This window comes from Pristiophorus japonicus, chromosome 1 (assembly GCF_044704955.1).
Source record: "Pristiophorus japonicus isolate sPriJap1 chromosome 1, sPriJap1.hap1, whole genome shotgun sequence".
Classification (NCBI taxonomy): domain Eukaryota; kingdom Metazoa; phylum Chordata; class Chondrichthyes; family Pristiophoridae; genus Pristiophorus; species Pristiophorus japonicus.
In genome coordinates, this window is record NC_091977.1 from 201,923,036 (window position 1) to 201,990,829 (window position 67,794).

Sequence of the window (67,794 nt, forward strand, 5' to 3'; positions counted from 1 at the left end):
GAAAGTTCCTCTCCGACCCAACCAGGTGGTTGAAACTAGTCCAGATCACCCTGGGCGTATTCGATTCCCTGCAGTACTTACCACTGTATCTGCACCAGCCAACAAGAGGTTATCCAGCCTAATCTCACTTACCAGCTCTAGGTCCGTAACCCTGCAGGCTACAGCACTTCAAGTGCCCATCTAAGCACCTTTTAAATGGGATAAGGGTTTCTGCATCCACCACCCTTCCTCCGCTCCAAGGAGAACAAACCCAGTTTATTCAATCTGTCCTCATAGCTAAGATTCTCCATTCCAGGCAGCATCCTAGTAAATCTCATCTGCACCTCGCCAGTGCAATCACATCCTTCCTATAATACGGCGACCAGAACTGCACGCAGTACTCTAGTTGTGGCCTAACCAGAGTATTATACAATTTAAACATAACCTCCCTGCTCTTATATTCTATGCCTCGGCCAATAAAGGTAAGCATTCTATATGCCTTCTTAACCACCTTATCCACCTGGCCTGCTACTTTCAGGGATCTGTGGACAAGCACTTCAAGGTCCCTTCGTTCATCTACACATTTAAGTGGCCTACCGCTTAATGTGTATAACCTTTCTTTATATGCCCTCCCAAAGTGCATTACCTCGCACTTCTCTGAATTAAATTCCATTTGCCACTGTTCTGCCCACCTGACCAGTAGATTGATAATCTCTTGCAGTCCATGACGTTCCTCTTCATTATCAACCACACAGTCAATTTTAGTGTCACCTGCAAACTTGTTAATCATACCCCCATATTCAAATCTAGATCATTGATGCCTATCACAAAAAGCAAGTGACCCAGTACTGAGCCATGCGGAACCCTACTGGAAACATCCTTCCTGTCACAAAAACATCCATCAACCATTACCCTCTGCTTCCTACCGCTAAGCCAATTTTAGATCCAACTTGCCACTTTGCCCTGGATCCCATGGGCTTTAACCTTCATGACCAGTCTACCATTGAGACCTTATCAAAAGCTTTGCTAAAGTCCATATACACTACATCGTACACACTACCCTCATCGACCCTCCTGGTTACCTCCTCAAAAAATTCAATAACGATCTTCCCTTAACAAATCCGTGCTGACTGTCACTAATTAATCCTTGCCTTTCCAAATGTAGATTTATCCTGCCTTTCAGGATTTTTCCAATAATTTTCTCACCACTGAGGTTAGGCTGACAGGCCTGTAATTACTCGGCCTATCTCTTTCTCCCTTCTTAAACAACGGTACTACATTAGCAGTCCTCCAGTCCTCTGGCACCATGCCCAAATCCAAAGAGGACTGGAAAATTTTGGTCAAGGCCTCTGCAATTTCCTCTTTTACTTCACTCAACAGCCTGGGATGCATTTCATCCGGGCCTGGGGACTTATCTACATTCAAAGCTGCTAAACCCCTTAATATCTCCTCTCTCACTATGTTTATTTCCATCCAGAATTTCACACTTCTCCTCGATAGCAGTATCTGCATTGCCTCTTTCCTTTGTGAAAACAGACGCAAAGTATTCATTAAGAATCATACCAACACCTTCTGCCTCCGCACAAAGATTACCCTTATGGTCTCTAATAGGCCCTACCCTTTCTTTAGTTATCTTCCTGCTCTTAATATACTTACAGAACATTTTAGGTTTTCCTTAATTTTACTAGCCAAGAATGTTTCATCCCTAATATCCTTTTTAATTTTACCTCTTAACTTTCTATATTCCTCCAAATATTCTACTGTATTTAGCCATCGGTATATGACATAAGCTTCCCTTTTTTTCTTTATCCTCCCCTATAAGTCACTAGACATCCAGAAGTCTCTAGAATTGTTATTCCCACCCTTTTTCTTTAAGGGCATATGTTTGGCCTTCTGGATCTCCTCCTTGAATGCCTCCCACCGGTCCGATACTGATTTACCTACAAGCAGCTGTTCCCAGTCCACTGTGGCCAAATCACTCCTCAACTTAGCAATATTAGCTTTCCCCAATTTGGGACTTTTATTCTTGGTCTATCCTTATCCATAACTAACTTGAATCTGAATGAATTATGGTCACTGGCACCCAAGTGCTCCCTGACTAATACCCCTTCCACCTGCCCAGCTTCATTCCCCAAAACTAAATCCAAAACTACCCCCTCTCGTGTTGGGCTTGTTACATGCTGACTAAAAAAGTTCTCTTGAATGCATTTTAAGAATTCCGCACCCTCTATACTCTTCACACTACATTTGCCCCAATCAATGTTAGGATAATTAAAATCCCCTACTATTACTGCCCTATGGTTTTTGGACTTCACAGCAATTTGCCTACATATTTGCTCCTCTATCTTCCTCCCACTGTTCGGGGGTCTATAATACATGCCCAGCAGTGTGATCGCCCCTTTTTTATTTTTCAATTCAACCCATATGGCCTTATTTGATGATCCCTCGAACATATCATCCCTCCTCACCGCTGTAATAGTTTCTTGAATCAATACCGTGATCCCCCCCCCACCCTTTTTACCCCTCTCTCTGTCTTGTCTGAAAATCCTGTAACCAGGAATATTGAGCTTCCAAACCTTTCAGCCATGTCTTTGTAATGGCTTAATGTCATACTCCCAAATGTCTACCTGTGCTCTTAGCTTATCCGTCTTATTTGCTATATTCCTTGCATTAAAGTATATAACATTCAGCACAGGAAGACCTTCTTGATTACTACTTACTAACCCTTGTTCCTCTGTCTTACAGATTCGCTTTCTAAATTCTTGCTTTGCAATTTCAGCTTTATTTGCTTCCCCATTGAATTTGTTCTCAGGTTCCTATCCCCCTGCCAAGCTAGTTTAAACTCTTCCCAACAGCACTAGCAAAACTCTCTGTGAGGATATTAGTCCCGGTGCTGTTAAGGCGAAACCTGTCCGGTTTGTACAGGTCCCATCTCCCACAGAAGTGGTCCCAATGCCTCAGGAATTTAAAGCCCTCCCTCCTACACCAAATCTCCAGCCATGCGTTCATTCTCTCTATCCTTTTATTCTTGTACTCATTAGCACGTGGCACCGGTAGTAATCCGGAGATTACTACCTTTGAGGTCCTACCCTTTAATTTTCTTTCTAGCTCCCTAAATTCTGCCTGTAGGACTTCATCCCTCTTTCTATCTATGTTGTTGGTCCTGATATGGACCATGGCCTCTAGCTGTTTACCCTCTCCCCCGAGAATGCCCTGCATTCGCTCTGTGACATCCTTGACCCTAGCACCAGGGAGGCACCATACCATTCTGGAGTCACGTCTATGGCCGCAGAAACGCCTCTCTGTTCCCCTAACTATAGAATCCTCTATCACTAAAGCTATTTTATTCTTCGTCCCTCCCCCCTGTGCAGCTGAGCCACCCGTGGTGCCTTGGAATTGGCTTTGGCAGTGGTGCAGCAGGGAGAGATTCAAATTCCTGGGGCATTGGAACCGGTTCTGGGGGAGGTGGGACCAGTACAAACTGGACGGTCTGCACCTGGGCAGGACCAGAACCAATGTCCGAGGGGGAGTGTTTGCTAGTGCTGTAGGGGAGGAGTTAAACTAATATGGCAGGGGGATGGGAACCAATGCAGGGAGACAGGGGAAAACAAAATGGAGATAGAAGCAATAGACAGAAAGGAGATTAGTAAAAGTGGAGCGCAGAGAAACCTAAGGCAAAAAACAAAAAGGGCCACTGTACAGCAAAATTCTAAAGGGTCAAAGTGTAATAAAAAGGTAAGCATGAAAGCTCGGTGCCTCAATGCAAGGAGTATTCGGAACCCAGGAAAGGGCTCTGAGCTAGTTAGAGAGGGTGAGAGCGCAGATGAACAGGATCCCAAGAAAGAATGCAAAAGGCAGGATGCAACAGAGCAGAGTAGCACTGGGGTAAGTGTAAACCACAAGGTGATAGGAAGGGACAATATGTATGAATATAAAGGGGCTGCAGGAGGGGTCAAAACTAAAAATCATGGTTTAAAAACTAGTATTAAAACATTCTACCTAAATGCACGCAGCATTCGAAATAAAATAAATGAGTTGACGGCACAAATCATTACAAATGGGTATGATTTGGTGGCCATTACAGAAACGTGGTTGCAGGGGGGCCAAGACTGGGAATTAAACATACAGGGGTATCTGACAATTTGGAAAGATAGACAAGAAGGGAAAGGAGGTGAGATAGCTCTGTTAATAAAGGATGATATCAGGGCAGTTGTGAGAGACGATATTGGCTCTAATGAACAAAATGTTGAATCATTGTGGGTGGAGATTAGAGATAATAAGGGGGAAAAGTCACTGGTGGGCGTAGTTTATAGGCCCCCAAATAATAACTTCACGGTGGGGCGGGCAATAATCAAGGGAATAATGGAGGCATGTGAAAAAGGAACAGCAGTAATCATGGGGGATTTTAACCTACATATCGATTGGTCAAATCAAATTGCACGGGGGTAGCCTTGAGGAGGAATGCATAGAATGCATACGGGATTGTTTCTTAGAACAGTATGTTGCAGAACCTACAAGGGAGCAATCTATCTTAGATCTGATCCTGTGTAATGAGACAGGAATAATAAACGATCTCCTAGTAAAAGATCCTCTCGGAATGAGTGATCACAGTATGGTTGAATTTGTAATACAGATTGAGGGTGAGGAAGTAGTGTCTCAAACGAGCGTACTATGCTTAAACAAAGGGGACTACAGTGGGATGAGGGCAGAGTTGGCTAAAGTAGACTGGGAACACAGACTAAACGGTGGCACAATTGAGAAACAGTGGAGGACTTTTAAGGAGCTCTTTCATAGTGCTCAACAAAAATATATTCCAGTGAAAAAGAAGGGTGGTAAGAGAAGGGATAACCAGCCATGGATAAACAAGGAAATAAAGGAGAGTATCAAATTAAAAACCAATGCATATAAGGTGGCCAAGGTTAGTGGGAAACTAGAAGATTGGGAAAATTTTAAACGACAGCAAAGAAGCACTAAGAAAGCAATAAAGAAAGGAAAGATAGATTACGAAAGTAAACTTGCGCAAAACATAAAAACAGATAGTAAAAGCTTTTACAGATATATAAAACGGAAAAGAGTGACTAAAGTAAATGTTGGTCCCTTAGAAGATAAGAAGGGGGATTTAATAATGGGAAATGTGGAAATGGCTGAGACCTTAAACAATTATTTTGCTTCGGTCTTCAAGTGGAAGACACAAAACCATGCCAAAAATTGCTGGTCACGGGAATGTGGGAAGGGAGGACCTTGAGATAATCACTATCACTCGGGGGGTAGTGCTGTGCAGGCTAATGGGACTCAAGGTAGACAAGTCCCCTGGACCTGATGAAATGCATCCCAGGGTATTAAAAGAGATGGAGGAAGTTATAGCAGATGCATTCGTTATAATCTACCAAAAATCTCTGGACTATAGGGAGGTACCAGCGGATTGGAAAGCAGCTAATGTAACGCCTCTGTTTAAAAAAGGGGGCAGACAAAAGGCAGGTAACTATAGGCCGGTTAGTTTAACATCTGTAGTGGGTAAAATGCTTGAAGCTATCATTAAGGAAGAAATAGCGGGACATCTAGATAGGAATAGTGCAATCAAGCAGACGCAACATGGATTCATGAAGGGGAAATCATGTTGAACTAATTTACTGGAATTCTTTGAGGATATAACGAGCATGGTGGATAGAGGTGTACCGATGGATGTGGTGTATTTAGATTTCCAAAAGGCATTCGATAAGGTGCCACACAAAAGGTTACTACAGAAGATAAAGGTACGCGGAGTCAGAGGAAATGTATTAGCATGGATCGAGAATTGGCTGGCTAACAGAAAGCAGAGAGTCGGGATAAATGGGTCCTTTTCGGGTTGAAAATTGGTGGTTAGTGGTGTGCCACAGGGATCGGTGCTGGGACCACAACTGTTTACAATATGCATAGATGACCTGGAAGAGGGGACAGAGTGTAGTGTAACAAAATTTGCAGATGACACAAAGATTAGTGGGAAAGCGGGTTGTGTAGAGGACAGAGAGCGGCTGCAAAGAGATTTAGATAGGTTAAGCGAATGGGCTAAGGTTTGGCAGATGGAATACAATGTCGGAAAATGTGAGGTCATCCACCTTGGAAAAAAAAACAGTAAAAGGGAATATTATTTGAATGAGGATAAATTACAACATGCTGCGGTGTCCTTGTGCATGAAACTCTTTTAGAGTCTACCTGCAAAACATAAAACATGTATCCGTGCCACCCGACCTGGATGACACACCAGACATTTACAAGGCCCTTTTTTTTTTTTTTGGTTTTTTTTTGGGCACTAAAATCAAATTTTTTCCTTTTTCCAGTGCCCCCTATAAAAGGAGAGGGGGACACTAAAAGCACCGGCAATTAAAACAAATTAAACTTTAAAACGTAAAATCAAATTAAAATTTGGTTTCCTTGTGCATGAAACTCTTTTTGGAGTTCACCTGCAAAACATAAAACATTAAACGGTGCCACCCGACCTGGGTGACACTCCAGACATTTACAAGGCCCTTTTTTTTCCCCCCCTTTTTTTTTTGTGTTTTTCTTTTTTTTGGTTTTTTTTTTTGGGCACTAAAATCACAATTTTCCCCAGTGCCCCCTATAAAAGGGAAGGGGGACACTAAAAACACCGGCAATTAAAACAAATTAAACTTAAAAAACGTAAAATCAAATTAAAATTTGGTTGCCGGGCGTGATGATGCACTCCAGTCCCTCCGGTGCCCACCTCTCGCGGAAGGCCGCGAGCGTACCGGTGGACACCGCGTGCTCCATCTCCAAGGACACCCTGGACCGGATGTAAGAGCGGCAGAGAGGCAGGCAGTCAGGTTGAACGACCCCCTCGACCGCCCGCTGCCTGGACCGGCTGATGGCACCCTTGGCCGTGCCCAGGAGCAGTCCTACGAGGAGGCCTTCAGACCTACCCGCTCCCCTCCGCACAGGGTGCCCAAAGATCAGGAGAGTGGGACTGAAGTGCAGCCAGAATTTCAGGAGCAGCCCCTTCAAATAATGGAACAGGGGCTGCAACCTCGTGCACTCAATAAAAACATGGAACACGGACTCCTCCAGACCGCAAAAATTGCAGGCGGCCTGGGAGTCCGTGAACCGGCTTAAAAATTTGTTGCACGGCACTGCTCCGTGCACCACCCTCCAGGCCAAGTCCCCGATGAATAGTGGGAGGACCCCTGCGTAGAGAGCCCTCCATCGGGGACCCCCGCCTCCTCCGGACGGCAAGATGGTACACCATGGCGTGTCCGGACGGCCGGCGAGGATACCAAAGTTGAGAGTGTGCAGGAGCAGCCCGTGCAGGAAACCCCTCCGCGCGGAACTGAAAGGCACGGAGGGAATTTCCCCGAGGCGGCTCAAGTTGTGAGGCGTCGGCCCCCGAGGGAGGTTCCGGGGTTTGGCGCCGATGAGGAATTCCGTCCGGACGGGGGTCAGTTCGGACGGGATCTCCCCACGTGCTTGAGCCTCCTCGATGCACCTAACAGAGTCAAGGCCCAGAGCTGTTTTTAGCGACTCGATGGCATCGGCCGCGTGGCGGACGTTGGCAGAATTTAGGCGCCGCGCCAGCGTGTCTGGCGCCATCCATCCCGCTCCTCCGCCATCGAGCAGGTCCCCGACCCTGGTCACCTCACCAGCCACAGCCCTCTCTTCCGACCGCCACATAAAACCTCGGTCGTGGAGGTACGGATTTCCGAGCAGGACGGCCGCCACTCCAGCCGGCGGAGAGCTGCGCTTGGTGGAGACTTTGTTCCAGACCCTGATGAGGTCCCTGTAAAAGACAGGCAGCTCCCGGAGGGCAGTCCTGACACCCCCCAAGTTCACAAACAGGAACTGCGTGTCATAGTTGAGGTCGCGCTGCTGGTGGAAGAAATACCTTGCCAGAGCACACCACCTAGGAGGGGGCTCGACGTAAAGGTATCTCTGCAGGGTCTGAAGACGGAAAGTCGCGAGCTGGGCGCTGACGCACACCAACGACTGACCGCCCTCCTCAAGCGGGAGACTCAAGACCGCAGCAGAGACCCAGTGCTTCCTGTTGTTCCAGAAGAAGTCCACCAGCTTCTTCTGTATCTTGGCGACAAACGCAGGGGGAGGGGTCAAAGTGACCAGCCGGTTCCACAACATTGCGGCAACCAGCTGGTTTATGACTAGCGCTCGACCCCTGTAGGACAGCACTCGGAGCAGTCCTGTCCAGCGCCCTAGGCGAGCGGCGACCTTGGCCTCCAGCTCCTGCCAGTTCCCCGGCCAGGCTCCCTCGTCGGGGCTAAGGTAGACTCCCAGATAGAGGAGATGGGTCGTGCTCCAGGCAAAAGGCCTGAGCTCCTCCGGCAGGGAGTCCACCCGCCACTGACCCACCAGAAGTCCGGAACATTTCTCCCAGTTGATCCTGGCGGAGGACGCAGCCGAGTAAATCTCCTGGCACTCACGCATCCTCCGCAGGTCAGCGGGATCCTCTACCACGAGGAGCACGTCGTCGGCGTAAGCCGAGAGGACGACCTCCATGCCCGGCCCTTGCAGAGCCAGTCCCGTCAACCTCGTCCGCAAGAGACGCAGGAAAGGCTCCACGCAAACGGCGTATAACTGGCCGGACATGGGGCATCCCTGGCGCACCCTCTCCTAAAGCGAAGGGGCGCCGTCAAGGACCCGTTAACCTTAATCAGACACTCCGCGGCGGCGTACAAAAGTCGGATCCGGGCGACGAAATGCGTCCCGAACCCAAAAGCGCGCAGAGTTCCGCGCAGATAGTCGTGATCCACCCTGTCGAACGCCTTCTCTTGGTCGAGGGATAGGAATGCGACCGACAGACCAGCCTCCTGGGAACAATGGATGAGGTCCCAGACCAGATGGATGTTATCGTGGATTGTCCGGCCCGGGACCGTGTAGGACTGGTCGGGGTGGATCATGTGGTCCAGCACGGCACCAAGGCGAGCAGACATCGCCCTGGCGAAAATTTTGTAGTCCGTGCTGAGGAGGGAGACCGGGCGCCAGTTCTTAAGGAGGCGGAGATCGCCCTTCTTAGGCAGCAGGACGATGACTGCCCTGCGCCAAGAGAGGGGCATCTCCCCGGTCGCCAGACTTTCCCCCAGGACCTGCGCGTAGTCGCCCCCCAGGACGTCCCAGAACGCCCTGTGGAACTCCACGGTCAGCCCGTCCAGCCCCGGGGATTTTCCCCTCGAGAGCCGGTCGAGGGCACCGGTCAGCTCCGCCAGGCTTAGCGGAGCTTCCAGATTTTCGGCGCCCTCCGGGCTGACCTTCGGCAGGTCCTCCCACAAAACTCTACGCGCTTCCTCGCTGGACGGATCCGGAGAGAACAGGGCCCCGTAATATTCACGGGCCCTGTTGTTGACGCCCTCCGGATCCGAGACGAGAGAGCCGTCGTCGGCCAGCAGCAACAAGAGCTGCTTACGGACACTCTGCCTTTTTTCCAGCGAGTAGAAGGGGGAGCCGCGGTCCAGATCCCGCAGGAACCGGATCCGCGACCTCACGAACGCGCCTCGGGACCCGACGAGCTGCAGGTCCTTCAGCGCGGCCTTCTTCGCTTCGTACACCGTCCGCAGGGCCGGGTCCTGGACGACTTGACCGAGACGGGATTCCAGGTCGAGCACCTCTTTTTCTAGGCGCCCGACCCTGGCCACCCGCCTCTTGGTCGACCCCCTCGCGTACTCTTGACAGAAGACGCGGACGTGAGCCTTGCCCACGTCCCACCATAGCCTCAAGGAGGGGAAGCCCCCCTGCTTCCTTCTCCAGTCAGCCCAGAATCGACGGAACGAGTCCTGGAACCGCACGTCCTCCAACAGCTGGTTGTTAAAGTGCCAGTACGCGGACCCCGTCCTCGCGCGGAGCGAAGCGAGCTCCGCCCACACCAGGTGGTGGTCCGAACACGGCACCGGCCGCATGGAGGCCGCCGGGACGCAGGAAACGTACGCCCGAGACACGTAAAGGCGGTCGAATCTGGACCATCCAACTCCAGGCCTCACCCAAGTAAAGGCGCTGGAGTCGGGGTGGAGATTTCGCCAGACGTCCACCAAGTCGAAGGACCCGACCAGGTCCCTCAACTTCTCCATCGCCGTAATGCACTGCAGGGCACCGGAGCGGTCCCTCGCCTCGAGGGTGCAGTTAAAATCCCCCCCCGAGGACAATGCAGTCGCCGACGTCGACGGAGCCAAGAAGAGCGGACACCTCTTCAAAGAAGCGCGTTTGCTGCGGGCCCGCGGCTGAGGGGCGTACATGTTCACGAGATGGAGCGGCACGTCCCCCAGGCGAACCGTTACGTGCAGCAAGCGGCCTGGCACGGGCTCCTCGACCCCCAAGATCTCCGGCTGAAAATGCGGGCCCAACAAGATGGCCACCCCACTAGAAATGGCGGTGAGGTGGCTCATGCGGACCTCTCCTTGCCATTCCAGGAGCCACGTGGCTTCGTCTCCCGGAACGGTGTGGGTTTCTTGCAGGAAGCACACCGCATATTTCCCCTCCCGCAGGAGCGAAAAATTGTCAAATCTACGGCGTGCCCCTCTGCCGCCGTTGATGTTGAGGCTGGCTATGGTTATCTTCATGACTAGAGCATAGTGCAACCTCTACCTTAACCTATTGTGGGGGAGGGAGCGGAGTCTTTTGTTGACCTCCACTCCATCAGCAGCCCAGCGAGGAACTTTTTGAGCTGGCGCAGCTCAAGGCCTTGAGCCTTTGAAAAAAGCAGCCCAGCGAGGAACTTTTTGAGCCGGCGCAGCTCAAGGCCTTGAGCCTTTGATAAGGGCCCGCCCGCGGCCATGGTTTTAGCGGCGGCGCGGACGGATGCGACGAGCAGCCCCGGCTCGGACCATCTTTCCAGGGCCAGACGGGCTTGGTCGCGGCGACCCCGGCACAGGACCAAAAAGTCCCGGAGTTCCTCTGCGGGAATGAGGAGGGTCTCAGTGGCGGCCGCGAGCAGATCCACCGCCTCACTGGCGATGGACTTGAGATCTTCACCCGCGTCCTCCACCGAGTCCCCGTCCCCCTCCGGGAGGTCGCCGCTAGCAGCCGGCCCGTCGACCGCACGAGGTACGGCAAACGGCCCGGCCGCTCCATCTGGCCCTGGCTCTGCCCCGATCCCACCCCCAGGATCGTCGGCAGAGGAGTCCCCACTGGGCTCTTTTAAAATTGGTGCTGGGTCGGGAAGCGACAGCGGAAGGGGTTCCCCCCCCGCCCCAGGAACCGGGGAACACGGAGAGACCTGGTTTAGAAAATTCTCCAGGTCCACCAAGTCCCTCCGCTCCAAAGTAGGGGGCGAGAGTTGTTGTTCTTCCCCCTCCCCGCCGCCACCCCCTGGCCCAGCGTGTGGATGTATGTTAAAATTTTCAGTTTCTGCCGAGTCGAGCAAATCCCGGGGGAAGTTGGGTATTGGCTGGGCGGGCTCAGGTTCGGCCTTTTCGGCCCCGCCCGCCTCAGTCCCCGGGATGCTCGACCCGGCGGCTACGCATTCTTCCACCGGCCCCACGCCCTCCACGACAGGCAGATCTTCCACGCCCTCCCCAGGAGGCAGCGGCTGGGCAGCCTCGACTGTCTCATCCTCCCCGGGGACAGACTCCTCGCGCCTACAGCGCAATTTGGGGGCGCTGGTGGGGGACGCGGGACACGCGGCGGGCACCGACTCCTCCGCGGAGGGATGTTGTTCCCCCTCCGCCTCATTGGGGCGGTGCCTCTTTTTGTTCCTGGGGGTGCGCGAAGGCAGGGAGACCTCCATGTCTGCCGAGGCCTCCCGCTCCGCCCCCCCCTTTTCCTTTTCTTGCCCGCGCCCGGGCCCCTCTGCGGTATTGGTCAAGGGCTCAGGCACGGGCTCAGGGCACCCCGTGCTCGCCGGTGACGGGGTTGGGCTGAGCGCGGTGGTCATATTTTCTGGCGCACTGAGAGGATCCGCCTCTGGATGTTTTGCCTTCTTCCGCGCCTTCTTTCCGGTCGGACGCAATCCCTCCCCCCCGCCAGAGGCCGTGAAAGCATCGGCCCCTGGCGATGCTCGCGCACCCATGGCTCCCGGCACGCGGACGCAACTAGGTGGAGGGGTGGCGGCGGCGCCAGCCTTGGCCGCCTTCGGTGGTTTGGCGGCCTTGGAGGCGGGGCAGTTCTTACGAACGTGCCCCACTTCCCTACAGGCATGGCACCGCACGCCGTCCGACGTCCAGAAGACGCGGTAGGCAGTCCCCTCGTGCACCACATTAAAGTGCCCTTCCGTCATGTCCTCCCGCGCCAGCCGGACAAAGAGCTGGCGGCGGAAGGAGAACACGTGGCGCAGGCTGTTCTCCCTGAGGCCGAGCGGTATGGGGTTGATCCCCGACCTTACCTCCCCCAGTTGGTGTAGGTGAGGGAGGAGGAGCTCAGCGGAAACAAAGGGCGGGACGTTTGACACGATGACCCTCTGCGCGGTGGCCTCGAGAGGGTCCACCGGCAGGAACGTCCCGCCCACCGTGAGCCCCTTTTCAAGGGCCAGGGACACCGCCCGCTCCGACCCCAGGAAGAACACGGCCTTCCCAGACATCTTAGAGGCTGCGACAATGGCCGAGGTGCCGACTACCCCAGCCATCGCCCGCACGCACTCCTCGATGGTCATTGTGGGGTGAGTGTAGCTCTTGACCCCGTGTTTTTTTGTGATTAATCTGAATGGTGGCAGGGCAGCGGGTGGCGCAGGAGGTGCCGTGGAAGCGGTTGCCACCTGCGCATATGTCCTTGCTGGCCCTGCCACCGGCGTGGATGGGGTCGCCATCACGGGGTCCCTTTAAGGGCTACACCCACCCCAAAGTCACAGGCCTTAATGGTCTTTATTGGCCTCTTGTATATTGACTGAGCAGAGGAGCCCTTAATGAGGCACACCTCTCCCCTAGTTGGCAATTGGGGAGGGGCCTTGCTCCCTCTGCTCAGTTGTCTCAATTGTTTTTTTTTAAATTAGGAGGAAGGGGCATCAGAGAGAGAGGGGAGAAACAGAGTAACAGAGAAAGAGAGAGGGGGGTGGGAAGGGGGGGGGGAACTGCGAGGGCAGGTCTCCCCTCACAGCTGTGGGTGGGTGCAATCCCCAGATGGCAAAACAAAAACACAGTCTTTGGGTTGGTCTTCAGGTGAGGGGAGAAGATGTCTTCACCTGGGGCAGCTCGAGCCACCAGGCACACACTCCTAATGATGTTTAATAGGGTGATTAAGGAAAATCTTCAGCCTGGTAGCTCCAGCTATCCCAGGCTAGGCAATTGGGGAGGGGGGGGGGGGTTCAGTTGTGTGTGGGGCCTAGTTGTAGCAAGGCCCCCACACACACTTCCACACACACACCCCCCGCGATGTTCCGGCCCTCAGTGGTCTTCTTTCCTCCCCCCACCGATTCAACAAAGTCTTTTTGGGACTGCACCAATACACCCACCTGTTGAATGGTAGAGTCTCCCTCCTTCCACACTGGATGTTTGTTGGTCTTTCCCCCTCTCTCCAACTCTTTGCAGAATGGTAAAATGTTGTTTAAAAGTTTTCTACTTCCTCCTCTCCCTCTGGGTGAAAGTTGGTGGTGAAGCCCCTTCCTTCCTTCTCTTCCTGGGCTGGTCTCAGGGCTCTCCAGGCAGGAGCTAAGGTTGGTAGCTGCTCCTCTCACTGCTCACGGCTCCAACTGTGCAGGACACGCCTCCACTGCTCCACAATTGGTCCTTGTGCATGAAACTCTTTTTGGAGTTCACCTGCAAAAACATAAAACATTAAACCGTGCCACCTGACCTGGGTGACACACCAGACATTTACAAGGGCTTTTTTTTTCCTTTTTTTGTTTTTTTTTTAGTTTTTTTGGGCACTAAAATCAAATTTTTTCCTTTTTCCAGTGCCCCCTATAAAAGGAGAGGGGGACACTAAAAGCACCGGCAATTAAAACAAATTAAACTTTAAAACGTAAAATCAAATTAAAATTTGGTTTCCTTGTGCATGAAACTCTTTTTGGAGTTCACCTGCAAAACATAAAACATTAAACGGTGCCACCTGACCTGGGTGACACTCCAGACATTTACAAGGCCCTTTTTTTTTCCCCCCTTTTTTTTTGTGTTTTTCTTTTTTTTCGTTTTTTTTTTTGGGCACTAAAATCACAATTTTCCCCAGTGCCCCCTATAAAAGGGAAGGGGGACACTAAAAGCACCGGCAATTAAAACAAATTAAACTTAAAAAACGTAAAATCAAATTAAAATTTGGTTGCCGGGCGTGATGATGCACTCCAGTCCCTCCGGTGCCCACCTCTCGCGGAAGGCCGCGAGCGTACCGGTGGACACCGCGTGCTCCATCTCCAAGGACACCCTGGACCGGATGTAAGAGCGGAAGAGAGGCAGGCAGTCAGGTTGAACGACCCCCTCGACCGCCCGCTGCCTGGACCGGCTGATGGCACCCTTGGCCGTGCCCAGGAGCAGTCCTATGAGGAGGCCTTCGGACCTACCCGCTCCCCTCCGCACAGGGTGCCCAAAGATCAGGAGAGTGGGACTGAAGTGCAGCCAGAATTTCAGGAGCAGCCCCTTCAAATAATGGAACAGGGGCTGCAACCTCGTGCACTCAATAAAAACATGGACCACGGACTCCTCCAGACCGCAGAAATTGCAGGCGGCCTGGGAGTCCGTGAACCGGCTTAAAAATGTGTTGCACGGCACTGCTCCGTGCACCACCCTCCAGGCCAAGTCCCCGATGAATAGTGGGAGGACCCCTGCGTAGAGTGCCCTCCATCGGGGACCCCCGCCTCCTCCAGACGGCAAGATGGTACGCCATGGCGTGTCCGGACGGCCGGCGAGGATGGCAAAGTTGAGGGTGTGCAGGAGCAGCCCGTACAGGAAACCCCTCCGCGCGGAACTGAAAGGCACGGAGGGGATTTCCCCGAGGCGGCTCAAGTTGTGAGGTGCCGGCCCCCGAGGGAGGTTCCGGGGTTTGGCGCCGATGAGGAATTCCGTCCGGACGGGGGTCAGTTCGGACGGGATCTCCCCACGTGCTTGAGCCTCCTCGATGCACCTAACGGAGTCAGGGCCCAGAGCTGTTTTTAGCGACTCGATGGCATCGGCCGCGTGGCGGACGTTGGCAGAGTTTAGGCGCCGCGCCAGCGTGTCTGGCGCCATCCAGCCCGCTCCTCCGCCATCGAGCAGGTCCCTGACCCTGGTTACCTCACCAGCCACAGCCCTCTCTTCCGACCGCCACATGAAACCTCGGCCGTGGAGGTACGGATTCCCGAGCAGCGGCTCCTGCAGGACAGCCGCCACTCCAGCCGGCGGAGAGCTGCGCTTGGTGGAGACTTTGTTCCAGACCCTGATGAGTTCCCTGTAAAAGACAGGCAGCTCCCGGAGGGCGGTCCTGGCACCCCCCAAGTTCACAAACAGGAGCTGCGTGTCATAATTGAGGTCGCGCTGCTGGCGGAAGAAATACCTCGCCAGAGCACACCACCTAGGAGGGGGCTCGACGTAAAGGTATCTCTGCAGGGTCTGAAGATGGAAAGTCGCGAGCTGGGCGCTGACGCACACCAACGACTGACCGCCCTCCTCAAGCGGGAGACTCAAGACCGCGGCAGAGACCCAGAGCTTCCTGTTGTTCCAGAAGAAGTCCACCAGCTTCTTCTGTATCTTGGCGACAAACGCAGGAGGAGGGGTCAAAGTGACCAGCCGGTACCACAACATTGCGGCCACCAGCTGGTTTATGACTAGCGCTTGACCCCTGTAGGACAGCACTCGGAGCAGTCCTGTCCAGCGCCCTAGGCAAGCGGCGACCTTGGCCTCCAGCTCCTGCCAGTTCACCGGCCAGACTCCCTCGTCGGGGCTAAGGTAGACTCCCAGATAGAGGAGATGGGTCGTGCTCCAGGCAAAAGGCCTGAGCTCCTCCGGCAGGGAGTCCACCCGCCACTGACCCACCAGGAGTCCGGAACATTTCTCCCAGTTGATCCTGGCGGAGGACGCGGCCGAGTAAATCTCCTGGCACTCACGCATCCTCCGCAGGTCAGCGGGATCCTCTACCGCGAGGAGCACGTCATCGGCGTAAGCCGAGAGGACGACCTCCACACCCGGCCCTTGCAGAGCCAGTCCCGTCAACCTCGTCCGCAAGAGGCGCAGGAAAGGCTCCACGCAAACGGCGTATAACTGGCCGGACATGGGGCATCCCTGGCGCACCCCTCTCCTAAAGCGAAGGGGCGCCGTCAAGGACCCGTTAACCTTAATCAGACACTCCGCGGCGGCGTACAAAAGTCGGATCCGGGCGACGAAATGCGTCCCGAACCCGAAAGCGCGCAGAGTTCCGAGCAGATAGTCGTGATCCACCCTGTCGAACGCCTTCTCTTGGTCGAGGGATAGGAAGGCGACCGACAGACCAGCCTCCTGGGAACAATGGATGAGGTCCCGGACCAGATGGATGTTATCGTGGATTGTCCGGCCCAGGACCGTGTAGGACTGGTCGGGGTGGATCATGTGGTCCAGCACGGCACCAAGGCGAGCAGACATCGCCCTGGCGAAGATTTTGTAGTCCGTGCTGAGGAGGGAGACCGGGCGCCAGTTCTTAAGGAGGCGGAGATCGCCCTTCTTAGGCAGCAGGACGATGACTGCCCTGCGCCAAGAGAGGGGCATCTCCCCGGTCGCCAGACTTTCCCCCAGGACTCGCGCGTAGTCGCTCCCCAGGACGTCCCAGAACGCCCTGTGGAACTCCACGGTCAGCCCGTCCAGCCCCGGGGATTTTCCCCTCGAGAGCCGGGCGAGTGCACCGGTCAGCTCCGCCAGGCTTTGCAGAGCTTCCAGATTTTCGGCGCCCTCCGGGCTGACCTTCGGCAGATCCTCCCACAAAACTCTACGCGCTTCCTCGCTGGACGGATCCGGAGAGAACAGAGCCCCGTAATATTCACGGGCCCTGTTGTTGACGCCCTCCGGATCCGAGACGAGAGAGCCGTCGTCGGCCAGCAGCGTCAAGAGCTGCTTACGGACACTCTGCCTTTTTTCCAGCGAGTAGAAGAAGGGGGATCCGCGATCCAGATCCCGCAGGAACCGGATCCGCGACCTCACGAACGCGCCTCGGGACCCGACAAGCTGCAGGTCCTTCAGCTCGGCCTTCTTCGCTTCGTACACCGTCCGCAGGGCCGGGTCCTGGACGACTTGACCGAGACGGGCTTCCAGGTCGAGCACCTCTTTTTCTAGGCGCCCGACTCTGGCCGCCCGCCTCTTGGTCGACCCCCTCGCGTACTCTTGACAGAAGACGTGGACGTGAGCCTTGCCCACGTCCCACCATAGCCTCAAGGAGGGGAAGACCCCCTGCTTCCTTCTCCAGTCAGACCAGAATCGACGGAACGAGTCCTGGAACCGCACGTCCTCCAGCAGCTGGTTGTTAAAGTGCCAGTACGCGGACCCCGTCCTCGCGCGGAGCGAAGCGAGCTCCGCCCACACCAGGTGGTGGTCCGAACACGGCACCGGCCGCATGGAGGCCGCCGGGACGCAGGAAACCTACGCCCGAGACACGTAAAGGCGGTCGACTCCAGACCATCCAACTCCAGGCCTCACCCAAGTAAAGGCGCTGGAGTCGGGGTGGAGATTTCGCCAGACGTCCACCAAGTCGAAGGACCCGACCAGGTCCCTCAACTTCTCCATCGCCGCCATGCACTGCGGGGCACCGCAGCGGTCCCTCGCCCCAAGGGTGCAGTTAAAATCCCCCCCGAGGACAATGCAGTCGCCGACGTCGACGGAGCCAAGAAGAGCGGACACCTCTTCAAAGAAGCGCGTTTGCTGCGGGCCGGGCTGAGGGGCGTACACGTTCACGAGATGGAGCGGCACGTCCCCCAGGCGAACCGTTACGTGCAGCAAGCAGCCTGGCACGGGCTCCTCGACCCCCAAGATCTCCGGCTGAAAATGCGGGCCCAGCAAGATGGCCACCCCACTAGAAATGGCGGTGAGGTGGCTCATGCGGACCTCTCCTTGCCATTCCAGGAGCCACGTGGCTTCGTCTCCCGGAACGGTGTGGGTTTCTTGCAGGAAGCACACCGCATATTTCCCCTCCCGCAGGAGCGAAAAATTGTCAAATCTACGGCGTGCCCCTCTGCCGCCGTTGATGTTGAGGCTGGCTATGGTTATCTTCATGGCAAAAGCATAGTGCAACCTCTACCTTAACCTATTGTGGGGGAGGGAGCGGAGTCTTTTGTTGAACTCCGCTCCCTCCGCAGCCCAGCGAGGAGTCCCTCGAGCTCGCGCAGCTCAAGGTGTTGCGCCTTTGTCAAGGGCCCGCCCGCGGTCAAGGTTTTGACGGCGGCGCGGACGGACCCCTTGATCAGCTCTGGCTTGGACCATTTTTCCAGGGCCAGTCGGGCTTGGTTGCAGCGACCCCGGCTCTGGGCCAAAAAGTCCTGGAGTTCCTTTGCAGGAATGAGGATGGTCTCGGCGGCGGCCGCGAGCAGATCCACCGCCTCGCTGGCGGTGGTCTCTAGGTCTTCACCCGCGTCCCCCACCGAGTCCCCGTCCTCCTCCGGGAGGTGGCCGCCAGCAGCCGGCCCATCGACCGCACAAGGTACGGCAAATGAACTGGCCGCTCCAACCGGCCCTGGCTCTGCCCCGATCCCACCCCCAAGATCGTCGGCAGAGGAGTCCCCACTGGGCTCTTTTAAAAATGGTGCTGGGTCGGGAAATGACAGCGGAAGGGGTTCCCCCTCCGCCCCAGGAACCGGGGAACAAGGAGAGACCCGGCCATAGGAAATCCCCAGGCTCTCCAAGTGCTCCAGCTCCACAGCAAGAGGCGAGGGTGGGTGTTCCTCCCCCTCCCCGCTGCCACCCCCCGGCCCAGCATCTACAGTGTCATAATTAACATTTGTTTCGGTTTCTGCCGGGTCGAGCGACTCCCGGGGGAAGTTGGGTATTGGCTGGGCGGGCTCAGGTTCGGCCTTCTCGTAGGACTGCTCCTGGGCACGGCCAAGGGTGCCATCAGCCGGTCCAGGCAGCGGGCGGTCGAGGGGGTCGTTCAACCTGACTGCCTGCCTCTCTTCCGCTCTTATATCCGGTCCAGGGTGTCCTTGGAGATGGAGCACGCGGTGTCCACCGGTACGCTCGCGGCCTTCCGCGAGAGGTGGGCACCGGAGAGACTGGAGTGCATCATCACGCCCGGCAACCAAATTTTAATTTGATTTTACGTTTTAAAGTTTAATTTGTTTTAATTGCCGGTGCTTTTAGTGTCCCCCTCCCTTTTATAGGGGGCACCGGAGAAATTGTGATTTTAGTGCCCCAAAAAAAAAACACAAAAAACACAAAAAAAAAGACCAAAAAAAGGAAAAAAAGGGCCTTGTAAATGTCTGGTGTGTCACCCAGGTCGGGTGGCACAGTTTAATGTTTATGTTTTGCAGGTAGACTCTAAAAGAGTTTCATGCACAAGGAAACCAAATTTTAATTTGATTTTACGTTTTAAAGTTTAATTTGTTTTAATTGCCGGTGCTTTTAGTGTCCCCCTCTCCTTTTATAGGGGGCACTGGAAAATGGAAAAAATTTGATTTTAGTGCCCAAAAAAAAAACCACCCCAAAAAAAAAAAAAGAAAAAAAAGGGCTTTGTAAATGTCTCGTGTGTGTTATCCAGGTCGGGTGGCACGGATACATGTTTTATGTTTTGCAGGTAGACTCTAAAAGAGTTTCATGCACAAGGACCAATTGTGGAGCAGTGGAGGCGTGTCCTGCTCAGTTGGAGCTGAGAGCAGTGAGAGGAGCAGCTACCAACCTTAGCTCCTGCCTGGAGAGCCCTGAGACCAGCCCAGGAAGAGAAGGAAGGAAGGGGCTTCACCACCAACTTTCACCCAGAGGGAGAGGAGGAAGCAGAAAACTTTTAAACAACATTTTACCATTCTGCAAAGAGTTGGAGAGAGGGGGAAAAGACCAACAAACATCCAGTGTGGAAGGAGGGAGACTCTACCATTCAACAGGTGGGTGTATTGGTGCAGTCCCAAAAAGACTTTGTTGAATCGGTGGGGGAAGGAAAGAAGACCACTGAGGGCCGGAACATCGCGGGGGGTGTGTGTGTGTGTGGAAGTGTGCGTGGGGGCCGTGCTTACAACTAGGCCCCCCCCCCACAATTGGAACCCCCCCCACCCCCCCACATTTGCCTAGCCTGGGATAGCTGGAGCTACCAGGCTGAAGATTTTTTCTCATTTACCCAATTAACATCGTTAGGAGTGTGTGCCTGGTGGCTCTAGCTACCCCAGGTGAAGACATCTTCTCGCCCCACCTGAAGACCAACCCAAAGACTGTGCTTGTGTGTTTTGCCATCTGGGGAGTGCACCCACCCACAGCTGCGATGGGAGACCTGCCCTCGCAGTTCCCCCCCCCTTCCCACCCCCCTCTCTCTTTCCCTGTTACTCTGATTCTCCCCTCTATCTCTGAGAGCCCTTTTCCTCCCAAATCAATTAAAAAAACAACAAACAAACAATTGAGACAACTGAGCAGAGGGAGCAAGGCCCCTCCCCAATTGCCAACTAGGGGAGAGGTGTGCCTCATTAAGAGCTCCTCTGCTCGGTCAAATCAAACGAGGCCAATCAAGACCATTAAGGCCTGTGACTTTGGGGTGGGTGTAGCCCTTAAAGGGACCCCGAGATGGCGACCCCATCCACGCCGGTGGCGGGGCCAGCGAGGACATATGCGCAGGTGGTGTCCACATCCACGGCACCTCCTGCGCCACCCGCTGCCCTGCCACCTTTTACACTTATTACTAAAAAACACGGGGTCAAGAGCTACCCTCACCCCACAATGACCATCGAGGAGTGCGTGCGGGCGATGGCTGGGGTAGTCGGCCCCTCGGCCATTGTCGCAGCCTCCAAGATGTCTGGGAAGGCCGTGTTCTTCCTGGGGTCGGAGCGGGCGGTGTCCCTGGCCCTTGAAAAGGGGCTCACGGTGGGCGGGACGTTCCTGCCGGTGGACCCTCTCGAGGCCACCGCGCAGAGGGTCATCGTGTCAAACGTCCCGCCCTTTGTTTCCGCTGAGCTCCTCCTCCCTCACCTACACCAACTGGGGGAGGTAAGGTCGGGGATCAACCCCATACCGCTCGGCCTCAGGGAGAACAGCCTGCGCCACGTGTTCTCCTTCCGCCGCCAGCTCTTTGTCCGGCTGGCGCGGGAGGACATGACGGAAGGGCACTTTAATGTGGTGCACGAGGGGACTGCCTACCGCGTCTTCTGGACGTCGGACGGCGTGCGGTGCCATGCCTGTAGGGAGGTGGGGCACGTTCGTAAGAACTGCCCCGCCTCCAAGGCCGCCAAACCACCGAAGGCGGCCAAGGCTGGCGCCGCCGCCACCCCTCCCCCTAGTTGCGTCCGCGTGCCGGGAGCCATGGGTGCGCGGGCATCGTCGGGGGCCTTTGTTTTCACGGCCTCCGGCGGGGGGGAGGGAGAGCGTCCGATCGAAAAGAAGGCGCGGAAGAAGACGAGACATCTAGAGGCGGGTCCCCTCAGTGCGCCGGAAAGTTTGACCACCGCGCTCAGCCCAACCCCGTCACCGGCGAGCGCGGGGTGCCCTGAGCCCGTGCCCGAGCCCTTGACCAATACCGCAGAGGGGCTCGGGCGAGGGCAAGATAAGGAAAAGGGGGGGGCGGAGCGGGAGACCTCGGCAGACATGGAGGTCCCCCTGCCTCCGCGCACCCCCAGGAACAAAAGGAGGCGCGGCTCCGATGAGGCGGAGGGGGAACAACGTCCCTCCGCGGAGGAGGCGGTGCCCGCCGCGTGTCCCGCGTCCCCCACCAGCGCCCCCAAATTGCGCTGTAGGCGCGAGGAATCTGTCCCCGGGGAGGGTGAGGCAGTCGAGACTGCCCAGCCGCTGCCTCCTGGGGAGGGCGTGGCAGCTCTGCCTGTCGTGGGGGGCGTGGAGCCAGCGGAAGAATGCGTAGCCGCCGGGTCGAGCGTCCCGGGGACTGAGGCGGGCGGGGCTGAAAAGGCTGAACCTGAGCCCGCCCAGCCAATACCCAACTTCCCCCGGGATTTGCTCGACTCTGAAAATGCCAATTTTATGGAATCCGTTCACGCTGGGCTGGGGGGTGGCGGCGGGGAGGGAGAAGAACAACAACCCTCGCCCCCTACTGTGGAGCTGGGGGAATTGGAGGACCTGGAACATTACTTTGACCGGGTCTCTCCGTGTTCCCCGGTTCCTGGGGCGGAGGGGGAACCCCTTCCGCTGTCGCTTCCCGACCCAGCACCAATTTTAAAAGAGCCCAGTGGGGACTCCTCTGCCGACGATCCTGGGGGTGGGATCGGGGCAGAGCCAGGGCCAGATGGAGCGGCCGGGCCGTTTGCCGTACCTCGTGCGGTCGACGGGCCGGCTGCTAGCGGCGACCTCCCGGAGGGGGACGGGGACTCGGTGGAGGACGCGGGTGAAGATCTCAAGTCCATCGCCAGTGAGGCGGTGGATCTGCTCGCGGCCGCCACTGAGACCCTCCTCATTCCCACAGAGGAACTCCGGGACATTTTGGTCCAGTGCCGGGGTCGCCGCGACCAAGCTCGTCTGGCCCTGGAAAGATGGTCCGAGCCGGGGCTGCTCGTCGCGTCCGTTCGCGCCGCCGCTAAAACCATGGCCGCGGGCGGGCCCTTATCAAAGGCTCAAGGCCTTGAGCTGCGCCGGCTCAAAAAGTTCCTCGCTGGGCTGCTGATGGAGTGGAGGTCAACAAATGACTCCACTCCCTCCCCCACAATAGGCTAAGGAACAGGTTGCACTATGCTTTTGCCATGAAGATAACCATAGCCAGCCTCAACATCAACGGCGGCAGAGGGGCACGCCGTAGATTTGACAATTTTTCGCTCCTGCGGGAGGGGAAATATGCGGTGTGCTTCCTGCAAGAAACCCACACCGTTCCGGGAGACGAAGCCACGTGGCTCCTGGAATGGCAAGGAGAGGTCCGCATGAGCCACCTCACCGCCATTTCTAGTGGGGTGGCCATCTTGCTGGGCCCGCATTTTCAGCCGGAGATCTTGGGGGTCGAGGAGCCAGTGCCAGGCCGCTTGCTGCACGTAACGGTTCGCCTGGGGGACGTGCCGCTCCATCTCGTGAACGTGTACGCCCCTCAGCCGCGGGCCCGCAGCAAACGCGCTTCTTTGAAGAGGTGTCCGCTCTTCTTGGCTCCGTCGACGTCGGCGACTGCATTGTCCTCGGGGGGGATTTTAACTGCACCCTCGAGGTGAGGGACCGCTCCGGTGCCCCGCAGTGCATGACGGCGATGGAGAAGTTGAGGGACCTGGTCGGGTCCTTCGACTTGGTGGACGTCTGGCGAAATCTCCACCCCGACTCCAGCGCCTTTACTTGGGTGAGGCTTGGAGTTGGATGGTCTAGAGTCGACCGCCTTTACGTGTCTCGGGCGTACGTTTCCTGCGTCCCGGCGGCCTCCATGCGGCCGGTGCCGTGTTCGGACCACCACCTGGTGTGGGCGGAGCTCGCTTAGCTCCGCGCGAGGACGGGGTCCGCGTACTGGCACTTTAACAACCGGCTGCTGGAGGACGTGCGGTTCCAGGACTCGTTCCATCGATTCTGGTCCGACTGGAGAAGGAAGCAGGGGGGCTTCCCCTCCTTGAGGCTATGGTGGGATGTGGGCAAGGCTCACGTCCGCGTCTTCTGTCAAGAGTACGCGAGGGGGTCGACCAAGAGGCGGGCGGCCAGAGTCGGGCGCCTAGAAAAAGAGGTGCTCGACCTGGAAGCCCGTCTCGGTCAAGTCGTCCAGGACCCGGCCCTGCGGACGGTGTACGAAGCGAAGAGGGCCGCGCTGAAGGACCTGCAGCTCGTCGGGTCCCGAGGCGCGTTCGTGAGGTCGCGGATCCGGTTCCTGCGGGATCTGGACCGTGGCTCCCCCTTCTTCTACTCGTAGGAAAAAAGGCAGAGTGTCCGTAAGCAGCCCAGTTGGTGTAGGTGAGGGAGGAGGAGCTCAGCGGAAACAAAGGGCGGGACGTTTGACACGATGACCCTCTGCGCGGTGGCCTTGAGAGGGTCCACCGGCAGGAACGTCCTGCCCACCATGAGCCCCTTTCCGAGGGCCAGGGACACCGCCCGCTCCGACCCCAGGAAGAAAACAGCCTTCCCAGACATCTTGGAGGCCGCGACAATGGCCGAGGGGCCGACTACCCCAGCCATCGCCCGCACGCACTCCTCAATGCTCATTGTGGGGTGAGTGTAGCTCTTGACCCCGTGTTTCCTGGTGATAAGTTGAAAAGGTGGCAGGGCAGCGGGTGGCGCAGGAGGTGTGGATGGGGTCGCCATCACGGGGTCCCTTTAAGGGCTACACCCACCCCAAAGTCACAGGCCTTAATGGTCTTGATTGGCCTCGTTTGATTTGACTGAGCAGAGGAGCTCTTAACGAGGCACCTCTCCCCTAGTTGGCAATTGGGGAGGGGCCTTGCTCCCTCTGCTCAGTTGTCTTAATTGTTTTTTTTTTTAAATTAATTTGGGAGAAAGGGGCCTCAGAGAGAGAGGGGAGAATCAGAGTAACAGAGAAAGAGAGAGGAGGGTGGGGACTGCGAGGGCAGGTCTCCCCTCGCAGCTGTGGGTGGGTGCAATCCCAGATGGCAAAACACAAAGTCTTTGGGGTGGTCTTCAGGTGAGGGGAGAAGATGTCTTCACCTGGGGCAGCTCGAGCCACCAGGCACACACTCCTAATGATGTTTAATAGGGTGATTAAGGAAAATCTTCAGCCTGGTAGCTCCAGCTATCTCAGGCTAGGCAATTGGGGGGGGGGGGTGGTTCAGTTGTGTGTGGGGCCTAGTTGTAGCAAGGCCCCCACACACACTTCCACACACACACACCCCCCGCGATGTTCCGGCCCTCAGTGGTCTTCTTTCCTTCCCCCACCGATACAACAAAGTCTGTTTGGGAAATGCACCCACACCCACCTGTAGAAAGTGTAGAGTCTCCCTCCTTCCACACTGTATGTTGTTGGTTTTTCCCCCTCTCTCCAACTCCTTGCAGAAATGGTAACGTTGTTAAAAAGTTTTCTGCTTCCTCCTCTCCCTCTGGGTAAAAGTTGGTGGTGAAGCCCCTTCCTTCCTTCTCTTCCTGGGCTGGTCTCAGGGCTCTCCAGGCAGGAGCTAAGGTTGGTAGCTGCTCCTCTCACTGCTCTCAGCTCCAACTGAGCAGGACACGCCTCCACTGCTCCACAATTGGTCCTTGTGCATGAAACTCTTTTAGAGTCTACCTGCAAAACATAAAACATGTATCCGTGCCACCCGACCTGGATAACACACACGAGACATTTACAAGGCCCTTTTTTTCTTTTCTTTTTTTTTGTTTGTTTTTTTGGGGTTTTTTTTTTTGGGCACTAAAATCAAATTTTTTCCTTTTTCCAGTGCCCCCTATAAAAGGAGAGGGGGACACTAAAAGCACCGGCAATTAAAACAAATTAAACTTTAAAACGTAAAATCAAATTAAAATTTGGTTTCCTTGTGCATGAAACTCTTTTAGAGTCTACCTACAAAACATAAAACATTAAACCGTGCCACCCGACCTGTGTCCTACTGCACCTGGTATTCCCAGGCAGTCTCCCATCCAAGTACTAACCAGGCCTGACTCTGCTTAGCTTCTGAGATCAGACGAGATCGGGCGTTTTCAGACTAGTGTGGCCGTAGGCCAATGCCTTAACCATTTGTGTGTTGTAAGGCCACTAGGGCCCCTTCCATCCTTATCAAGGGGAGTGCTAACCTTCTCTCCTTTCATACAACATGACAGAAGGATAGTTTGCAGGTGAAGCAAGTAATCAGGAAGGCGAATGGAATGTTGGCCTTTATTGCGAGAGGGATGGAGTACAAAAGCAGGGAAGTCCTGCTGCAACTGTGCAGGGTATTGATGAGGCCGCACCTGGAGTACTGCGTGCAGTTTTGGTCACTTTACTTAAGGAAGGATATACTAGCTTTGGAAGGGGTACAGAGACGATTCACTAGGCTGATTCCGGAGATGAGGGGGTTACCTTATGATGATAGATTGAGTAGACTGGGTCTTTACTCGTTGGAGTTCAGAAGGATGAGGGGTGATCTTATAGAAACATTTAAAATAATGAAAGGGATAGACAAGATAGAGGCAGAGAGGTTGTTTCCACTGGTCGGGGAGACTAGAACTAGGGGGCACAGCTTCAAAATACGGGGGAGCCAATTTAAAACCGAGTTGAGAAGGAATTTCTTCTCCCAGAGGGTTGTGAATCTGTGGAATTCTCTGCCCAAGGAAGCAGTTGAGGCTAGCTCATTGAATGTATTCAAATCACAGATAGATAGATTTTTAACCAATAAGGGAATTAAGGGTTACGGGGAGCGGGCGGGTAACTGGAGCTGAGTCCACGGCCAGATCAGCCATGATCTTGTTGAATGGCGAAGCAGGATTGAGGGGCTAGATGGCCTACTCCTGTTCCTAATTCTTATGTTCTTATGTTCTTGGCTGCACTCCCCAGAGGCAACATCGCCCTTAGCGGTGCTCAGAAGAGAATATCAGTTTGAAAGCGAGATGGACTCATGGGGGGACTCCTGCACTACCTGCCTAGCATTCTTACTCCTTCTGGTGGTCACCCACTTACCTTCTACCTGCATGGCTTTAAGCTCCACCTCCTGAAACATGCTATCCATGTAGCTCTCAGCCTCGCAGATGCACAGCATTGACTCCAGCCGCCGCTCAAGCTCCGAAACGCGGTGCTTGAGTAGTTGAAGCCGGAGACACCTCCTGCACACCTGGTTGTCTAGGCCGTGCGAAGCGTTCAGGACTTCCCACATGCCGCAGGATGTGCAGTCCACAGGAAAGAGCTGCCCTGCCATCCCTCTAATTAAACTTAGCTAATTTAAAATTTAATTAAAAAGAAAAAGAGAAAAAGAGAGATACTTACCAATCAAACAGCCAACCACTTACCTGACCGGACGAGGGCTGTGAACTCCTGACCAGGAGTGAACTCCTCGCCTACCTCTGGCCCTCCTGCTCCTCGGACTCCTGCCCTCCTGAACTCACCGACTTACCTTCTACCTGCATGGTTTTAAGCTCCACCTCCTGAAACATGCTATCGCTCTTGGACTCTCCCGGACTCTCCCGCACTCTCCCACTCTCAGACTCTCCCAAACTCTTCCACTCTCGGACTCTCCCATTCTCGATCTCTCCTGGACTCTCCCGCTCTCGGTCTCTCTCACTCTCGGACTCTCCCGGACTCTCCCACTCTCGGACTCTCCCGAACTCTCCCGCTCTCGGACTCTCCCGGATTCTCCCGCTCTCGGTCTCTCTCACTCTCGGACTCTCCCATTCTCGATCTCTCCTGGACTCTCCCGCTCTCGGTCTCTCTCACTCTCAGACTCTCCCAGACTCTCCCACTCTCGGACTCCCGCTCTCGGACTCTCACACTCTCGGACTCTCTCAGACTCTCCTGCTCTCGGACTGTACCGAACACTCCTGCTCTCGAATTCTCCCGAACTCAATGACTATACTTAAAAGGACAGGCGTGCTTCATCAATGTTCACGCAAATTTTTAGGTGGATGTGCGGCCCCTTTAATGGGCTGCGTGGCCTATTTGAATTTCCGTACATGCGTGGTTTTTCCATTTGAAAGCCGATGGACTGCCAAACCGCTGCGTGGCCATGCAGCTTAATGGGAACATTGGCCATAGTCATGTGTACTAGGATGTCACAATAAGGTGTGGAGCTGTACTTTATTTTTACTGGCTCAAGGAAAAGGAGGAAGAACAGACAGGAGAAATCTGTTAGGCTGTAATAATGGTAGTGGGCATGATACGCTAAAGGTTGGGGAAGAACATTCAGAGAATAAGTAGGCAACTCACAAATTAACTCAGGGTACAGAAGGAGAGATAGGTGAATGGGAGGATCCTGCAAAACAAAGAGAAGGTCGATCATCACAGCGGAGTTATGCTCAAAAGATAATGGGGTAATCTGATTTTTTGTCTTCTATAAACTATTGCTTAAATACTTACATGTAGTGATTCTTGCTTTTGTTCAAAAAAAGATCTGTTCTATAACCAATTTGGTATCAGGGTCGAAAAATTGGTTCAGTCAAACAACTTTCACTTCAAGATAATGATGCAAAATAAAAATATTTACCATGCTTCCCCATATAAGTGGTTCATCTTACTTAACTCAACCAATATGTCTTCTAATTGTTCCTCCAGAATGACTAACTTCATGAGCCTGAAGAACAGATTAACCATGATCGAATTGAATAATGGAAAGGGCTTGAAGGCTTGAATGGCCGACTCCTGTTCCTATACCTAAAGCTTTAAATAAAACTAGAATGACCTTCGGGCTTTCTTGTTTCCCCCCAAAAAGGCTTCCCTCTGTTCCCCCTTTTATCCTATATCTGTTTACCAACCGATGCAGTTCAAAAGACTTTCCAACGTATTGGCTCAATTTTCCTGTGATTTGCATCGTTTTTTTGGTGCCACCGCTTTTTTTCCCATAAATTAAAAAATGTAAGTTTCCCCAAGGAATGTGCGCCAGTGCAATTCAGTTAGTTACAATTTTTTTCGTTTAGCTTTTTTTTGTCTGTGTCAGGTTTTGTCAATTATGGAAGTTTGTCCAAAAAAAAAAATTCTCCTCGGTTGGCGTATGTGACTACTCCCGAAAAACCTTCTGGTGAGTTAAGAAAAAGCAGCGCACATTGAAAAATCAGTGCAGAAAGACACCATTGCTTTTCAGCCAGCAAAGTTTTGGAAGGAGTCAAGAAGACTTAAATATGAATAATAAAGCTTACATTTTTTTTTTACCTTATAATGCAGTAAATGGAAGTTTGATGGAATTCTGTAAGTTTTCATATTTTTTCAACTGACACGCTACCGCCGAACGTCTACAAACAGGGCTGGAGGGTCGGAGTGTCGGCCGGCAGAATCGATCCCACACCGGACACAGGGGTTCGGGGCTCGGCTGCAAAACAAGCCCGGCGGGGGGAGGTGGCGGTCTGTGGAAGGCGATCAGAAGGCATCAAAAGCCTGCACTACTCATCAAATCAAGCCCGGGTGAGTGGGGAGGCTGTGGAAGGCGATCGGAAGGCATCACAAGACTGCACTATGCATCAAATGTATCCTGGGGGGGTTGGGGAGGGAGGTGGGGGGGTTCCCGATCACTACGCCTGCTCAGACCTGCGTGTGGTCCATACAGACCTGTTGGGAGAGAGAACAAAGAACCTTGTCCTGCCTGCCTGCCTGCCGTTTTGAGCTTCTTGCAAAGGTAAAATTTAAGCATGGTGGCAATACTGACAATGCTATACCTTGTGCAAGCTTTTTGCATCATGGTGCTACAGAGGAGACAATTGATTAAACATCATCGCATAAGGAACCTCAGAGCCCGTAGAATGTTGGGCAGGAGGCCTTACTCACGTCGGGTATATCGAGACAGGCGTTCATATCTGCACTTGAGTGATGCAGACTGTGTCAGAAGGCTTCGTTTTCGCAAAGAAGTTGTAACTGAAATCTGTGAGTTGGTAAAAGCAGACCTGCAACCTATAAGCATCAGGAGGACTGCTTTGTCAGTTGAAGTGAAGGTTACAGCTGCACTTTCATTCTATGCATCCTATCGTTCCAAGCTACAACTGGGGATGTGTGCGCCATTTCTCAACATGCAACACATGTTTGCATTCAGCAGGTAACTGCTGCACTATATGCCTGGAGAAATGACTACATAAAGTTCCCCATGACTGCTGAGACAATGCGTGACAAGGCTGTGGGCTTCTCCAGGATTGCTGGCTTCCCAAAGGTACAGGGCTGCATTGATTATACCCACATCATCTTGCGAGCACCTTTGGAGGATTCTGAGATGTACAGGAACAGAAAAGGCTTCCACTCCATTAATATGTAGCTCATGTGTGACAACATGCATCGCATCATGTCAGTTGATGCAAGATACCCTGGGAGCACCCATGATGCGTTCAACCGACGCGAGAGCATTATATCTGCCATGTTTCAGCAGCAACCAGAAGGGCAGAGCTGGCTACTGGGAGACAAATTGTACGGCCTCACCACCTGGCTCATGACGCCCCTACACGTAGCCCAGAGGGAAGCTGACCAGAAATATAACATGTCGCACATTGCGATATGCAGCATAATCGAGAGGACCATTAGCATCTTGAAACAGCGTTTCCGATGCCTGAAACATTCCGGAGGCTACTTGCAATACTCCCCTGAGATTGTCGGTCAGTTCACTGTTGTGTGCTACATGCTGCATAATTTAGCCATCATGAGGTAACAGCAGATGGTAGTAGAAGACCCACCTGAGGTGAGAGTGGCTGATGATAATGATGAAGAAGATGCAGATGACGAGGAGGAGGAGGAGGAGGACAAGGACGAGGAAGCCATGCAACTACCTGAACCCGGAGCACGACGGCGGAGGATGGTGGGCCATTGCTCGATTGCTCAAGTCTTGCGCCAGCAGCTCAACCGTGATCGCTTTGCTGCCTGAAGGCTCAGTGGCAACTATTCCACATGGACCATGTTTACTGTTTGGACCTATTCCGTAATGTTGTGCTGTGTTAATGGAACAAATAATGGAAATGATTCTTGTTTACTTCAAAAGTTGTGTTAATAATGGAACAAATAATGGAAATGATTCAGTTATAATTTAAAATATAGTTTATTCAAAAGTTTAAGAAATATTTGCTTATACTTAACTTTAAAAAACATATTCTCGTATCAAACTTTAATCAAACTTCAGTTACGATCACTTACAAATTTTAAGATCACTTACAAACTCTAAGATTACTTACAAACGTTAAGATCACTTACTAACTTTTAAACTTGTAAATTTACATAACTTACAAAAATAAATTAATTTGAGAACAGTTACAACAGTAACAATAATAATAACAATAACAACAACAACAGCAGCAAAGAAAGGCTGCACTCATCTCTCCTCCACCTTATTCTAAGACCATCCGCTGCGTTTGGTCTTGTTGACACCACCCCTGCCCGCAGGCGGTGGCTCAGCATTTCTCGGGTTGGTACCAAGCTTATTCTTTTAAACAAGTAATGCGCACTTCTTGATGGGGCGGAGGGGAGGCGGAAATGTGGAAGGCCCGTCTGGGGATTGGAGTGGGAGTGGCCGTTGATTCTGTCAATGGGCGCAGGGTCTGGGCGTTTTTCCCTTATTGCAGCAGCTAACTAAAAAATTCCTTCCCTCATGTGCCCTGACAGCGAATCAGTTTCCTGCGACATTCCCGCCCTCATGTTCACTGACAGTGCATCAGTTGCCTACGACATTTCCGCCCTCATGTGCACCGACATGGTTTCAGCTGACTGAGATATTCCCTCCCTCATGTTCCCGGACAGCGTACCCATTTCTTATGAGAGTGTCCCGAAATTCCTGATACCTCATCACCCACCCCACTGATGGTGTCCAAGAATCATTAGGTAAGGTCAATGCTCTCTGCACTTATTACCATCATGTGAACCACATCTGTTAGATCCTGCACCTCAGGAACGTGCTGTCAAGCTCTCCTTCCCCTCCTCACTGTGAGTGTGGCTCACTGCATCCCACTGGGACCCGCAGCCTGGGATGGTGGGCCCTGGGTGTGCCTTGCTGCATCCCACTGGGACCCGTAGCCTGGGATGGTGGGGCCCTGGGTGTGCCTCGCTGCATCTCACTGAAATCCCCAGCCTCGGACGGTGGGAAATATAGAAACATCGAAACATAGAAAATAGGAGCAGTAGTAGGCCATTTGGCCCTTCGAGTTTGCACCGCCATTCAATATGATCATGGCTGATCCTCTATCTCAACACCATAATCCCACTTTTTCCCCATACCCCTTGATGCCTTTTGTTTCTCGAAATCTATCTATCTCCCTCTTAAATATATTCAGTGACTTGGCCTCCACAGTCTTCTGTGGTAGAGAATTCCACAGGTTCATCACCCTCTGAGTGAAAACATTTCTCCTCATCTCGGTCCTAAATTTCCTACCCCGTATCCTGAGACTGTGACCCCTTGTTCTAGACTTCCCACGCAGGGGAAACATCCTCCCTGTATCCAATCTCTCCAACCCTGTCAGAATTTTATACGTTTCAATCAGAGCCCCTCTCAGTCTTCTAAACTCTCGTGAATACAGGCCTAGTCAACCCAATCTCTCCTCATACGACAGTCCTGCCATCCCAGGAATAAGTCTGGTGAACCTTCGCTGTACTCCCTCTATGGCAAGTATATCCTTTCTTAGGTAAGGAGACTAAAACTGCACACAATACTCCAGGTGCCATCTTACCTGTATAACTGTAGTAAGAAAGCCTTGCTCCTGTACTCAAATCCTCTTGCAATGAAGGCCAACATACCATTTGCCTTCCTAACTGCTTGCTGCACCTGCATGTTTGCTTTCAATGACGGGTGTACAAGGACACCCAGGTCCCTCTGTACATCGACACTTCCCAAGCCATCACCATTTAAATAATACTTTGTCCTTATGTTTTTCCTACCAAAGTGCATAACTTCACATTTATCCCCGTTATACTGCATCAGCCATCTGTTTGCCCACTCACTCAACCTATCTAAATCACCTTGCAGCGTCTTTACATCCCTTCACAACTCACATTCCCACCTAGTTTTGTGTCGTCAGCAAACTTGGAAATATTACATTTGGTTCTCTCATCCAAATCATTTATATATATAGTGAATAGCTGGGGCCCAAGCACTGATCCCTGTGGTACCCCACTAGTCACTTCCCGCCACCCCGAAAAAGACCCATTTATTCCTACTCTCTGTATCCAGTCAGTTAACCAATTTTCAATCCATGCCAATACATTAACCCCAATCCTATGTGCTTTAATTTTGCACACTAACCTCTTATGTGGGACTTTATCAAAGGCCCTCTGAAAATCCAAATACACTACATCCACTGGTTCTCCCTTATCTATTCTATCAGTTACATTCTCAAAAACTCCAGTAGATTTGTCAAACATGATTTTCCTTTCATAAATCCATGTTGACTTTGTTTAATCCTGTTGATATTATCTAAGTGTGCCGTTATCACATTCTTTATAATAGACTCCAGCATTTTCCCTACTACTGATGTCAGGCTAACTGGTCTGTAGTTCCCCATTTTCTCTCTCCCTCCTTTTTTAAATAGTGGGGTTATATTTGCCACCCTCCAATCTGCAGGAACTGTTCCATAATCTATAGAATTTTGGATGATGACAACCAATGCATCTACTATTTCCGTGGCTACCTCTTTTAGTACTCTGGGATGCAGATCATCAGGCCCTGGGGATTTATTTGCCTTCAGTCCCATTAGTTTTTCCAGCACTATTTTCTTACTAATTATCATTTCCTTTAATTCCTCCATGGAATGTCCCACCAACACTCAAACCACTACTCAAGGAAGGGGCTGCACCTCAATGGGCGCCATCTGCACCTCCTCCAAAGTGAGTACAACAGTGGGGACTTCAACCCCTCCCTGTCCCCGTTCCCCTCACCCCCATGCTCTTGGTTTGGAAGGTGCGATTGGAAGATGTTCTCCTCTTCATAAGAACATAAGAAATAGGAACAGGAGTGGGCCATATGGCCCCTCGAGCCTGCTCCGCCATTCAATAAGATCATGGCTGATCTGATCATGGACTCAGCTCCACTTCCCTGTCTACTCCTCATAACCCCTTATCCCCTTATCGTTTAAGAAACTGTCTATTTCTGTCTTAAATTTATTCAATGTTCCAGCTTCCACAGCTCCCTGAGGCACCGAATTCCTCAGATTTACAACCCTGTGAGAGAAGAAATTTCTCCTCATCTCTGTTTTAAATGGGCGGCCCCTTATTCTAAGATCATGCCCCCTAGTTTTAGTCTCCCCCATCATTGGAAACATCCTCTCTGCATCCACCTTGTCAAGCCCATCATAATCTTACACGTTTCGATAAAATCACCTCTCATTCTTCTGAATTCCAATGAGTAGAGGTCCAACCTACTCAACCTTTCCTCATAAGTCAATCCCCTCATTCCCAGAATCAACCTAAGAAACCTTCTCTGAACTGCCTCCAAAGCAAGTATATCCTTTTGTAAATATGGAAAACAAAACTGCATGCAATATTCCAGGTGTGGCTTCACCAATACCCTGTACAACTGTAGCAAGACTTCCCTGCTTTTATACTCCATCCCCTTTGCAATAAAGGCCAAGATTCCATTGGCCTTCCTGATCACTTGCTGTACCTGCATACTAACCTTTTGTGTTTCTTGCACAAGTACCCCCAGGTCCCTCTGTACTGCAGCACTTTACAATTTTTCTCCATTTAAATAATAACTTGCTCTTTGATTTTTTTCTGCCAAAGTGCATGACCTCACACTTTCCAACATTATACTCCATCTGCCCCACACTCTCCCTGTAGCCCTGTACCTTCCCCTAGTTCAAGGTGTGGATTCTCCTTCCACTCCCACCTGAAATTTAACAGAATTGTGGTAGAGAATGAGGGAAAATTTGGGCAGTGATGCCTACTGGGGACTGGGCATCTGGAGGATTTTGCATGTATTTGTCCCACCTATTGCTGCTTTCCAGGGCCATCATGGATAAGCTGGCACTGGGCACAAGGCAGGAGTGGTAATGTCGTTGAGGAGCAACCGGAGGAGAGGGCCTTGTATTGGCCTCCTCTCATCCAGTCTAGCCCCAAACCTTTACCTACTGAAGGCCCTGGTCTCAGCCAAGGCCTGCAGTGGGACTGTGATACTGATCTTCGGGACACTTCTGTCCCATTTAGATCCCTTGCCATTTCTTCTGGTTCTGCATCAATTTCCCTGTTACTACACCATCAGTATTTTCCTATTCACCTTGGGAGGCTCTGTCTTGGCAGTGGTAATCCCATCAGGAGTTATCTATCCATATGGGATGAACCCAGATTCGGGGAAATGAATTGGAATGAATTTGGAGGGGCGGACTGATGTCCTGACTCACCAGGATTCCACCGCGAAAAAGATGAATCCAGCCCAACCATTATCCACTTTCTCTTAAAAAATATAGTGGTCACTTCTTGAACTATTCCTTGTGGTAAAGCATTCCATGCTCCAACAGCTTGCCGTGTCAGGAAATTTCTCCGAATCCTTCTTCTCACTCTCTTAAATATAATTTAAAAATATTAACTCCACACCATTAACTCCCAACCAGAGGAAAGCGGAAATAGTCTTTATTTATTCACTCATCAAAATCTTTCATAATTAATAAAACCTTTATTAAACCCTCTGCTTTTTCTGCCTCCACAGAAAAAGTCCCTGTATCTAAAGTCTCTCTTCATAACTTTCCTTTCCCATCTCATTTTGTGAACCCAAGCTGTGTATTTTACGACTTTCTAAAATGAAACATCCAAGATTGCACCCATACTCTAATTGTGGCATAATCATTGCCTGTACAATTTTACTTTAACCTCTTTTTAAATAAGAACATAGGAACATAAGAAATAGGAGCAGGAGTAGACCATTCGGCCCATCGAGCCTGCCCCGCCATTCAATAAGATCATGGCTGATTTGATCATGGACTCAGCTCCACTTCCCTGCCCGCTCCCCATAACACTTTATTCCCTTATCGCTCAAAAATCTGTCTATCTCCGCCTTAAATATATTCAATGACCCAGCCTCCACAGCTCTCTGGGGTAGAGAATTCCATAGATTTCCAACCCTCTGAGAGAAGAAATTTCTCCTCATCTCAGTTTTAAATGGGCGGTCCGTTATTCTAAGACTATGTCCCCTAGTTTTAGTTTCCCCTATGAGTGGAAATAGCCTCTCTGAATCCACCTTGTCAAGCCCCCTCATTATCTTATAAACTTCAATAAGATCACCTCCCATTCTTCTGAACTCCAATGTGTATAGGCCCAACTTACTCTACATATATTCATAAGTCAACCCCCTCATCTCCGGAATCAATCTAGTGAACCTTCTCTGAACAGCGTCCAATGCAAGTATGTCCTTTCTTAAAGATGGAGACCAAAACTGCATGCAGTACTCCAGGTGTGGCCTCACCAATACCCTGTACAGTTGTAGCAGGACTTCCCTGTTTTTATACTCTATCCCCCTTACAATAAAGGCCAACATTCCATTTGGCTTCCTGATTACTTACTGTACCTGCATTCTAAATTTTTGTGTTTCATGCACAAGGACCCCCAGGTCCCTCTGTACTGCAGCACTTCGCAATTTTTCTCCATTTAAATTATAATTTGCTTTTCTATTATTTCTGCCAAAGTGGATAACCTCACATTTTCCCACATTATAATCCATCTGCCAAATTTTTGCCCACTCACTTAGCCTGTCTATATCCCTTTGCAGATTGTTTGTGTCCTCAAAATTTGCTTTCCCACCCATCTTTGTATCATCAGCAAACTTGGTTACATGATACTCAGTCCCTTCATCCAAGTCATTAATATAGAATGCAAATAGTTGAGGACCCAGCACCGATTCCTGCGGCACCCCACGAGTCACTGTTTGCCAACCGGAAAATGACCCATTTATCCCGACTCTCTGCTTTCTGTTAGTTAGCCAATCCTTTATCCACGCTAATACATTACCCCCAACCCCGTGAGCTTTTGTCTTGTGCAGTAAGCTCTTATGTGGCACCTTATCGAATGCCTTCTGGAAATCCAAATGCACCACATCCATTGATTCCCCCTTATCCACCCTGGGTTACATCCTCAAAGAGCTCCAGCAAATTTGTCAAACCTGATTTCCCTTTCATAAAACCATACTGACTCTGCTTGATTGAATCATGTTTTTTCTAAATGTCCCACTACTGCTTCCCAAAAATGGACTCCAGCATTTTCCCAATGACAGATGTTAGGCTAACTGTCTATAGTGTCCTGCTTTTTGTCTGCCTCCTTTTTTAATATTCTATGTCCCTATTTATAAAGCCTTTTAACTTTGGACATCTGATTCAACCCACCAATGACCAACCTCACATAAATGTTCAATTGTTTTATTAATCAGAATGTACAATTTACTATGGGATGCAAACTTTTGCTCAGGGAGGGGCGTTGGGGCTGGGGAGAGCATGTGCCCAAAGACACTATCTAGGAATCTACATAGTGCATAGCACTGGGGAGAGAAGCTTTTAGGTGGAATGCGTATAATTTTAAATGTATTATCTACCCCCGGTTGTGAATACTAAATGTCATGTATTCAACCAGCATTGTAATCCATGTATAATCTGACCTAAGTTGTACACTGTGAGAACAATGACCACTAGGTGGTGAACTTGTGGGAGACACTCCTAACCTGGACCTTCAGATATAAAAGGGGAAGCTCCACCCACTTCCATCACTTGAGTGCTATGAAATAAAGGACAGGTCACAGACTGACCTTCTCTCAAGCATGGGCCTCGTGTGCATTTATACTGTATAGTAAGGACGTATTTAAACCACGCGAGCATGGCCACGAGCAGAACAGATGAGAGGTACTGTGTTAAGGAATGGTTGGGACAGAGATTCAAAATTGTTAAAGCAGCACACAGTTCTCCAGGCAGACAAGGGCAGTCGGGCATGCCCCAACATGTAGTTGAACCCAGAGGGGGAGTTCGACAGAGACAATGGCAAGCTGAATGGCAATTCACGCCATTACAAGGGACAATGCGGCCAGTAATGAGCCCATCAACACCTGTTAATGGCGCACTCAAGGACAATAACACGGGCAGTCACGGACGATCGACTGGCAAGGGACCTTTTGTTTCAAACAGCAGCTCATGTTGGGGGCATGGAGGCACACACACTTAGCCGGAGTTTGCAGAGATGAGCAAAATACCTGCAGAAATTGCAGAAATGAACGCTGGGGGAAATCGCTGGAAGCTGAAGTTCAGCGACTTCATGTGGACCCACGTATACAGTTCATACACCAGGACGCCACCGATAATGATGAAAGTGCTCCTCAATGGCATCCCAGTATCAATGGAGCTAGACACGGGGGCCAGCCAGTCCCTGATGGGTATCAAACAGTTCAAAATGTTGTGGGCGTCCAAGGCCAGGAGGCCAAAATTATCGCCGATTGATGCACAGGTACGGACATACACAAAGCAGATCATTCCGGTGCTACGCAGTGCCACGGTAATCGTGACCCACAAAGATTCAGAGAACAGGTTGCCATTCTGGGTTGTCTCGGGGCATGGTCCAGCACTACTGGGGAGGAGTTGGCTTGCTGTCATGAACTGGAAATGGGGCGATGTCAATGCAATTTACTCTGTGGAGCGAGTATCATGCTCAGAGATCCTGTACAAATTTGACTCATTATTTCAACTCAGCATTGGCACTTTCATGGGGGCCAAGGTAGTGATTCACATAAACCCGGATGCCAGACCAGTACACCACAAGGCCAGAGCGGTGCCGTACGTGATGCGGGAAAAGATAGAAGGCGAATTGGACCGCCTGCTGAGGGAAGGCATCACCAGTCGAATTCAGTGACTGGGCGAGCCCAATTGTGCCGGTGCTCAAGGCGGATGGGTCGGTCAGGATATGTGGCGATTACAAGGCCACCATCAATCAGGTGTCACTCCAAGACCAGTATCTCCTACCGAGAGCGGAGGACCTCTTTGCGACGCTATCCGGTGGCAAACTTTTTCAAAATTGGACCTGACCTCAGCTTACATGACCCAGGAGCTGGCGAGTGAGTCGAAGAAGCTGACCACCATCACGACACAGAAGGGGTTGTTTGAGTACAACAGATGTCCGTTCGGGATTCGCTCGGCCGCCGCGATCTTCCAACGAAATATGGAAAGCCTCCTCAAGTCGATTCCAGGGACGGTGGTTTTTCAGGACAACATCCTCATCACGGGTTACGATACTGAAGAACACCTCCACAACCTGGAGGAGGTGCTACGCAGACTGGACCGGGTAGGGCTGCGACTGAAAAAGGCGAAGTGCGTCTTCCTAGTTCCAGAGGTAGAATTCCTGGGGATGAGGGTAGCAGCAGACGGGATCAGCCCTACTGCGTCCAAGACGGAAGCGATCCAGAGAGCACCCAGACCCCGTAGCACGACGGAGCTGCGTTCATTCCTGGGGCTCCTGAACTATTTTGGTAACTTTCTTCCCAAATTGAGCACGCTGCTAGAGCCGCTACACCTGCTCCTATGCAAAGGTCGCAATTGGGTCTGGGGGGACAGCCAGGAAAGGGCTTTTAATAGAGCACACAATTTGTTATGTTCCAACAATCTGTTAACGCTATATGACCCATGTAAGAAACTTGTGTTAACGTGCGATGCATCGTCCTATGGTGACAGGTGTGTGTTGCAGCATGTCAATGCCAAGGGTCAGTTACAGCCAGTAGCTTATGCCTCCAGAAGTCTGTCCCAGGCAGAAAGGGGCTACGGGATGGTAGAAAAGGAGGCGCTCGCATGTGTATATGCCGTAAAGAAAATGCACCAGTACCTGTTTGGCAGGAAATTTGAGCTGGAGACAGATCACAAACCCCTAACGTCCCTTCTGGCCGACAACAAGGTGATAAATGCAAATGCATCGGCCCACATACAGAGGTGGGCACTCACGTTAGCCGCCTATGACGACACTATTCGTCACCGAAAACTGCGCTGATGCACTCAACAGGCTCCCACTAGCCACCACTGAGGGGGCTACCGAGCATGCTACTGAGATGGTCATGGCTGTTGAAGCTTTCGGAAGCGAAGGCTCACCCATGACAGCCCGTCAGATTAAAGTCTGGACAAATAGAGACCCTAGTCAAATATTGTCTCTAGTCAAGAAACGTGTCCTGAATGGAGACTGGGCAGCCACGTACAGGGCATGCCCTGAGGAATTTAAACCATTTCACAGGCGCAGGGATGAACTCTCGATTCAGGCCGATTGCCTACTATGGGGAAACCGCGTAGTCATGCCCCAGATGGGCAGAGAGGTGTTCATAAGAGAACTCCACAAGGAGCACCCGGGCATTGTCACGATGAAGGCAATTGCCAGGTCACACGTTTGGTGGCCAGGGATAGACACAGATCTGGATCTTTGTGTTCGCAGGTGCAACATGTGTGCCCAGATGGGCAATGCGTCCAGGGAATCCCCCCTTAGCCCCTGGCCATGGCCCGCCAAGCCTTGGTCACGCATCCATGTGGACTACGCAGGTCCTTTCATGGGAAAAATGTTTTTGGTTGTAGTAGACGCCTACTCCAAATGGATCGAGTATGACATTTTAAATTCAAGCACATCCTCTGCCACGATAGAAAGTCTACGGGCAATGTTCGCCGCACACGGTCTACCGGACATCTTGGTCAGCGACAATGGCCCGTGCTTCACAAGTACTGAATTCCAGGACTTCATGGCAGGCAATGGAATTAACCATGTCAGAACAGCACCGTTCAAGCCGGCCTCAAATAGCCAGGCAGAACGAGCAGTGCAGATAATCAAACAGCTCAGAATCCAAGGGGGTTCCCTACAATGCCGCTTATCACGCCTCCTGTTGGCCTACAGATCCCGACCACACTCACTCACAGGGGTTCCACCCGCAGAGATGCTAATGAAAAGGACGCTCAAAACCCGGTTATCCCTTATACACCCCACCATGAAAGAAATTGTCGAGAGCAGGCGCCAGTCACAATATGACTACCATGACAGGAATGCAAGGGCGCGATGTATTGATGCCAATGACCCTGTCTTTGTCCTCAACTATGCTGCAGGGCCCAAATGGCTTGCAGGCACTGTGATTGCCAAAGAGGGAAATAGGATTCTGGTAGTTAAACTTACCAATGGACAAATCTGCCGCAAACATGTGGATCAAACAAAAAGGAGGTTCAGCAACCCCATAGAAGAAGCAGAGGAAGAACACGATATAGAGTTCACTCCACCACAGGCGACCGAACACAGGAACCAAAGGGAGGAGAGCCCAATCACTGTGGGCAGTCCGGACAGGCCTGAGGCACCGCAAACAGCAGACACTCAGGCCAGCGCCCAACAACCGGAGCCCCAACTCAGGCGCTCTACAAGAGAGCGTAAACCACCAGAGAGACTCAACCTGTGATCCCAATAAGACTTTGGGGGGGAGGTGATGTCATGTATTCAACCAGCATTGTAACCCATGTATAATCTGACCTAAGTTGTTCACCGTGAGAATACTGACCACAAGATGGTGAACTTGTGGGAGACACTCCTAACCTAGACCTTCAGGGATAAAAGGGGAAGCTCCACCCACTTCCATCACTTGAGTGCTATGAAATAAAGGACAGGTCACAGACTGACCTTCTCTCAAGCATGAGCCTTGTGTGCATTTATACTGTATAGTAAGGACTTATCACTAAAACCTGCTTGGATTGTGATTAGACAAACAGTCGACAGGAAAAGAGGAATAATCAGAGACCCACATAACTAGGTCATACTGGAGGGAAGGTCATCGATCTGAAACGCTTACTCGTTTCTCTCTCCACGGATACTATCTGACCTGCACTTTTTGTTTTTATGCCAGGTTATAATGTCCTTTGAGCAGGAATTGTTGATTATATTGTAGCGTCTCATCAGATGTATAATGAAAATAATGTACAAACGTAGTTAATACAAATATGATAAAGGCAGTCGTCATATATTTTCGAGTAGATTGATAGTGCTCAAAAGTTTTTGTGCTGAAACTTTCTGCAGGAGGCTCCCTTCTATTCATATCTCCTGAGGAGAAACATTGAGCACCGACTCGGAAGTGTATACAAAGTGATTGTTTTTATTTGAATTCGAAGACATACAATATTTTCCAAAGATATATTTACATTGTTTATGTATTCCATACCTCCTCTTAAATACACGCAGCTTATTCCTTTAAATACATGCGGCATACAGTTGGAAAGTGGACCGGATCGATAATACAGAGGATTCGCCTCCTCGTTCTTTCCAGTATACATTACACAAGATCATTGAAACATTCATAAATCTGGTACATGGTTAAAACAGTTGTTAAGACATGTTTACCGTAGAAATAACAATGGAAGACTCCTTAATATCGCAGACATTACACTTAGCTATATTCAAAGCATTGTGTTCGTTTTGTTAAATGTCCAAATAAATACTGGTTGGGACTGTGAGCATCAGAATATACCTGCAGCCACATTCCTCAAGATTGAGATTATTCCACTGCTAGTCCATTTGTCCGTCACTGGTTTCATTCCACATCTGGTTTTACACTGGAGAAATGCAACTGCGAGCAACAGTCTGATTGGCGATATGTTACTGTTGGTTTCAACTCTAGTCTTCACTTGCTTTCCGTTTCTTTTTTTGCATCTCTAAGACGGCGGGCGAGCGCTTGTAGTCACAGCATGTGCCACAAAGCCAGTCCCAGTGAGAGAAGAAAGGGGCAAAATGACTCTGGGGTTTCTGATGGTGGGCATCGTGCTTAACCGTGCCCCCCCAGAGGCCGAAAGGGATGATATTGTGAAGGGCCCAGGGGAAGTCATAGCCGCTGTGATCGTCCACTGAGATCCAGATGTTGAAGACCATGAATGTGAACCCTGTGAGGCAGTGGCACTGTAAGATAATTGGGTCTATGGTAGTCCAAAAGCCAACACTGATCAGTTCCCAGGCAGAAAGGTACTGAGTTGACCATGAGAAGGGGGCATAATATTTGTGATGGATAGCATGAAAAGTAGTGTAGAGCCACCGGACTTTATGGTGTATCATATGCCAAAAATAATACTGGAAATCGAAGAGTATTGTACAGCCCAGGATGCCAATGAGATATTCGGAGAGCAGGGGTGCCTCCTCCTGTAGAGGGATAGGTGGTCTCCAGTACCACTGACCCACGGCAGCTGGAAAGACAAAGATAACGTGGTTGTAGCCAGTGTGCCACAGAGTCTTGAAGATGTCTTCCCAGGTTACATGTTGGTCGGGATGGATCTTGTACCTGTTGATGACCGGGCACCTGGGAGCCAGGAAGTCGAGCATCATATAGAAGGTGCACACGGCGAAGTAGGTAGAGACCGAGATGATAACGGGGAAGAGAGGCGATCGGAGGGCATCCTGGTGGTTGTAACGCAGGTAGTCCCACACGGGTTGCAGCAATGATTTATCCCAGATGTACTGAGTAATATTGGCATTTTGGATTACCTGCACGTAAGGGTCGAAGACTCTGCTCGAACCTATGGAATACATCATGAGAGGCTATACAAAGTCGCGTGCTGGGCGATCACAAGTGAAGTTGCACACACTTCTTTTTTCCCGCCCAACTCTAAGCAAACTTTGAGAGACTCTGAAATTGACGCGAAGAAATCTGGATTTTGGAAGCATTAAACTGCAGTTAGTTTTTCATCCACTTTTGCCGAAGTCTTTCTCTCTCTCTCTCTCTCACGTTATGATAATTGATGGAAGTGAAGTTCAGCTTGGAAGTGGTGGTTCGGTGCGCTGCACCTGTATTTATAGCGATGCCGGGGGTTGCGCCGAGTGTAATTTGCCTGTTGTGCGAATCCTGGCTGAAGACGCCCCAAAGCTGCGATTGGCCCTGGAACGCACTCGAAAACCCAATGGTCATGAGGAGGAGGGGGGGAATCCAGTATAGCTCGGGAAATTAACTATCGAAATACAAATCTAACACAACCATGGAAACTCAATGTTAATTCTAGTCACTCCCATGGGAATGCAAATTCATCTGAAACTAATGCGGAACACAGCACAGTGCAAACACACAACAGATTAGGTAACACTGGTGGCGAGAACTGTCAGGTTCACATTTCGGGTGCTGATTCTTCTTCAAGATTCATTGTGTTCTTGTTTCAGATTGTCGGCGTTTGCAGTATTTTGCCTTTCCCTTGTGCTAATTCCCCTGTTGTATAACACCAAGAAACAAATGTAGCTTTCAAAGGGGCTGCATCTCATTCCGTTTAGCAGAAATCCACGAACTTCAATAAAAATGAAACCAAAACAAATGCTTTTTACCCAATCTCTTCAAGAAAATAGTTGAATGAGACCTCTTTCCCTCTGCCTCCTCACACATTAACAAAAACGTCCATCATTTATCATCTTAACATCTACTGAAGTAACAGGACTGAGACCCAATGAAAGGGCTGTGGAAAGTTCTGTTAAAAAAACAACGGAAACTCTAGAACAGAATGTAAGCAGGAAGCCAAACACTGCAAACCTCAGAATTAAGGTCACTTTTGAGTTTTCAAACTATTTCTGGTTGCTGGTTCCTGCTCATTTGCTGCAGTTTCCCCTGTACACTGCAGCAGAGTGAAAAAAAAGGAAGGTTGGTTGAGAAGCTACAGATTTTCAAAATTACAGTGCAGCACATAGATAATTTAAAAGCCTCACAGCAAAGTTAAAACTGACTCCGTTTTCGTTAGTTTTACAATGAAGATCCAAAGACAAATATGTTGCGATCAAGAGCAGCAAGTCGTGTTCCACTCCTTTGCCAGATGGGCCACCTTGTGGGTAGCTGTGGTGTTTACCGCAGTATGAGCGCTTTACACTGTAGTTCCAGTATTGGATTGTTCAGTCACCTGAGAACTCACTTTTAGAGTGGAAGCAAGTCTGCCTTGATTTCGAGGGACAGTCTATGATGACGATGAGCGCTTTACAGGACAAGGGAACTGTTGTGTATGGAGAAAGAGTCAGACTGAACACTGTGAGCTCAAAGTAAAGTGTGACCTTAGTCTTTTATTGCAGGTCTCCAGAGTGCCTCTCCAACCCGTGAAGCCTCCTTAAATACCTGTGCTCCCAAAGGATTGTGGGATCCCTTGGGACTCCAGGGGATGAGCCCTCTGGTGGCTGCACAGACTAAATACAGATTTACATATATAAAAACACTCCCCTCAAAGTCAATAGTGTAACTATTTACAATGTGAGTCGATCTGGGGCCTTTCTTGCCCTGGGTGATTGTCTCGGTGTGAAAGCTGGTGTTGTTGAATCATTTGTTGGGCCCTCGCTGGGCTGCTGTGCAGTTGGCCTTGCTGGACTGCCTGGTGTGTTGGTCCTGCTGGACTGCTGTGGATGATGGGTTCTGCTTCGTGGTCAATCGTGGTGCCGGTTGCCACTGGTGTGTATGTTGAGGGATCAAAAAAGGTAGGGTCCAAGGTGGGTGGCTCAGGATAGTCCGTGAACCTGAGTTTGATTTGGTCCAAGTGTTTCCGGTGAATGAGTCCATTTGAAAGTTTGACCCGAAACACCCTGCTCCCCTCTTTGGCCACGACAGTGCCGGGAAGCCACTTGGGACCTTGTCCATAATTTAATACAAATACAGGATCATTGATTTCAATCTTGCATGACACATTTGTGCTATCATGGTATGTACTTTGTTGAAGCTGCCTGCTCTCTATCTGTTCATGTAGATCAGGGTGAACTAACGAGAGCCTTGTCTTAAGTGCTCTTTTCATGAGCAGTTCAGCAGGTGAGTGGGGTCTCGTGCGGTAGCTAAGCAGGACTCGGGGTAGGCGCGTCTGCAGTGAGCCTTCAGTTACCTCTTCAAGCCTTGCTTGATGGTTTGCACTGCTCTCTCTGCTTGGCCATTGGATGGTGGTTTAAACGGATCAGATGTGACATGTTTGATCCCGTTACGGGTCATGAATTCTTTGAACTCAGCACTGGTAAAACATGGCCCGTTGTCACTCACCAGGACATCGGGTAGGCCGTGTGTGGCAAACATGGCCCGCAGGCTTTCAGTAGTGTCAGCGGACATGCTAGTCGACATTATCTAACATTCATTCCACTTGGAGTACGCGTCTACAACCACGAGGAACATTTTACCCAAGAACGGGCCTGCATAGTCGAAGTGTACCCGAGACCACGGTTTGGAGGGCCAAGACCATAAACTTAGTGGCGCCTCCCTGGGTACATTGCTTAACTGCGAGCATGTATTACATCTGTGAACGCAGGACTCTACATCCGCATCGATACCGGGCCACCACACGTGGGATCTGGCTATCGCTTTCATCATTACAATGCCTGGGTTGGTACTGTGGAGGTCATTGATGAAGGTGTCTCTGCCCTTCTTGGGGACCACTACTCAATTGCCCCACAGAAGGCAGTCTGCCTGGATAGACATGCCATCTTTGTGCCGCTGGAATGGCTTTATCTCTTGCTACATTTGCCCTGGGACACTGGACCAGCTCCCGTGAAGCAAACAGCTTTTGACTCAAGATAATATGGGGTCCTGGCTAGTCCAGGTTTTGATCTGCCGGGCAGTGACGGATGATTGCTCATTCTCAAATACTTCCGTAACCATGGCTAGATCTGCAGGCTACGCCATTTCCAACCTCGTGATGGGCAATGGCAGCCTTCTGAGCGCATTGGCGCAGTTTTCTGTGCCTGGCCTGTGGCAGATGGCGTAGTTGTATGCGGACAACGTGAGCGCCCATCTCTGGACGCGGGCCAATGTGTTGGTATTTATCCCTTTACTCTCAGAGAACAGGGATATAAGTGGCTTATGGTCAGTTTCCAATTCGAATTTTAGCCCAAACAGGTAATGATGCATTTTCTTTACCCCATAGAAACATAGAAACATTGAAACATAGAAAATAGGTGCAGGAGTAGGCCATTCGCTCCTTCAAGCCTGCACCACCATTCAATAAGATCATGGCTGATCATTCCCTCAGTGCCCCTTTCCTGCTTTCTCTCCATATCTCTTGATCCCTTTAGCCGTAAGGGCCATATCTAACTCCCTCTTGAATATATCCAATGAACTGGCATCAACAACTCTCTGCGGTAGTGAATTCCACAGGTTAACAACTCTCTGAGTGAAGAAGTTTCTCCTCATCTCAGTCCTAAATGGCCTACTCCTTATCCTAAGACTGTGTCCCCGGTTCTGGACTTCCTCATCATCGGGAACATTCTTCCCGCATCTAACCTGTCCAGTCACGTCAGAATCTTATATGCTTCTATGAGACCCCCTCTCATCTTTCTAAACTCCAGTGTATAAAGGCCCAGTTGATCCAGTCTCTCCTCATATGCCAGTCCTGCCATCCTAGGAATCAGTCTGGTGAACCTTCGCTGCACTCCCTCAGTAGCAAGAACGTCCTTCCTCAGATTAGGAGACCAAAATTGAACACAATATTCCAGGTGAGGCCTCTGCAAGGCCCTGTACAACTGAAGTAAGACCTCCCTGCTCCTATACTCAAATCCCCTAGCTATGAAGGCCAACATACCATTTGCCTTCTTTACCGCCTGCTGTATCTGCATGCCAACTTTCAATGACTGATGAACCATGACACCCAGGTCTCGTGTGCACCTCCCCCTTTCCAAATCTGCCGCCATTCAGATAATATTCTGCCTTCGTGTTTTTGCCTCCAAAGTGGATAACCTCACATTTATCCACATTATACTGCATCTACCATGCATTGGCCCACTCAACTAACCTGTCCAAGTCACCCTACAGCTTCTTAACGTCCTGCTCACAGCTCACACCGCCACCCAGTTTAGTGTCATCTGCAAACTTGGAGATATGACACTCAATTCCTTCATCTAAATAATTTCCACAAACACACGCTAATGCTTCCTTCTCAATCATACTGTAGGCTCTCTCAGCCTTAGACAGACAACCGGTTGCAGTTTCCCGAAATCATTAGCTTTTTGCAATACACACCCGACACCATGACATGCTAGTACCAAACGCTTACATGGATCATACAACACAAGCAATTTGTTTGAACATAACAATTTTCTCACTTTTACAAAGGCATTTTCTTGGCTTTTGCCCCAAATCCATTCGTCCCCTTTTCATAGTAAGACATGTAGTGGTTCTAACAGTGTGCTGAGACCCGGTAAGAAGTTAGCAAAGTAGTTCAGGAGTCCCAGAAACGACCGCAGCTCCGTCACGTTCTGTGGCCTTGATGCATTCTTGATTGCCTCCGTCTTCGCGTTGGTGGGCCTGAATCCGTCTGCCACAATCCTCCTTCCCAGGAACTCCACTTCAGGCGCCAGGAAAACACACTTCGAGCGTTTTAACCTGAGCCCCACGCGGTTGAGGCGACTAAAAACCTCCTCCAGGTTCTGCAGATGCTCGACTGTGTTCCGACCTGTGAACAAGATGTCGTCCTGGAAGACCACGGTGTGTGGGACCAACTTCAGTAAGCTTTCTATGTTTCACTGGAATATTGCCATGGCTGATCGGATTTAAAACGGACATCTATTATAAACAAAAAGACCTTTGTGCGTGTTGATGCAGGTGAGGGCCTTCGACGATTCCTCCAGTTCCTGCGTCATGTAGGCTGAAGTCAGATCCAGCTTCGTGAACATCTTTGCTCCTGCAGGCGTTGCAAAGAGGTCGTCGGTCATTGGTAGTGGGTATTGGTCCTGCAGAGAGAAACAATTAATAATTACTTTGTAATCGCCACAGATTCTGACGGTGCCATCTCCCTTGGGGACTGGGATGATAGGGCTGGCCCACTCGTTGAACTTGATTGGGGAAATCATGCCCTCTCTTTGCAGCCGATCTAGTTCGATCGCTACCCTTTCTCTCATCATGTACGGTACTGCTCTCGCCTTGTGATGGATGGGTCACGCCCTCGGAATTAGGTGGATCTGCACTTTTGCTCCTTGGAATTTCCCAATGCCTGGTTCGAACAGCGAAGGAAATTTGTTTAAGACCTGGGCACATGAAGTGTCATCAGCGGGTGATAGTGCTCGGATGTCATCCCAGTTTCAGCGTATCTTTCCCAGCCAGCTCCTGCCGAGCAGCGTGGGACCTTCGCCCGGTACCACCCAGAGTGGTAGCTTGTGCACCGCCCCATCGTAGAAGACCTTTACGGTAGCACTGCCGATTACCGGTATCAGTTCATTCGTGTAAGTTTTTAGTTTTGTGCGAACTGGAGTTAAGTCTAGCCTTGAGGCCTTGTTGCACCACAACCTTTCGAAAGTCTTTTTGCCCATGATGGACTGGCTCACGCCCGTGTCCAGCTCCACTGACACCAGGAATCATTTAGTTCAACATTCAGCATTATCGGGGAACAATTCGTGGTGAATGTGTGCACCCCATGTACCTCTGCTTCCTTGATCTGAGGCTCTGGTTTGTAGTGAGCCTCCATGGAACTGTCCTCCCCTGCAACATGGTGGTTTGCAGATTTAACAGGCTTTGCAGCTCACCTGCACACTCGTTGGAGGTGTCCCATTGTTCCACAGTCCATGCAAACGTACTCTTTGAATCGGCATGAATGGAAACGATGATTACCCCCGCAGCACCAACAAGGCGTTAATGGCCTTGCATTCATCACCCTTGATGGTGGACTCGGAGACATCTGCAGACATGCAGCTGCAGGTATGTGTGACCTGTCCTGTACGTTATGATTTGAAAACAACATCACTTTGTTCACAGTACTTGTAGCAGCACTTGTGTGCTGAGAGATTTGCTTCGTATTGTCGCTGGTGGCAATGAACGTTTGGGCTATCGCTATGGCCTTACTCAAGGTTGGGGTCTCTACAGTCAAAAGTTTGCGAAGTATGGTTTTGTGGGTAATTCCAAGTACGAAAAAGTCTCTGAGCATGTGCTCCAAAAGTCCTTCAAATTCGCAATGTCCTGCAAGGCATCTTAGCTCGGCGACATAACTCACCACTTCCTGGCCTTCAGACCTTTTGTAGGTGTAGAATCGGTACCTCGCCATCAGAACGCTTTCCTTCGGGTTTGAATGCTCTCGGACCAGTGTGCACAAATCGTCGTACGATTTCTCCGTGGGTTTCGCTGGAGAGAGCAGATTCTTCATGAGGCCATACGTTGGTGCCCCACAGATGGTGAGGCAGATCGCTCTTCATTTGGCAGTGGCCTCTTCCCCATCTAGCTCATTGGCCACGAAGTATTGGTCGAGTCACTCCACAAAAGTTTCCCAATCATCTCCCTTCGAGAATTTCTCCAGAATGCCCACTGTCCTCTGCATCTTTGGGTTCGCTATCTGTATCTCTTCGTCAGTTGTTTTGTGTGGAGAAAGAGTCAGACTGAACACTGTGAGCTTAAAGTAAAATGTGACCATAGTCTTTTATTGCAGGTCTCCAGAGTGCCTCTCCAACCTGTGAAGCCTGCTTAAATACCTGTGCTCCCTCCCAAGGGATTATGGGATCCCTTGGGACTCCAGGGAATGAGCCCTCTGGTGGCTGTACAGAGTAAGTACAAGTTTACATATATAACAGGAACCTTCCCTCAGGGCCCGAACGAGCTGGGAAATTTTGAACAAACACGGGTTGTAATAAATAGAAGGACATTAGATTTGGGGAAAAACTCAAATTTGTAGCCTTACATTATTCAGATTTCAATTCCCTTTACAAACCACATAGGTGGTCCTTCAAAATGAGGAGAACTTGCTTCCACGCCGAAAAATGGATGAGTTCACAGGTGTTTCAATGAAGTACTCGAACTACATCCTGAAGGGTGGAAGATGCCTGTGCGTGAATTTTTTTAATGTGGGGTGGCCATTGCACACCAGCCACCACATGGGCTTAACAGAGCTGGGTCTTGGTCCAGTGGCAAGGATTACCCAAGACGATTGGAGACCAGCTCTGCTGCATGGACAAACTCTTGGTCCAAGCTCTTTACACACCTGCTGTAATAGCAACCAACAATGAAAGGGGAACTCTCTTTTTCTTAGTAAAAACTGTTCAGTAATTTTTTCATTTGCCAAAACACTGCAACTTGAACACCATCCCCTCAATCTTCTCAGTTTGAGGGAATACAATGGTTCCAGCCTTTCCTCATCCTTCAATCACTGGTATTGTCCTGAAAAATCTGCATCACATTTTTCCATGGCTTAGATTCCTCAAAAAGAGTAGGAGCCAGAGTAGTATTCCAGAAGTTATCTAACCATCACAATAATTTGCATTTCTATCCCATCCCTCTAGATACAAAACTAGAAATATCCATTTGCCTTTTTAATGGCTTTTATTTTACCTGCCCACTCACTTTTTAAGATTTAAATACCTGCACACCTAGATTTCTTTGCCCTCCACTTATTGAGAAATTTACCACTTATGTTATATTTTCAGTTTTATTCTTGTTCGCAAAATAGATTTCCTCACAGCTTTCTTTATAAACCGTATGTACCACTTAACATACCTGGTTATGTCCTTGTGTAATATCCTGCATTTCTCTGGGTAGTTTGTGACTACTTCTGGTACTTTTGATATCTTTGTGTGGATTTGTTCAGAAGGAAAGTTTGAGGGATGGATGTAAAAGATTGAGGAGACTTGGGCATATTGGAGTTATGCATTTACTCATTTATGCCTTTAAACCGCTGACTAAAAATTCGGCTCTGTAGTGCCTGATTTATCTGCACTACGGCTGCTGTATTTGTGTTGGAAATGGCATCCGTGCCACACCGCAAATTTTTGGTGTAGGCCGAGGCATTAGGACAGGCATTAGGAGCATGTGGCAGAAGTATGTAATTGTCATGGAGTATTACAAAGATACTCAACACAAGTCTGTTTTGGAGAAAATAATTCTTTATTATAATGTACTCGATCGAGGGAGAAACAGCTTCTACACGAGTTCAATAACTCGGTGACCCAAACCAGCTGTTCTCCCTGAATAATCTTGAGTTACTGTTTTTATTCAGTCAAAATACATACAAAATCATGAAGTTCCATGCGGAGACTTTCCATTTGTTGTTTCCCTGCCGCGTCACAAACTTTTCGCCTACCTACTATAATTAATTTGTTAGTACAGTTATATTGACAGCAAACTTTGTTACCTCCCCTGTGCGTTGTTTATTTGATAAGTTACATGGTCACATCATTCTGAAGTTCCTTGTCCTCTTATCCTAACTGCTTTGAAACAGTTGATATTTTTTTCGTTTGTCTATTGTTTCCCGTAATCTCTTACCACCCCATGTGACCTAGCCTTGGAGTGTACTTTTTTCAACTATCTGGTTTATACTGTGATAGAATGATCTATCTTCCTAGGAGTTCTTTTGACCTCAGTTTCAACTCCTTCTAATGATGCATTCAGCTGGGTTTTATAACCTCTTCTTTGTTCTAGCTTTGATAACAGCAAAACACATTCCGTTTCTGGATTATGAGTTCAATAGAGAAGGCTATAACCATTAGTTACTGGACTGCATAGCTCAGCTATTCCACCATGAACATATGTATATCTTTTCTTTCAGCCCTTTTTGCTTACGATTTTAATTTACTAAATTAATTCTCCTCCTGACTAATTTGTTCTACAAGAGTAATGTAGGCAGATTGTGACATCAATCAGCGTGCAATGCTGATTTGATGCCAGTGCTGCCATTTTCATTTTCAACGCTGGAACAAACGCCCTGTCTTAACCTCATACAGCTGAACATGCATTCAGCAGCAGTGAGGATCCCTCACCAGCAATATTTAAATGCATCATCAATCACTCTCAGGTTAGTTGCTGATTAATTTCTACTGGTTCTGTGTAAGTTTGTTGAAGTGTTTGGTGTTGTTCCCCAGCCAGTTGAATCACATCCAGCAGACAGAATGCACCTCCCCTAGAAGAGGTGCAGACAGTCTTTCAGATGTGCAGACTAGCTTTAATTGGTGCTAGCCTCTCATGAACTTGGGTCCCCTGTTGCCACTCAGCAATGTATTTAGCACTGTGTTGCATGCCACAATCATGTTAATCACAAGTGTAAGAATAAAACTGTTCAGTAATGATAAAATTTAATCTGTGTATATATAAATGAGTTATACGAAAAGACTAGTTTGAAGAGACAAAATGGATACCTTCCCCAAGTTCATGTCTTCTCTGGCTGGGCAGAGCTCAAGGAAAAAAGGAAGCATGGCTTTGAAACTCATCAAACTAGAAAAGGTGTTCATTGGAAAGCCATTAACTTAATCAAGGACTGGCACCGGTCCTCCAGACAGACACATGTAGGGGGAGAAGCCAATAGGAACAGCCCTGGAAGCAAGACCCAATCCTGGGGCTTTCTGAGAAACAATGGACTTAACACGTATAATAACTCACGCACAAAGATTGCTCTCTCTCTTCTTTGCAGATGGCAAAGCAGGAACCTCCCTCCACAGCAGAAGCAAGGACGAACGCCATGTACTTTGCCAGAGGGAAGTTAAGCATACCATTTTATAATCATTATTGTAACATCATTGTATCTGTTGTAACTAAGTAGATCCGTATAATAGCTGATGACTTAACAAACGTCCACCTCTTGGCTTGTTCCACTTCGCTAAAAGATAATCTGCCAGATGCAGTCCTCCAGCCTGGCACAGCAGCCAATGCAGTCATAACCAAGATCCTAAACCATTTAGGGATTCAAAGCTTCAACTTAATGGCTCTGCTTAATCCGACCAAGCAGCACCCAGAAGAGACTCCTAGAGCCTTCAATAATTGCCTGTACGATATCTGTGAACGAGAACAGACAGGTTCATGTTTCAGGTGCGGACTCCCGATACAAAGCTGGGAGGAAAAGCAATGTGTGAGGAGGACACACAAAATCTGCAAAAGGACATAGACAGGCAAAGTGAGTGGGCAAAAATTTGGCAGATGGAGTATAATTTTGGAAAGTGTGAGGTCATGCACTTTGGCAGAAAAAAAATCAAAGAGCAAGTTATTATTTAAATGGAGAAAGATTTCAAAGTGCTACAGTACAGCAGGATCTGGGGGCACTTGAAACACAAAAGATTAGTATGCAGGTACAGCAAGTGATCAGGAAGGCCAATGGAATCTTGGTCTTTATTCCAAATGGGATGGAGTATAAAAGCAGGGAAGTCTTGCTACAGTTATACAGGGTATTGGTGAGGCCACACCTGGAATACTGCTTGCAGTTTTGGTTTCCATATATACGAAAAAAACATGTAAGGTTGGTTGAGAAGCTACTGATTTTCAATATTACAGTGCAGCACATAGATCATTTAAAAGCCTCACATCAAAGTTAACACTGACTCCGTTTTCGTTAGTTTTACAATGAAGATCCAAAGACAAATATGTTGCGATCGAGGGCAGCAAGTCGTGTTCCACTCCTTTGCCAGATGGGCCACCTTGTGGGTAGTTGTGGTGTTTACCGCAGTATGAGCGCTTTACACTGTAGTTCCAGTATTGGATTGTTCAGTCACCTGAGAACTCACTTTTAGAGTGGAAGCAAGTCTTCCTCGATTTCGAGGGACAGCCTATGATGATGATGAGCGCTTTACAGGACAAGCGAACCTTCCCTCAGGGCTCAAACGCGCTGAGAAATTTTGAACAAACACAAGTTGTAATAAATAGAATCACGTCAGATTTGGGGAAAAACTCAAATTTGTAGCCTTACACTATTCAGATTTCAATTTTCTTTCCAAATCTCATAGGTGGTCCCTCAAAACGAGGATGACTTGCTTCCAAGCCATAAAAAGGATGAGTTCGGAGGTGTTTCAATGAAGTACCCGAATTACATCCTGAACGATGAAAGATGCCTGTGCGTGAATTTTTTTAATGTGGGATAGCTGTTGCACACCAGCCACCACACGGGCTTGACAGAGCTAGGTTTTGGTCCAGTGGCAAGGATTACCCAAGATGACTGGAGACCAGCTCTGCTGCATGGACAAACTCTTGGTACAAGCTCTTTACACACCTATATAATAGCAACCAACAATGAAAGGGGAACTCTCTTTTTCTAAGTAAAAACTGTTCAGTATTTTTTCATTTGCCAAAACACTGCAACTTGAACACCATCCCCTCAATCAGTTTGAGGGAATACAATGGTTCCAGCTTTTCCTTGTCCTTCAATCACTGGTATTGTCCTGAAAAATCTACTTCACATTTTTCCATGGCTGTTGGATTCCTCATAAAGAATAGGAGCCAGAGTAGTATTCCAGAAGTTATCTAACCATCACAATAATTTGCTTTTCTATCCCATCCCTCTAGATACAAAACTAGAAATACCCATTTGCCTTTTTAATGGCTTTTATTTTACCTGCCCTCTCACTTTTTAAGATTTAAATACCTGCACACCTAGATTTTTTTGTCCTCTACTTATTGAGAAATTTACCACTTAAGTTATATTTCCAGTTTTATTCTTGTTCCCAAAATAGATTTCCTCACAGCTTTCTTTATAAACCGTATGTACCACTTAACATGCCTGGTTATGTCCTTGTGTAATATCCTGCATTTTTCCGGGTAGTTTGTGACTACTTCTGGTTTGATATCTTCGTGTAGATTTGTTCAGAAGGAAAGTTTGATAGATGTAAAAGATTGAGGAGACTTGGGCGTATTGGAGTTATGCATTTACGACTTTAAACCGCTGACTAAAAATTCAGCTCTGTAGTGCCTGATTTTTCAGCACCACGGCTGCTGTATTTGTGTTGGAAATGGCATCCGTGCCACACCACAAACTTCTGGTATGGGCTGAGGGCAGTAGGGCAGGCGTTAGGGGCATGTGGCAGAAGTATGTAATGTCGGCAGATTGTGACATCAATCAGCGTGCAATGCTGATTTGATGCCAGTGCTGCCATTTTCATTTTCAACGCTGGAACAAACGCCCTGTCTTAACCTCATACAGCTGAACATGCATTCAGCAGCAGTGAAGATCCCTCACCAGCAATATTTAAAGGCATCGTCAATCACTCTCAGGTTAGTTGCTGATTAATTTCTACTGGTTCTGTGTAAGTTTGTAGAAATGTTTGGTGTTGTTCCCCAGCCAGTTGAATCACATCCGGCAGTCAGAATGCACATCCCCTATAAGAGGTGCAGACTGTCTTTCAGATGTGCAGACTAGCTTTAATTGGTGCTAGCATCGTATGAACTTGGGTCCCCTGTTGCCACACAGCAACATGTTTAGTGCTGTGCTGCATGCCACAATCATGTTAATGACAAGCGTAAGAATAAAACTGTTCAGTAATGAATAATTTAATCTGTGTATATATAAATGAGATTATACGAAAAGACAAGTTTGAAGAGACAAAATGGATACCTTCCCCAAGTTCATGTCTTCTCTGGCTGGGCAGAGCTCAAGGAACAAAGGAAGCATGGCTTTGAAACTCATCAAACTAGAAAAGGTGTTAATTGGAAAGCCATTCACCTAATCAAGGACTGGCACCGGTCCTCCAGACAGACACATGTATGGGGAGAAGCCAATAGGAACAGCCCTGGAAGCAAGACCCAATCCTGGGGCCTTCTGAGAAACAATGGACTTAAGGGGTATAATAACCCAAGCACAAAGATTGCTCTCTCTCTCTTCTCCTTAGCACATGGCAAAGCAGGAACCTCCCTCCACAGCAGAAGCAAGGACGAACGTCATGTGCTTTGCCAGAGGGAAGTTAAGTATATCGTTTTATAAATCATTATTGTAACATCATTGTATCTGTTGTAACTAAGTAGATCTGTATGACAGCTGATGACTATTACTTCTCTGATAGATGTACACATTTTTGTGTTTAATAAATGTATTCCAAATTGTTTTAAAAGAATCAGTCTTGCTGTCAATTTAATACCAGAGATTTAGAAATCTTACAAATTGGGGGCTCTTCCGGGATCTGGCGAGACAGCTTTTGATTATTCTTTTGAACAATTGGAAATCTCGGTGATTCTAATCTGTGTTGCGAAGTGTAAACTATCAACTGTTAAATGGATCAGATGACGTTGTGTCTTAAGGAGCAGTCATCTCGGTTGTTTGAACAGTGTAAGTGGGGACCCACCAGTAGTTAAATTCAAAAGACACAGGATGAAGGGATCGGTCATGTACAGAAAGCCAGCAAAAGATGTAGAGGAGGCCTATCGGAGAAAGTATCCAAAAAGGTATCCATAAAGAATGTACAAGAGTTACAGGCACAGACGCCGTATTTCTGTAAGGGCCAACATGCATCCTTTCTGGAGCTCGTGGCATTTATTTAGGAGAAAGTAGATCAAGGAGAGCTAAAGCCAAAACAGGCAAATGGTCGCTTGGCATTCAGCGCACATTATTGTGCTCGACGAGATGAGGAATTAATGAGGAAGGATGCAAAAGAGGATTGAAATTTAAGGGAAGTGATACAAGATTGAAAAGAACTACTTGCAAAAGAGTATCGAAATTTAAGGGAAGAGATATAAGATTTAAAAGAACTACAAGTAAAATTGATTCTAAGTATGAAAGAACAAATGGCAAAATTGATACAAGATTTAAAAGAATTGCAAGTAAAAGAGGTTGGATTAAAAGAAAGAGAGTATCAAAGTATAAAAGAACAAAAGAAAGAAGGCGTCCAACTTGTTCGGTGATTAAAAGAGGGAGAAATACAGCATTTAAGACAAGAAATTGATCGATTAAACCATAGTATTAGGCAATTAGAAAGAGGGGCCAAACAGACTACTTCATTGCTACAACAACAAGCCTCTCAAATTTAAATGCCATAGCATCCATCGTTGAAGCAAATGAAAACAAATTAGAGATTAAAAAATATAAATTGGAAAACTTGGCGCTCCAGCAAGAGGTAGAAGATGCTAGGGGAGCATTAAGAGAAGTAATTAAGAAGCCACATCGGGAGGCAGACCACTCCCGGTGCCAACTAAAAATAGCGAGGCTAAAAAGTAAGTTAGGGAAGTAGCAAGCCTTGGTATGGGCAGTAACACGGGGAGCCATAACAGAGACAACAGAAGGGGACAAGGAGGAAACAGATTGAGAAGAGGAAGGCAGTCAGTATAATCTCCAGGAGGTGTAGGATGGGATACCTTGGAGACACGAGTGCCAACCGTTGCAGTAGTAACCACTTATTTATGACGTAATGCACATGGTCGCATCACCAGTAACCATACCGACTCACGGCCCATATCTGGTGCTGACGCCACGGCGGGTAGCCACGAGTTGGGGCCCATTAATGATGGGGACGACCCACTGGGAATTAACAGGAGCTGGGCAAATTTCAGGAAGAGTCATCCTGAGTTAGACTCAACACACGTCCTCTTCTTGGCCTGTTCCACTTCCCTAAAAGATAATCTGCCAGACGCAGTCCTCCAGCCTGGCACAGCGGCCGATGAGTCATGACCGAGATCCTAAACCATTTAGGGATTCAAAACTTAAACTTAGTGGCTCTGCTTAATCAGACCAAGCAGCACCCAGCAGAGACCCCTGGAGCCTTCAGTAATCACCTGTACGATATTTATCAATGTACCCAGAACCAGGCACCTGCAAATGCTGCAGTAGGAAAGAATCAGGAACAATTTAAATCGATGTTCCCGACCCAAATCCACTCTTCAGTTAAAACCACCCTGGGCATAGCCATGAGGCCCATCGATCAATGGACAGATATAGGGACCAGCGCTCAAAGAGCCTGGCAGTTGGTAAAAGACCAGTTAAAGGTGAAGTCACCACCCACCGCAAATAAACCAGTGTCAATGGTGGAGGGATGTTGATACTACCCCTTTAAGGGACAGTGCTTTAATTGTAAGAAGGTAGGCCACCTAGCAAAAGACTGCAGCAGACCCAGACAGGCACCGAACCATGATGCAACGCATAGATACCTCCCATGGGACAAATCCAAGCCCTCTGGGATGGATCAACGATTGGACCAGTTGACAACCCTCATAAAAGCCCAAATTGTCATGGTGAGGGGGGGATGCAAAATCATTTACCGGTGCATGCAATCACCGATGCACACTCATTAGAGAGACCCCTTCAAGGATCCACCCAATGACAGGGTTTGGCCCCAAAGATTGATCGGAAATGAGGTTCCAATGTGATAGTAACAGGAGACCAGTAGTCCTTGTTGTCTTAAAAGGGAGCCAGCAGCAGATTATGCTTATCGATACTGGCTCAGCCATTACCATCATCCACACCCCATACCCTGAACGCCATGCAGAGGCTGGCAAGGGTTGGATGACACTTAAAGGGTTTAATGGTGATACAACCACGTATACAGGGAAGGCCACTGAACGTCAGTTGGGAAATTTCACCTGCAAGGTCCCAGCGCCGATGCTAATGACCACCCCTGATGGAAGGGGAATCGTAGGGACTGATGTATTGGATCAGTATGGCGCAGTAATAGATTACAGTCGAGACTGTATTTGAATGGCATTAAGAGGTAATGCTGGAGTGATAGAAATTTCAGATGCTCACTCGGTTTTTGCTATTAAAAAGCCATCTGAGTATGACCCTCTGGGGGAGCAAAAATGAAGCTGTGGCAAAACTAATTCAGAAACACCTAGTGGTGTTCGCCACATGCAAGCGTGACTGTGGAAAAATGGCAGGCGAAATGTCGATTGAGGGACACCCCCACTCATTCACTAAACAGTACCCCATCCCAAGGGAGAGTCACCTTTACATCCGAAACACCATAAAATCCCTAGTCGAGCAGGGTGTTGTTAGGGCAGGCACTTTCATAGAAACATAGAAACATAGAAAATAGGTGCACGAGTAGGCCATTCAATGAGTTCATGGCTGAACATGCAACTTCAGTAGCCCATTCCTGCTTTCTCGCCATACCCCTTGATCCCCCTAATAGTAAAGACTACATCTAACTCCTTTTTGAATATATTTAGTGAATTGGCCTCAGCAACTTTCTGTGGTAGAGAATTCCATAGGTTCACCACTCTCTGGGTGAAGAAGTTTCTCCTCATCTCGGTCCGAAATGGCTTACCCCTTGTCCTTAGACTGTGACCCCTGGTTCTGGACTTCCCCAACATTGGGAACATTCTTCCTGCATCTAACCTGTCAAAACCCATCAGAATTTTAAACGTTTCTATGAGATCCCCTCTCATTCTTCTGAACTCCAGTGAATACAAGCCCAGTTGATCCAGTCGTTCTTGATATGTCAGTCCCGCCATCCCGGGAATCAGTCTGGTGAACCTTCGCTGCACTCCCTCAATAGCAAGAATGTCCTTCCTCAAGTTAGGAGACCAAAACTGTACACAATACTCCAGGTGTGGCCTCACCAAGGCCCTGTACAATGGTAGTAACACCTCCCTGCCCCTGTACTCCAATCCCCTCGCTATGAAAGCCAACATGCTATTTGCTTTCTTAACCGTCTGTTGTACCTGCATGCCAACCTTCAATGACTGATGTACCATGACACCCAGGTCTCGTTGCACCTCCCCTTTTCCTAATCTGTCACCATTCAGATAATAGTCTGTCTTTCTGTTTTTACCACCAAAGTGGATAACCTCACATGTATCCACATTATACTTCATCTGCCATTCATTTGCCCACTCACCTAACCTATTCAAGTCACTCTGCAGCCTCATAACATCCTCCTTGCAGCTCACACTGTCACCCAACTTAGTGTCATCCGCAAATTTGGAGATACTACATTTAATCCCCTCGTCTAAATCATTAATGTATAATGTAAAAAGCTGGGGCCCCAGCACAGAATCTTGTGGTACCCCACTCATCACTGCCTGCCATTCTGAAATGTACCCATTTACTCCTACTCTTTGCTTCCTGTCTGCCAACCAGTTCTCAATCCATGTCAGCACACTACCCCCAATCCCATGTGCTTTAACTTTGCACATTAATCTCTTGTGTGGGACCTTGTCGAAAGCCTTCTGAAAGTCCAAATACACTACATCAACTGGTTCTCCCTTGTCCACTCTACTGGAAACATCCTCAAAAAATTCCAGAAGGTTTGTCAAGCATGATTTCCCTGTCACAAATCCATGCTGACTTGGACCTATCATGTCACTGCTTTCCAAATGTGCTGCTATGCCATTCTTAATAATTGATTCCATCATTTTACCCACTACCGATGTCAGGCTGACCAGTCTATAACTCCCTGTTTTCTCTCTCCCTCCTTTTTTAAAAAGTGGTGTTACATTGGCTACCCTCCACTCCATAGGAACTGATCCAGAGTCTATGGAATGTTGGAAAATGACTGTCACTGCATCCGCTATTTCCAAGGCCACCTCCTTAATTACTCTGGGATGCAGTCCATCAGGCTCTGGGGATTTATCGGCCTTCAATCCCATCAATTTCCCCAACACAATTTCCCGACTAATAAGGATTTCCCTCAGTTCCTCCTTCTTACTAGACCCTCTGACCCCTTTTATATCCAGAAGGTTGTTTGTGTCCTCCTTAGTGAATACCAACCAAAGTACTTGTTCAATTGGTCTGCCATTTCTTTGTTCCCCGTTATGACTTCCCCTGATTCTGACTGCAGGGGACCTACATTTGCCTTTCCTAACCTTTTTCTCTTTACATATCTATAGAAGCTTTTGCAGTCTGTCTTAATGTTCCCTGCAAGCTTCCTCTCGTACTCTATTTTCCCTGCCCTAATCAAACCCTTTGTCCTCCTCTGCTGAGTTCTAAATTTCTCCCAGTCCCGGGTTCGCTGCTTTTTCTGGCCAATTTGTACGCCACTGCCTTGGCTTTAATACTATCCCTGATTTCCCTTGATAGCCACGGTTGAGCCATCTTCCTTTTTTTATTTTTACGCCAGACAGGGATGTACAATTGTTGTAGTTCATCCATGCGGTCTCTAAATGTCTGCCATTGCCCATCCACTGTCAACCCCTTAAGTATCATTCGCCAATCTATCCTAGCCAATTCACGCCTCATACCTTCAAAGTTAGCCTTCTTTAAGTTCTGGACCATGGTCTCTGAATTAACTGTTTCATTCTCCATCCTAATGCAGAATTCCACCATATTATGGTCACTCTTCCCCAAGGGACCTCGCACAACGAGATTGCTAATTAATCTTCTCTCATTACACAACACCCAGTCTAAGATGGCCTCACCCCTGGTTGGTTCCTCGACATATTGGTCTCGAAAACCATCCCTTATGCACTCCAGGAAATCCTCCTCCACCTCCTCCTTTCACGACCAATTCACCCACATAGCCGGTTAAAAAACCTGATAGCAGCTGACGACTGACTATTGATCACAGAAAGTTAAATTCTGTAACACCAGCCTGCTCAACAGTAGTAAGAGAAACTCCCACTATATTATCTCAAATTCCTGCTGATTTCATGTACTTCACGACCCTCGACATCGCCAATGGATTCTGGAGTATCCCTGTTAAAGGGGAAGACCAGTACAAATTTGCCTTCACATTTGAGGACCAGAACTACACCTGGACATGACTGCCTCAGGGGTTCCACAATGCCCCCACTATCTTCCACAAAAGAGTGGCTGCAATTTTAAAATACTTTTTCCACCCTACCTACTTGCTACAGTACGTAGACAACCTACTGCTGGCAACTGACAGCATGGGGGAGCATCTGTACATTTTGCACGAGCTTTTGACATTGTTGGCTCAGGCGGGATTAAAGGTGAATCCCCGTAAGGCTCAATTAGTAAAAGAACGGGTCACCTTTCGAGGAGTGTCCATTTTTCCAGCGGGATCGTCTCCCGACTTTCACAAGGTGGAGATAATACAGCGACTGCCATTACCCACTTCCAAAACAGCTCTACGGTCATTCTTGGGTTTGGTGGGGTACCAAAAGAACTTTATCCCAGGCTTTGCAGATTGCGCAAAGCCCCTGTATGATTTAATAAAACTGCAGGTGATAACATACGCCCAGCATGGACTGATGCTCACACCCAGTCCGTGAGTAAATTAAAAACTGCAGTGATACAGGCTGCATGTCTGCTCCCTCCGGATCCCATGCAGCCCTTTCATTTAGAGGTTGGGGCCACAGAGCAAAGCCTCAAATGTGAGCTGATCGACAACAGCCCATTGCATATGTGTCTCGAATCCTGCAGGGGGCAGAAAAGACATATACCGCATGGGAGCGCCACCTACTGGCCATCTTCTGCTCGGTACATCAGTTTACCTTTATTACTGGGTTACAGGCTACAATCCTGCACAGCGGACACACACCTCTGAAACTGCTGATGAAACCTGGAGATTCGCTAGTTTCCTCGCAGCGCCTCAGCAAATGGATATTGGAATTAATGGAAAGAGACATTGATACCATTTCCAAACCCACCACATTGCTGCCACAGTTTCTGATCTATGAGGGGGACCCGCATGAATGTCCGCTGCCCCTGATTAACTTTGAGAACCATCCTGTGCAGAAAGAGCCCATACAGGGTGCCCCAGATGTCTACATTGATGGGTCCTCATATCACATTGAGGGATCCCCCACACCGGGTATGCTGTGGTATTGCCAGAAAGAACCATCCAGCGAAGATACAACAGACAGTCTTCACAATATGCAGAAATCGGCGCACTTCTAACTGTTGTAAAGGAAACCTTAGATAGATCCGTGAATATTTGGTCTGATAGTGCCTATGCTATAAACACCATGCTCTCCTTGCCCCTATACCACAAAAAATGACTATCGTACGATAAACGTTAAGGCCCTGGTCCGTGGGCCCTGGTTACGCCTGATCTGGTCATACCTTAAACAGCGATCCCAGCCCTGCTTCATAGGAAAGGTAGCAGCCCATAGAAAATGGGGTCCACATAGTGAGGGAAATTCCAGAGCAGCCAAGGATGCTGCGATTGATGGGGAGATAGAGTATATAGTTGTTAAGCCCTGCAATGCTGTGAGCAAGGCCTTCCCAACAGATCACCTAGATTTAAAATTCCTGCAGCAGCAATACTGGTCATATGCTGTTGTAAGTACCTGGCACGAGGAAGGCAGACCCCTTCCTCAACCAACAGCCTGGGCTCCCAATACCATACTAGACATTGCCCCTGACTCAGATGAACAGTTGCTAATGTTCAAATGAAAACCAAACGTCTGCCTGGTGGTGTGTGTTTCACCAGAGGTGGGTCAGGAACTGCTCTCCCTCTTTCACTCCCACCCCACAGCAGGGCACTATTCAGCCCTGGTAACCTTCTATGATGTAGCATCCACAGCTTGGTGGCCTTCCATGAGGAAAACAATCAACCAATATGTGGCACGATGCCTACCGTGCCTGCAGCACAATCCTCTCACATGCACTAACCGAGCCTTGCTTCAAAGCGCACCCCCACCTCAAGGGCCATGGGCTCACAGCCAGATAGACTTCATTGGGCCACTTCCACAGGCACAAGGCAATTTTCAGCATGTCATAGTGGTGGTGGATCAATTCACTAAATGGATCGAAGCATTTCCCTGCCGCTCCAACACCGCAATCACAGCAACCAAAACACTATTGAATCATATGTTTTGTAGGTGGGGAGTCCCAGTACAAATGGACAGTGATCAAGGTTTACACTTTACCAGGTAAAATTTTTATCCACCTGCAGGAAATATTGGGGATAAAACACAAATTACATATTGCTCACCAACCCCAGTCGTCCGAATGGGTCAAAAGCGGGAACAAGACCCTCAAGTTAATGTTAAAAAAATTGTGTGCAGACCACTCCACTCAATGGGCTAACATGTTGCCAATGTGTTTAATGGCAATGAGGTCCACACCTCATAAAACAACAGGGGTCTCCCCAGAATCAGGCCAGGATGGGAAGACTCATGAGAACGGCAGACAGCTAACACTAACAGGGATGAGGCCCCTGACAATGAAACCATGTAGTTCCAAATAGCTGGAACAAGTGATAGATCACACCAATCAGAGTTACTTTGACAAGAAAGTGTGTCCCTTTGAATATCAGGTGGGAGACACAGTAATGACTGCAAATTATGGGAAAAAGAAGCTGCCTTTGAGCCCAGGTGGTGGGGACCGCATACGATTATAGACCGATTGAACCCCGCGGTTTATTTGATTCAGTTACGGGGAAAAAGGGTGTTAAGTACTAGAAATGGTTTCACATTAATCAGTTAAAAACTGCAAAAGAGTAAATACTACACTGATCTTGTTTCCCACACACCATGATACAGATCCTTATGATTGTCGGGACGATACTGGCCACGACTGAGGACGAGGGAAGATGGAGAAACGGGAGCTGCAGCATGACTTACGAATGTCATCAATGTGCTTAGAGAAGCGATGGTGCACAGAAGATACGGGAAGGGGAGGGTCTCCGCTGGAGATGTTATTGTATTATAGTAAATCCCCTACGTGTGGCATACACCTTACGAGGTGGGGACTGAGACAGGCCATCTACTTTTCTCTCTCTCTCTCTCTCTCTCTAAGTTTAAAACAAATTCTACAGAGGTCATCCATCTACAGAAAGGTAAACAGCAGAGCTATCATAACCCTCTCAATGTCTATGATATGCAAACCCTGAGGAGATAAACCATATGAGGAGTTAATAAGGATATTTCCCCCTCAAGGTGGGGAGACTGTAAAAATAAAAATGTTCAGTAATGATAAAATTGATTCTGTGTATATATAAATGAGATTATATGAAAAGACAAGTTTGAAGAGACAAAATAGTTCATGTCTTCTCTGGTAGGGCAGAGTTCAAGGAACAAAGGAAGCATGGCTTTGAAACTCACCAAACTAGAAAAGGTATTCATTGGAAAGTTAATAACCTAATCAAGGACTGGCACCGGGCCTCCATACAGACACCTGTATGAGGGAAAGCCAATAGGAACTTCCCTGGAACTAAGACCCAATCCTGGGGCTTTCTGAGAAACAATGGGCTTGAGGGGCATACTAAACCCGAGCAAAGATTGCTCTCTCGCTTCTCCTTAGCACACTGCAAAGCAGGAATCTCCCTCCACAGCAGAAGCAAGGATGAACGCTGTGCTTTGCCAGAGGGAAATAAAGTATACCTTTATATAAATCATTATTGTAACATCACTGTAACTGTTGTAACTAAGTAGATCCTTAGGATAGCTGACGACTGCTGTTTCTCTGATAGATATGCACATGTGTGCGTTTAATAAACTTATTCTAAATTGTTTTAAAAGAATCGGTCTTGCTGTCAATTTAATGCCAGAGATTTAGAAATCTTACACAAGGCAGCACAAAGTTGGCGTGCTGCGTGCTTCACTTTGAATGGGTGCGGGTTAATCCTGCATCACGATCCCCGTGCCCATTTTCAGGGGTAATCGAATTTCTAGCCCCACGTTATTTGTTTGTGCCAAGATTATAGTGTCTAGGCAGAAATGGGGAGGAAACTCCAGGCTCCCACATCAGAGGGCTTGACCAGTGGGTGGAGACTCCCAGGATAGAGATGTCCTCATGCCCAGACAGCTAATATATCACCTGGAAGAAGATGTACTGACATGCTGTATGGCAAAAGTGGAAACCAGCTGGGGATCCAAGCCTGGGACTTGGCCTAGACACCTAAAGATTTGCCAAAATGTTTTTTAGCTACCTTATAACAAGGGTCATAACTTTTGTTCTTCTCTGTTAGTGACATAAGAATGCCCTCCTTCCCCGACACCTCCCCCCTCCCAGAATTGCTTTCTAACAGGATAATATTCACCCCCATACAATGGTGGGTATCTGAAATGTACCATGGTGCTGTGGGTACCCACCCGTAATATTTAATTTGAGGAGCATTCCGTGATCCGGCAAACCCTGGCAGGTTCAATAATGGAGAATTCTAGTGACGTGTCTAAATATATAGCCAGTCTATCACATGCAAACCTGTCAAATGTTAAATATTTAATCTTATCAAGGGTTAGACTTTAATTATAAATGCTCTGGTGGAAAGGCAAGGCTCAATTTGGCAAGTTATTTATATTAAATACTGTTCTATGTCCTTCTGTTGAACACAGAGACCTGGATTCTCAGTTTGAAGAAGATTTAGGGTAGCAAACAAAGGAAAATGCATTCATAATGAATGCCATCTCAGGTCTACCACAAAATAAATTGCACCTGAATTCTCCTCCCCAAAAATTGCCAGTTTATTTTAAGGTTCATCATAATCCTATTCCACCACATTTAACAGGGTCAAAGGGTCACGGCTAATCCCTCCGCCAGATTCCCTTCCATTTCATAAGAAACATAGGGGTCAAAATTGATCAAAGGCAAGCTCCGCCCACTTACCGTTGAAAAGACCGCTAAGATCCTGATGGTACTTTGGGCGAAACTTTGATCAAAAAAGGAGGAAAAAAGCGCCCGGCGGCAAAAATGGGCATTACATGCCGATTCTGGGTGGAAGAGGGCAGTAGGGGGGATTCTGGGTGGCAAATGAAATCCCGGAGAAAGTTATGACGAGGCTGGAGTTGGGCCCAGGGAGGGGGAATGCACAAAAAAATGTTCAAAAAATGAAAAACAAGAAAAATCACAAAACCTTCAGAGGACCCTTTAACACAAAATTGCTGTAAAACAAGTAAAAAAAAATATCACTTACCTTTTCTTGCAGGTCTTGTTACCTACCTTCCAGGTAAGACCAGCTCCCATGCGGTGGTCTTTGCTCCAATCTTGGGCATGAGCGGGCGGGAGGACTTTTTTCGGTGTTGCATGCCGGCGCATGCTGATGGACACTCCCCAGCAGTCCTTCCAAGCCGCTGGCATGAGGGCTTCACCAATCTCCCACGGAGGGGCGAGCACCGAAAAAATGGGGAAACTGGCGAGAAAACAGCGGCAGCTAGCGGTAGGACCATCAATTTTGGCCCCATAAGAACATAAGAAATAGGAGCAGGAGTAGGCCATTTGGCCTCTTGAGCCTGCTCCGCCATTCAATAAGAGCATGGTTGATCTAATCATGGACTCAGCTCCACTTCCCTGCCCGCTCCCCATAATCCTTCACTCCCTTCGCGCTCAAAAATCTGTCTATCACCGCCTTAAATATATTCAATGACTCAGCGTCCACAACTCTCTGGGGCAGAGAATGCCACAGATTTACAACCCTCGAAGAGAAAAATTTCCATCCAAACCCGCCCCAAGTAATTATCACCACTGTATTAGTGACACTAAGAGCTGCTGCAAGGTATCATTGAAATGTCTAACACATTGTGGAGGCAATTTCATGTGCTTTTAATGAAAGTGAGGCTGGTGGGGGGAGGGGGGGGAGGGATGAAGGGAATGATTTGTGAGGTCACCGGGCACGATCGGTGATGGGTCAAGTGGGAAAATGTTTTTTTTTGACAGTGGATTGGGGCCCCTGTCAACCCGCTGCCACACGCCTTTCCCAGATGTCGGGTCTATCATCACGGAACAGATCCAACACGCGATAGCGGTGGAGGCAATGCAGGTCATTATGACCTTGTTAACAACAACAACAACTAGTATTTATATAGCACTTTTAAATTAGTAAAATGTCCCAAGACGCTTCACAGGAGCATTATGAGACAAAAACAATTTTTGAACACCCCATTAAGAAGTATTTTGAGCTCACCTTTACATTTTATGAGGTCGCCCATGGAGTCCACGCTGTTTGGAGATCATGGCAGGTATGGAGGTTGTGAGTTGTATGACC

General features: G+C 49.2%; 1 protein-coding gene and 1 non-coding gene across 2 annotated transcripts; both read right to left on the minus strand.

Moving 5' to 3' along the window:
• Nucleotides 1–25,501: 25,501 nt before the first annotated feature.
• On the minus strand, nt 25,502–25,614 carry LOC139280003 (U6atac minor spliceosomal RNA). The gene has a single exon (XR_011596581.1). It is a non-coding gene; the product is annotated as a U6atac minor spliceosomal RNA (small nuclear RNA).
• A 16,395-nt stretch (nt 25,615–42,009) lies between these two features.
• Nucleotides 42,010–42,912, minus strand: LOC139240814 (cholesterol 25-hydroxylase-like protein 2). Its single transcript, XM_070869322.1, has one exon. It carries the CDS (start codon nt 42,910–42,912, stop codon nt 42,010–42,012), a length of 903 nt encoding a protein of 300 aa, XP_070725423.1.
• Nucleotides 42,913–67,794: the final 24,882 nt, after the last annotated feature.

What these genes read in the sequence shown, in the direction of transcription:
- LOC139240814 (XM_070869322.1), bottom strand. Translation starts at nt 42,912, where the DNA reads ATGTATTCCATAGGTTCGAGCAGAGTCTTCGACCCTTACGTGCAGGTA.